The sequence below is a fragment of the Setaria italica genome, chromosome III (genome assembly GCF_000263155.2).
Source record: "Setaria italica strain Yugu1 chromosome III, Setaria_italica_v2.0, whole genome shotgun sequence".
Lineage (NCBI taxonomy): Eukaryota > Viridiplantae > Streptophyta > Magnoliopsida > Poales > Poaceae > Setaria > Setaria italica.
In genome coordinates, this window is record NC_028452.1 from 3,825,207 (window position 1) to 3,892,315 (window position 67,109).

Genomic DNA, 67,109 nt, shown 5'->3' on the forward strand with positions numbered 1-67,109 from the left:
AATCGGAAGGAGGATAAACTTTAATAAAAAAAACTCTTAATAATCGCAATGTAATCTCTTAAGCAAAACTGTCACATGCTTTCTATTTTTCACTGGTGTGTATGTACATCTAAGAAGCACGTGTGTGTGTGGGGTGGGGGTGGGGGGGGGGGGGTTGTATTCTAAAATCTTCTTCTCATTAATGCAAAATGATACGCATCCCTCCTGCGTCTCTGGGAAAAAAAAACTGCTACATGCTAAAGAGATAACCTAGGCACTGATGGAATAAGTGTCTTCTGCAAACATCTTCAGAATAATACAATTGTCAATCCTACCCGGCAACCATGCATCCTAGAGTCTAAAGACTCCAACTTGGATGTATCAACATGAGACTACCAGCAAGTTGCATTACTGTAAGCCTTCAAATTTGTGAGGCCAATACTCACATATCTTTCACAACTTATAGCTAACTGTTTGATGCTTTAATCTTTTTTTTCCTCAAAGAAATCATGCATCTCCATGTATATTCATCCTATAGCAGTTAGCAAATTGGATGAAACTTTACAAAACAAAGCACAAAGAACAAGCATAACTCATGGAATGTCTGTTACGCCTTGGTTAATATGTTTAACTACTTTGTATCTGATTTGGTAAAATACTTCGAATCATTATGCTAAGTGCGGTCAAAGGCCATAAATGGCATGGAACAAGTGATACCATGGTTCAATGTCAACTGTTGCAGCATTCAAACTGTTTGAGCAAATAAATACTGCAAAGCAGAGTGCCTTACACTTGATCAGTTCGCCCTGTTGCTGCAAGTGCATTCAACAGACAAATGTAGGTTTCTCCTTTCAACTTAACGCCATGCGCCTTCATTTCTTCTAAAAGCTTTGTTACATGTAGAAAAACGAGAGCATCCATGAGCATAAAGAACAAAAGAAAAGCAGTTCAAGTAAGGTAATGAAAGAAACTCAGTTAGCATTCAGGTACACGAAAATAACTAACCATGATTGCTGCATCTGAGTTCTTGCATTTTCCGCAAGTGGAGATCAGGAAGTTATAAATGTTAACCTGGAAAACTTAAGAACATCAGACTAATGATCTCCAAAAAGGCAAAAAGGAACCGCAGAGAGAGAGAGAGAGAGAGAGAGAGAGAGAGAGAGAGAGAATGAATTCAAAGAAATCAGTGGTCTAACATCAGGCTGCAAGCCCATTTCTTTCATCTGATCACGGAAGTAGAGTGCATCTTGTAGTCGGCTGCCTTTCATAGTACCGACTATGAGTGTGTGGAATGTGTCCCGCACAGGCTGCACGCCGTCAAGCATCATGTCATCATAAGCATCACGCAGAAGGTAGGGCCTAAAACAATGAGTGCAATTATTAAACTTCAAAAGTATACATGCTTAGTAAACATTGGTTTCTGACAAGCTGTCATCCTACTGAAACAGAAATTCAAGATAGGCATAGGCACAGAAAAATGACAAAACCATAGTACATAAAGTAGTTTTCTTAAAGCTATATGAAAAAAAATATAAGAAAATGGCAGACATGCAAATTAATATCTTACATAAAGTAGTTTGCTTAAAGCTATATGAAAACAACTATAAGAAAATGGCAGACATGCAAATTAATATCTTAGAAGCTACGGATACCCTTAAGGGCTAAGAACTGAATAGGCTTACATACAGGAGGCCGTCCAAAAAGGCATGGAGACCTATGATACCTAAATAGTGCAGCTGCACAACTAAATTAAGAAAAATCAGGCATGGAGCTCGCTGACATCGTGCAAGGATGGCTATGCCACCAAACAAGAAGGCTTCCTGAGCTAGTATTGAGAATCCTCATGCATAAAGTGATACACTGGCGTACAGCTGCAGAACACCGCGCATAGTTTTCACATGCCCATGAAGCCAACAACACAAAAATGTAAGCAAAAGCATGCTCGCCCTCCACGGTACATCGTCAACGCAACAACAGAAACTAAACTAGATCATCTCAAGAAAAATGCCCCAGCTCGGCAATGCGTCGAACAGATGGCGCGCAACTGGAATACCAAGAACCGAAAACCAACATTTCCTTGCCTGCGCTGGGCGACGAGGGACCCCATGACCGTGTTGTACTCGGAGGCGTTCTCGGCGTAGTTCCGGCGCTGGTACTCCTCCGTCGAAGTCGCCGCTCCGCGCCGCGCCGTGAACGCCGCCGCCGCCGCATGGCGCAACCTTCCTGCGCAGCCAATACCCAGAGGTGAGTCTAGAGATCATGGGACACTGGGTACAACGAGATCACCAGACGAAAATGGGAGGGGGAGGAGAGAGAGACCCTGGAGCAGGACGGAGTTCTTGAGGAGAGCCATGCGGAGGCCGGAGGGGGTGGTGGCCTGGTGGGCGCTGCGGGGAGGACCAAGACGAAAGGAAGAAGAAGGGTTTTAGGCTGCGGTTCACTTCGAGCTTCCGCCGTCGGATCGTGGCTTGGACGGTTGAGATTAATATGGGCCGAAGCTTGTGGAGATTAGCCCCCGTAGCGAGTTCCATTTGTGGCCCAAAATAAGGCCTACACGGCGCTAGACAACCCGACCGACCCCGGCCCACCACCGCGTCGGCTGTGTACGCGCAGGAGCCCCGACTTTTTTTATTTTAACCCTTTTCGCGAAATATTTTCACAAAATAAGGCCTACACGGCGCTAGACAACCGGACCGACCCCGGCCCACCACCGCGTCGGCTGTGTACGCGCAGGAGCCCCGACTTTTTTTATTTTAACCCTTTTCGCGAAATATTTTCACAAATAGAGCCTGGCGGAACCAATTCCAAAAATGGACCCTTAGCTTGGCGCCAACCACTGGCGCCAAGCTACAACGTCTTGGCGCCAGCCTCCATGGCGCCAAGGTCCCCACCGTCACCGCTGACCGGGCAACTGACATGGCGCCAAGCTAGTGCCAAGCCTCCTACATAAGGCACCGCCCCTTCTTCCTACCCGAAACTTCCTCCTCATCCTTCTTCACTCTCTCGAGTTTTTACTCTCCCTACTTCGCCCTATACTACGAATCGACATTTTAGCTTAGAAAACTTTCATTTGATCCATGGATCTTGAAGAGCAAGGTATCCTCTTTCCCTCGTAATTTTTTTTCACATCGATTCGCTATATATTAGTTGCATTTTTTAACTTAGTGTTTCATGCAAACGTAGGATGCCGAGACGTGGAAAAGCTAGGAAACTAAGGTAACCCCAGCGCATGTAGTTATGTTATGTGTTCATTGTTGTGGATCAAATGAAAAACCTTAATTGTAGGTTTATTGTTAGGTGCATTTGGTTCTTACAACGAAATAAACTAAATTGTAGTTATGGCGCCAAGCTGATCGGAAATGCCTTCGATCCATTGCCTCTGCCTAGTGGTGTTCCAGTGCCTATGTGCTTTTGCGGTGATCCTTGCAAGGTAGCCAAGTCCGATGAACATGGCACGTATAGGCAAAGGTATTGGATGTGTTCCAACTTTGCGTTTGAACCTACACTTCGTCGGCGCCGCATTAACAAGTTGGTAAGGAATTGTTGTTGTCTTATAATTATTGTCCATATTTTTTTTGTTTTATAACAATTGCATTTGTTGTAGAACCCTTCACCGCTATGTGATTTTGAGCAGTGGATCGACACTGAGATCAATCCTAAAGACAAGGAGTTTTTGGAGTATATGTTGCGCTAGGATGCAGAGAGGAAGGAGATGATGAAGAACAGGCTTAGAGAGGAGGCTGCAGAAAAGGAGCACAAGGAAGAGGAGTAAAGGAGGCGTGTTGCTGCGAACAGGAAGGAGAGGGAGAAGAAGCTTGAGCGTGCACACCGAGTGAAAGCAGCGATTAAGGAGGATCCCGATGCCTTGAGGAAGGGAAAGTGGCCTCGTTGCACTCAGTAGTCATAATTAGTTTCTAGTTCTATGGTTTATTTATGAACAATATTTTCTACTGTGAGACTTTTATTATGTTGTCATGTAATGATGCACTTTAAGTATGGACATGCAAGTGGTAGACGACCTATGTTTATTTTGCGATGTAATGCACTTCGAAGTTGTACTCTAGTGAAATTTCCGCAGAAAATAAAAAGGGTACTTGTTAGTGAAATTTCGGTACAATTTTTCCTACTTTTTGATGCAATCCATACAAAATTACGAGATAAATAGTGAACATAAATACAAACATACAAGCATATGACACATTCTCGATCGATCACTCTCAATGTTTCGAACCCCAGATCCCATGGAAACTTCTCACCAACTTGCCGCAGCTCGGCAAAAAATCTGTTATGTGCTATCTCTTTTGTGTTGTTGGTTTAGATTTTGAAAAAAAATCAGAGGCTTCTCGGAGAGGAAGAAGTGAAGAACGAGAGACGTCTGGCGTTGGATCTGGTAAGTAGGCTTAATAAATTTCAGAGTAGATGACACAAAAAGAAACTAAAATTGGGCACTTATTATTCATGATCCTTCTTGAAAGTTACATGGCATTCAGCGGCGGCGGTAAGTCGTCAGATCTACCATTGCTAGGTCCGGATGGTGGTATGATCTTCGATTGAAAGGTCTTCGCCCCAATCAGGTCTTGCTCCGTTGACATAGGCGGTGAGTCATTGGAACTGTCGCCGCTGGGTATGGAGGGTGGTATGATCTTCAGTGGCAAGGTCTTCCCAACAGCCCCATGTGCCGTCAACATAGGAGGCGAGTCATCAAAATAGTTGTTGCTAGGCCCGGAGAGCGGTATGATCTTTCCTAGCAAAGTTTTCCCAATCATGCCCTGCGCCGTCGACATAGGCAGCGAGTCGTCGAAGTAGCCGTTGCTAGGGCTGGAGGGTGGTATCATTTTTCGTGGCAAGGCTTTCACAAACACTTCTTGCGCCATCAACAGAGGCGATAGGTCATTGGACGTTCCGGAGCTCAGCAGTGGTGGAGAGGTAAGTTCCTACATCACTCGTGAGTTGATGTGGGTGCGAGATTGCGGCGGTAGGGAATGCTGGTCTAAGCAAGGCCGAGCATCCACCCCCGTCGTCGTTAGGAGTGTGCCAGTGTGGTCACTAGCAGTACCAACACCGCCGCCGCTACCACAACTGGTGGTACGGTGGCTCCGGCAATGGTCTTCTTACCGCTAGCCATGGTGTTGTGTGATCTTTGTGTAGGAGTACTGTGGTGGATGGAAGTTTGGACCCACATGTATATGCCCAAGCTATGAATGTTTTGGCACTCATTTATGAGTTGCTTCATTTTACAAGTGCATGTTGAGCAATGTCAACACGACCTGATGTATGCACACTGTAATTTACTAAGGTGGATATGGATGGTAAGTGAGTTCACTCCAGCGCGACATTATTAGTGACAGATGAGATCACTAGAACACATTTGCATGGAGTGAAAATTTCTCTAGTATACTAGAATCGGCACTGTCGCGCTACCTTTAATATTAGAAAAAAAAGTCTATTTTGACCATCCAACTATTGCCTCCGTTTGAATTTAGCCATCCAATTCCAAAACCATGCACAATTGACCATTTAGCTGTTTTGAAAGATAATTTTGCTGATGTGAATGACACATGGCAATAGGGCCACACGTCAAATCCTCTTTCTTTCTTCTCTCCTCTTCTCAAGATCTACAGCTCCGCTGGCCGCTTGCCCTTCTCACCCGTAGGACCGACGCCACCGTCCGCCGTGCTGAGCCGCCACCGCCACCGCCACCGTCCACCCCTCGTGGGGCCGCCGTTGTCTACCTCCACGATAAGCAGGATTGGGAGAGCAGCACGAAGAAGTGGTCAGCTGGGTCATCCAGCAGGCGGTGGTGAGTTGGCAGTGCGCGGAGGAGATGAGCGTGGCGGAGGCGTGCTGGTGACTGGCGAACAACTTCTCTAGAGCGGGGCGAAGACAATGTTGGAGTTGGTAGGGAAGAGGAACGCCATTTTGGGCTGTTGCCTCTTCTTCCTCCCGTAGCAGCCAAAGAAGGAGGTGGTTGTCTGGGATAGATCCCCGGTACCCGTAAGGAAGGAAGAAGACGAACTCCTACTAGGATTCCTCTGTAATCCTATTAGACTCATACCTTGTAATCCTACTAGGACTCCTCCTTGTAACCGACTAGTAATCCCGCCTTCTGAAGTATATAAAGGAGGGCAGTGGTATCTAGATCGGCAGCTCAGACCAATAGAGGCGAAAACCTCATAGAACTACAACAGAGGAACAAATCCTCAACACAAAACAACATCCAAGCGCAGAGCGCAATATACAACACCCCAAATAGGACGTAGGGTATCACACTACTCTGGCGGCCTGAACTTGTATAAATCTGTATCTTGTGTCCTGACTTTTACCTCCGAGTTCTAGGTCCGGCGATCCCCCACCAACCAATCTACTACCTCGGGATACCCCTCGGTAGGTTGCCGGGTCTAAAACACCGACAGGGGTGGCAGCGCTGACGGGGTCGGTGGCAAGCGCGGCGACCTTGGAGGCGGGCGCGGAGGAGAGGAGGACGACGCAGTGGAAGAGCGCGAGGTCCTCTATCTCGTCAGCATCCGGGATGGCCGGGAGCATTTGTAGTGGGATGAGGCGCAGTGCGAGGAGGAAGACCTCCAGGATGGAGAGCACCAGCAACAACAACGACAACACGTACGGCGAGGCGGCGCCATCTCCTTCCCTCTCTATCCCTCGACCGCCTGGAGAACAGAAACACTGCTATAATCCCTAGGCTCCGATCAACCTACAAAAAATGATGGGAGTGGAAACACCAAAAGTAATCAAAACTCTGCGATTCAGGAAGGGTTTCTTTCCTTGTAGGGATCGGATCTCGCGAGCATTAATCGGAGGATGGTGGGAGGGGGTAAATCAGGGAACTCCGCGGGTTGGGCTCGACGTGGGTTAGGACGGTGGTAGCGGTGTACGGCAACAGCTCGGCATGATGTACGGCGGCGGTGGCCCTACTGGTGAGGAGGGCAGGGGGCCGATGGGACTGTGGAGCTTGAGAAGAGGATAGGAGAAAAGAAGAGTGCCTGACACGTAGGCCTAGTGCCTCGTGTCATCCACATCAGCAAAACCACCTTTTAAAATAGCTAGATGGTCAATTGTGAATGGTTTTTGCAGTTGGGTGGTCGAAAATTCCTAGTTTTGGAATTGGATGGCTAAACTCAAATGGAGGCAATAGTTGAATGGTCAAAAATAGACTTTTTCCTTAATTATAAAAAATGCGAGAGGCTCTCTTCAAGCACACACTTACTACTTTGTTTTGTTTTAAAAAAAACTTTATTTGAGCATTGTGGCTAGATCCGTCGATCTACTTCCTCTATTCTCAAACAATATCGATATAGAACACGTGCAGTCACTAACTTTGACAAGTATTCCCTCCGTTCTAAATTGTAGATCGTTTTGATTTTTCTAGGTGTATAGATGTTTATATGTACCTAAATATAGTGTAGGTCTAGGTGCATACAAACATGTATGCACCTAAAAAAGTTAAAACGACCTACAATTTGGAATGGAGGGAGTGACCAATACCCCTAAATAAAAATAAACTATTACTCCCTCCGTTTATTTTTATAAGATGTGATATGACATGGTACGGTCTTCCAAATTACACTTTGACCATTAATTTTTTTATATTATATTTTTTAGTTTATAAACTTATAATCTTTAGAGAGTACATTTGATTAGAAATCCAACCATTTCAAGTTTACATCATAAAAATAAAAAATTATTAGTTAAATTGTTTGTCAAAAATAGCAAAGTTTGAATCTTGATATGCATGTGCGCCTTATAAAGATAAACGGAGGGTGTATATTTAGCATGCGGAACAATTTAAAATAATATTAATGGTTTTGTCATGAAAACATTCCCCATCATCATCATCATCATCATCATTATTATTATACTCCTGCGTAGTACAAGATTTGAATTTTGATACTCATTTCACCTCTTTCTCTCAACCTCAAACTCAAAAGACAAGGACACAACAATTAATTTGCCTGCGACAAACTGACGTTATGAATGAGAACTCGCCGACTTCCGATCGAGAGGAAAACGTCACAGAAATTTTGGAACTTTTATTCGAGTAATTACCAATTGCCATGACCAAGAAATGACAAGAATCTTACAAGCTCAACAAATAACAAGCCTAGGATGCATAAATGCACGCTGCCAGAAACACGCCTCTTGGCTCACGCGCGCATGCCAGCAAGCATCATGTAGGCGGCGGTTGGAAGCTGTAGCTGTTGCCCCCCTCGCTAGGCCCGGAGGGAGGGATGACCTTTCTCGCCGCCAAGCCGCGCCGGCTCACCAAACTTCCCGGCAACGGCCGGGAGCCGTCGCCAGACGTCGCGGCGCCTGGCGCTTTGGAAGAAGAAGCAACAACCTTCTTCACCAGCACACCGGCAATGACGAAAACCTCGAGCAGCTCGACACCAGTCGCCGGCGCTGGCGGGGCAGACGGCGGCGGGGTGGGGGTATTGGAACGTGCCGCCGATGCCAGCGAGACGGGCATCGCCGCTGCCGGTAGTAGAAGCAGAAGCAGCAGCGCCGCCAGCACTCTGGTGATGGTTGTCGTGTTGTGCATGTTGCCCATCCCTTTTTCTCACTCTCTAAATAATCTCCAAATTGTAGGGTTGAGTGAGACAGTGAGATTCTTATAATCTTGTAGATGGATTATTTTTTATAATCGATGCAAGATTTTAGGATATATATAGATCCCATCAAGATTGTTTTAATTGATTTCTATAATCTTCATGTTCTTAGATGCAGAATGAACATATTGCAGCTTTTTGGGCCTAAGATCTTGCGGCTCTAGATCGTTATGGCTCGGCCCACTAGCACGAGATTGATATTTTCCTGCACATACACTACAGATGAATAGTTTTCAATTTCGTTCAATCAATGATATCATGAGCATATATAAGCTCACAAATTTGTTGCTCATAGTACAGAAAAAATAAATCCTATGCTGGCCTCTTTAAAAAAATTGCACTCAACCAATTTTAATTAAAAGTCACACCTCTAGCATTTTAAAAGAAAAACTCTCAAAAAACAAGACCGAGCCAAAATGTAGTTAAGCACTAAGCCTCTTTAAGGACAACCACCATGCTTGGGCAAGATATCCGTAGCCCTGATCTTGAGCGACTCGGCAAGCTCACTTTAGATATGATCTCTTGCTCTCCTTCCATAGAATGCTCTAACACCGGCGACCTCTGCGTTGTTTTGCTTGTTTGGTAGTTTCTGTAGGCAGTCTTCTTTTCGATGTTTTTTTTAATCTTGCATGTTGTCAGTTGTATGGGTCGTAGTTTTCAGTTGTATCGGTTGTTCCTTTAGTTACGTGTTTAGGTGTGGGGTGAGTGGGGTTTTCTGTTTTTATGCTAGAGATCGTCTGTTACTGCATGCGTGACATCTTGTAATTGTGTTATAAGATTTTATTTTAGTATGCGTCATTATAATTCTGCTCTTCTTCTTAATGAAACACGTGCTCAGGAACGTTCACAGAAAAGATGTTGGATATATTTCTTATTATCACAGTCTCACAGAAACATCAGTCATCACCCTTCCGATATCATTTTGACAAATATTATTGCTCATAAACCATGTACTCGATCGTCATCCTACGGCTTCCTCAGCGCCGACGACAAGTCGGCAGGGTCCTCCGGCAACGCTGCCGGTGCCCGCTCATCTACGGATCGGCGGGCAAGTCCATGTCCAGGCGCCCACCGGAGTGTGGAGGAGGTTTGATCGGCGACGGGTAGACGATCGGCGGGTTCCACGGGGTTTGCGGCGTCGGGTAGATTATCGGGGCTTCCCATTTGCCATGACCAGGATGCTTGCGCACCGCCTCCGACACCGTGGAGGAGAGCATCAGCGGCAGCAGCATGAGGAGGAGCGCCGCCGTGGCGGCCGGCGTCGTCGTCGTCGCGTTGCTCTTGTGCCCGGCCGCCGCCATTGTCGGTAGCAGCTGGCTTAGCCTGAGCTTCTTTCGATCGATCGATGCTTCTTGGATGAGTTGTGCAAACTCTGCTCAAGGGGGGCGGTTATATATAGTGTCCAGTCGCTGTCTCGATTTGATTACTGCTTGAAATTGAGTGGGTTAGTTTGGCAAGCGCGATGCTTAACTTTAGCATGGATCGATTATTGCGTCGGCTAAACTAGGAGGTGATTTAATGTTTGGTTTGAGCGAGAGATGCTAAAACTAGCAGTGTCTAGCAGGACGATCGATTATTTTGGAATGAATTTTAGTGCTCGTTATTTATAGTTTCCCTTTGTTTCTCCTTTGTTTAGTTTTTTCTAATATTCGAAACATAACTTCAGGTCTTCAGCTAGTACTGTTTACTACATCTTATAACTTGATATCAATATGTGTTATTCTCCCTTGCTGCAAATATATAAGTTGTTTCATATTTCCATCAGCCAAATCCTTTTGCCTTTGACCACCGATATATATAAAAGTGTTACATAGATTGACAGTGCAAGGCTAATGTTGGTAATAGGTTGACCGTGAAAAAGGTTTTTAATAAGAAATCCCACATACTTTTTTCAAGAATTGCATGTCCAAGTTGTACCCTGTAAACAATTGCGTGTCATTGTTGAACATACTTGTGATATCACAACCATTCACATCCAAAATTTATACAGACCAATATATATAGGTATGATTTGAGATCTGACTTTCCGACCAATATGTTCGAAATTGTACCACTAACATTTTACAAAGGTCTGCAACAAGTACGTTCAAAATTACAAAGATTGGCTATACGAAACTTACATTACCAATGCCTTTAAAAATGAGTTATGATTTTGCAACTCTCGCTAATCACAAATTGGTCTCAAACATTTATCAAAGAATAAATAAAAAAGAATAGGTATGATATCACTAAGAAACAATCATCCAGCTTAGTTTAATTTACAAGATCAAATGGATGCAATTAGCTTAATTTTTATAGCTCGTTCAAGGATATAATTTATTTAGTAAAATACGTCAGGGTCCTTGAATTTTTTTTCCTGAATTCTCACATAAAGGAAACTAAGTGGTTCACTCTAAAGACAATGGTCAGATGCACGTTCTTCTAATTTGTTTCCCGCGAACGTATTCGGAAGCACTCCATGTTTTCAGCTCCACTCCAAAACCTTAAGCAAAACTCCCTGGTTCCACCAACTCCAATTCCAGAAACAACAACATAGACCAGGCTTGATCCGAATTCTGAGCATTGCTGGGCCGGTCGTGAAAATGTTTACGGCCGGCCCTTCCTGGCTTGTGATCTGTGGCCCAAAAAGGAAATGGAAGCAAGACGGGCCCACATACATGGCAGCTAATCTGGTCCGAGGACGTCATATGTTGGGCCATTCCCACGTTAAAGGTCCAACAATGAAAATCAATCACACGCTGGCATCAACTTTCAGACTTGAAGAGCAACTGATGGACAAAACAGCAATCACAATTCTTTTGCGCGCTTGAATGCATGCTTACAACATACCGCTATGCCAAGGACAGTTTTCACACAGTGATAACCACAAGGATAAACCTTAAGAAACTCTTATTATTCCTCAAAACATTCAGTCACCCTACGGCTTAATTGCCCGGCGCCGACGGCCAGTAGGTCTGCGGTGGCGGCGTATCCGGGTAGCGCCCGCCAGGGCGCCCGGAGGGCACTTGGATAATGTACGGCGACGGAGCCGCCGGCGTCGTCACTCGCAGAGGCGGCGGCGATGTGTCTCCTTTCTTCTGCGGCGGGGGAGAGTCAGGGAAGGGATAGATGACGGCGCTTCTTCCACCTAACTGGCGCGCCACCGACGCCGCCGTCGAGGACAGCATCAGGAGGAGGAGGAGTGCCGCGGCGGCGTGTGTTGCGGAGCTCTTGTGCGTAGCCATTGTTGGAGCTCGCTGCCCGTGGCTGAGCTTCTATGGATCTGATCGGTGCGGTGCTCGGTTGTGTAACAACTTGTGTTGCATGGAGCTGCGGCTATATATAGCATAGTGGTCGCTTGTCAGATGGCTCGAAGTGGAGTGCGGCGGTTGCTGCGGTCTAAAAATAAACCGCGCCACCTTACAAAAGCAAAGGCTTGATCGCTCAGCTTACTAATAGGCATGCAAAAAAAAAAGTTTGTCCTGATCATTTTGGATAGACCTAAAATCTTGAAAAATAAACTAGAATAAAATTTTATATAATTAATCAGCCGAATTAGAAAAATACTATCTGGGATCCACTCGCACCACTAGCTAGCTGCCGATCAAAATTAAGTTTTGCCACGGGACAAAGGATAAATCTGTACGAAACAAAGATCTTGCTATATGTTCCAAGATGAAAACATGAACGATTTTGCTACATATGTATATACTTATTCGTCAGATAAAAACGTTTTCTCTCAGCACTGATGGCTAGTAGACATGCGGGGGCGACACGCCCACGCCGGGCTGCCCGGAGGGCACGTGAATAATATTGGGCGCCTCGGCCACCGGGGTCGGGGTCGGAGGATGGTTTGGCGGCGGCAGGTAGACGATTATGGGATCGTGGGGGAAGGGAGGGGTCCTTCCGACCGGCCGGCGTGCCGTCATCGCCGGGGTCGGGGCCGGAGGCTGGGTCGGTGGCATGGGGTAGACGATTATGGGATCGTGGGGGAAGGGAGGGGTCCTTCCAGCCGGAACGCGCGCCGCCGCCGCCGTGGTGGAGGAGGAGAGCATCAGCAGCAGCGGGAGCAGCAGGAGGAGCGCTGCCGCGCCGGCGGAAGTTGTGGCGGCGTTCTTCTTGTGCGCTGCCATTGCCTGAGCTGCCTCTGGGTGCTTCTTGGACGTGTTGTTTGCGAGCTAGCTGCGTGCATGGGGTGTTTTATAGTGCGGACACTGAGATCCAAACGTGCCTGAAGGATTTCCACCATTTACTGCTATGCGATAATGCCATGATGACTGTATTGCAGTGCATAATTGAGCAAGGATTTGTGTCGGCTAAATACATAGGGGAATCATCTTCGTGCCTGCATTAAGAGGGCGGGCCGGAAATGATGAATTATGAGCGCTTCCACTCCCGGCCCGGCCCGCTCCGACATGTTTATGGCCTTTCTGGGCTTGAGGCATGAGGCCCGACAGCAAATGGAGGGAGAAAGGCTGGCGAAGAAGAGATTAGCAAAAACAACGCATAGGCCGATACCCTTCCACCTCTTTCTGGATCCCTCAGCTACAGTTGAGAGAGGGCAATAAGGCGGCGCAGATTCGGTGCCGATCTCCTTCGTCCCCCCTCCACTCCGGCGGCCGGATCGGCTCCGAAGAGGATGGGGAACGGGGATTGAGGTGGCCGTCATGCCTAGTATAGGTAGTTTAGGTCCAGGCGGTGTTCGTAGGGTGGAGGCAGCACTGCGATCATGGAATAAGCGTCTCCCGCTCCTTCTCCACCTCGTTGGTGCGTGTTCCGGTGCCAGCGAAGAGCTGTTGAGGTGTGAGGTGTGAGCTCATCAGATCTGGAGACCTAGTGGCTGCTCCAGATCTCGTTGGGTTCTCTTCTTGTCCCTCCCTTGTCTCCGTCGACATTGGCGATGTAGGTCTTTCTGGTGGGAGTCTTGGGAACTATGTCTACCAATGCGACGTCGGGTTGGCTTTTGGTTCCCACCTATTCAGGTGGTTTAGTTCCCCTTCAGGTTGTGTTGTCATCTGGTGAGCCGGGGTTGCTGGTGGTTCTTGAGGCGCCAGATCCCTTGTCTCTCGGCGATGTGATGGCTGGTGGCCATCTTGTTCGGCTAGAACGTTCAGCGGTTATAGAGCATGTCGGTGTGTTTGATGTGTTGTTCTTAGTGGCAATGAAAAATTGTGATGTTACTTCGTCGGGAAGGAGGTCGGCTTCAAGTTCCAAACTCGGTGTGTCTCCTCTCCAACCTTTAGTGTGACGGGAGCGCGTCGTGTGCCTACTCCGACTGCCGGCGGCAAGGACAACCGGAGGATCTTGCAAGGACTTAGCTGTATTTTTTCTTTTCTTCAAGGGTGTCTTTGTAAGAACTGTAATGTAAGCATTAAGAAATATACGTGAAATATAAATCCGGTTTCAAAAAAACAACGCATTGACGTCTAAACAATGAGATATAACACTGATGGCTGATGCATAATTCTCCTGTTCAAATGAAATCCAAGTGCTGTGAAAGTTCAAAACATAACAACGTGAGTACCTGATAATTCACATCATGAACTCATGAATTCCATCAGGAACAATTGTTTATTGCCAAGTTCGATCCAGTTATCCAAAAGATCAAAACAAAACCCAAACAAAACAAAAGGATCATGCTATTACAAAGTACGATTAGCACGATGAAGGCTCAACGCATGACAATGGCGGCACACACATCAAAATCGCCACACACGCAAGCTCATCAGATTTATGTCGATCAAGTACGTGTCACCTAGGAGCTACCAGTCCGCGCGCTGTCAGCAGCGCTGGGACTCAAGCGCTCGCTGTCACTGGCGGAGCGGCGGCGGCGGCGGGGGGTCGCTGGTCATGGAGTTTGGTCCATTAGGAACCTTCCTCAGAACCGAGAAGTCGTCGGTGCTTGTGGCTGCCGCCGGCGTAGGCGGCGGATTGCTGGTCATGGGGTTAGGTCCAGTGGGTACCTTCCTCAGCACCGGGAAGTCGACGATGGAGCTCGTGGCCAGTGCCGGCGGTGGCGGGGGATCACTGGTCTCGCGGTTCGGTCCAGTGGGAACCTTCCGCAGCACCGGGAAGTCGACGTCGGAGCTCGTGGCCACCACTGGCGGCGGCGGCGGGTCGCTGGTCTCATTGTTGGGTCCAGTGGGAACCTTCCGCAGCACCGGGAAGTCAACGTCGGAGCTCGTGGCCACCGCTGGCGGCGGCGGCGGGTCGCTGGTCTCATTGTTCGGTCCAGTGGGAACCTTCCGCAGCACCGGGAACTCCTCCGTGCTCGGCGGCGGCGGCGGCGAGCGGCGCGCGGCTGAAGCGGTGGAAGTGAGCATCAACATCACCAGCGGCAGGAGGAGCAGGGGCAGCAACGCCACGGCGGCGTTCTTTTGCCCGGCCATGGCTTGCTACTGGAAGTTCTTTCTTTTTTTTTTGAAACGTACTACTGGAAGCTCTTGTGCTTGTGGGTGTCGTAGCAACGCTCCACGGTGCACGTATTTATAGGGGTCTCTGGCACTGCGAAGCTTGTAAAAATGGCAGGTTGATAATTTGTTCAACGCTGAAACGATTACCTGGCAGTAAATTCAGTATACCGGTGCGAGAAATTTGGCACGGTTACCTAATTTAATTACCACCAATTAATCCTCTCAATCGGTCTCGCTGAATTTTCTCCTCTGGGCCCGGTTTTGCTTTCCATTCTCCTGGCCGTGCTGCATGCGCCAAATCAATTCAAACCAAACCAGAATTAGGAATGATTTCGTTTCTACTCTCAGCCTGGTGGCATTTGGGACATCGTGGATCTACTACACCTTCGTTGGGCCTTCACCGGAATGAGGAATGCAGGCCCAATATAAATGAGACAGGGAAGGGGGAAAACATTTGACTGTATATATCAAAATGATCATAGTGTCCAAAATGAACAGGACACTGGAAATATTCGATTATCATAAAAATTGAGACGTTGAAGCTCACTCATGCTGGTATTGATCGGGAATCTAAAAGTCATGTGTCATGAAAATCTCCGAACCATAGCGCCATGACAGAGTGTGATGTACTGGGCTTGGGACAATTACTTGGACTATGAGGGCGCATCTTGTGGGTGAAGACTTCTGCAACTGTTCTTCGGTTCCCTTGTGCGATCTACCGATTTTATCTGCAGAATGAGACCCGACCCAGCAATACTGGCAAAACAAAGGTCAGATTCCCGTGGTCAAGCTAAATTTCAGTGCAAATTGAACATGGATTATGCTATCGAGGATAAGTAAAGATTTTAGTTTAGGTTTATAATAGCATGACTGTGTCTGTGTGTATAGGGGAGACGACGTGAGCGGGGCGAGCAGCTTGTGCGTGGAAGGGTCGAAAATAATCCGAACGATATAAAACTGAAAATATGTTAGGAAAAGTCCCCAAAACCTTCATCCAAAGAACAGAACTTGGAGTCACTTTGACATCTATATTTTTTTTTATAAAAAAACAGCTCCCAGAAGCTCTGCCCTAGATATCAGAGCAGAAAAACTCAGCCAGCACACATACCCTGTGAAGAAGTGGATCTCTAAGGCAAGCAGTCAGTGATGGCGTACATACAATTTTCCTTCAATTTAGGATATATGTCGACTCTCCCATCAATAATGTTTCTAGCTTTGCCGTATTTTGCTACAGCCAGTCATTAACAAAGTAAATAGGCAAATGGGAGACCACATGCACCAAAAAAATTAATTAGAAACTGCAAGCTTGCCCTTTTATTCCTTCAGCTCCACAATACAGCTTTCAAATTTGCTGAAACCACTTTCCGGGAAAAAAAAACATTGCTGAAACGAAAAAGAAAACACCAAACACAAAGTATTGACGGATTATTACACTGAATCAGAGCATTCCGTTATAGCTGCAAGTAGTCTTGGCATCGGGGGCATATTGAGCTCCTGAAGGCCCTCAAGAGCACGGACTACTTCACCCATTGTCGGCCGATCACATTCATTGTCTTGGATGCACCAAAATGCAACTTTGCAAACCCTTTCAGCCTCTTCCAAGTCGAAGTCACCATGTAACTGTGGATCCACCAAACTCTGCAGGTCTCCCTCATGAAGCTTGCTGATGGCTTGCACGGGAAAATAAGCAGCATCATAACTGCTCTTACTATTTACTTCCAGTGCGTTCCTCTTTTCAGATATGATTTCCAATAGTACCATACCAAAGCTATAAACATCAACTTTCGGTGTTATAGCAACTCCGCTAAGCCACTCTGGGGCAAGATACCCTACAGTTCCTCTGAATGTAGTTAGAACTCGGCTAAATTCCCTTCCTACAAATGCTGCCATCCCAAAGTCTGCAATTTTAGGAGCAAATGACGCATCGAGAAGTATGTTTTCTGGCTTAATATCACAATGTATGATGCATTCACGGCAACTCTGATGCAAATAGCATAATCCTCTAGCAACTCCTATGGCTATTTGATACCTTGTGCTCCAATTTAGGATGATAGCATCGCTCTTAAATAAATGGGCATCAAGAGACCCATTTGGCATGTGCTCATAAACAAGTAGCCTCTTATCACCTTCGCAGCAGAAACCAATCAATTTCACTAGGTTTATATGTTGAATCAACCCGATTGAGCTCACCTCGGCTCTGAATTGCTTCTCTCCCTGACGGGCACCATCAAGCCTTTTCACTGCAATAGTAGTTGACTCACTTAACACTCCCTTGAACACAGAACCAAAACCACCACCTCCTAGCCTTTCTGAGAAATTTTTAGTAGCATGGACTAAATCAGTATATCTAAAGGCTATAATTCCACCGCTACCTGGAATGTCGTGTAACGATGCATTGAACCTCTTGAATCTGTTCCTCCAAACCAACAATAACAGCATAAGCATTAGTAACCCAAAACTAACAATGCTTGCAGCAATAATAACTCTTGGTTTTCTTTTGTTGTTCTTGCTCAAACTTTGAAAATCGGTTGCGGCCAGGCGAAGGTAAAGAACATCTTGAGAAAAAATACCAATCCCATCGTCCATATTTACATTGAGCAATTCCCCGTGCCAGACAGAGCATTTACTATTGTCATATGAATAAGCGGTGCAGGAGCAGTCATTGAGACAAGCTTCTTCACAATTGCTTTGCGTGGTAGCGTCTTCTATACTCCGAGGATTACCAGGCAATGTAACTTTAGGTATAGGATGGAACACATCTGATGAACTTGTCTGGCTTTTGTTGCTAGTTATGCAATGTAAGGGAGTATTTCTAGAACACCCTCCTCTTCGATCACCAAGCTCCCAATCCAGTGGCGATTTCTGAGAGAAGGTCTCCATACAGTCACAGAATAATGGGCGTGAATTGCCGTTGCAGACCGTGAAAGGTCCGCAGACAGCCGGTGCTATGCAGAAATCAGAAGGCTGGGCGTATACAGTTTCCCAAGTTTCTTTGGCTTGCGACCAAACATTTAACTTAAGCTGACCGGAGATGTCTATTGGGACGAATACGGAAGCTGATTCATTCGTTATGGTGTATGAGAAGTACACCTCTTCATCGTTATCTTGATATGTGGGTTTAAGACCCTTGGTCCGTGGATCCGAGTCCATCAACCCATCGAGTGCTAGTCCTCCAGATGTCCAAGACCAGTACACTACAGAGGGGGAGCTGCGACTTGCAAGGCGCTGCGCCCCATCAATGCTTAGTTCAATGGAGTATGAGCCAAAACCTGGATCAATTAGGCTCTTCTTTGAGACGAACGACCAGTTGAAACCGGTGACCTTGTTACGGCCAATCTTTGCGGTAGGAAGCCCGACATCCGTTGGGTAGTCAAAGCTCTGCCACAACGGTTCTCCACTAGATGGGGTTTTTTGCACGAGGGCAAAGTTCCCGGTGTTGTTGAGAACAGCACTGATACTAGTATCTGTGCTATTGGCAACTTCAGTGAACCATAGTCTGGATTCAGTGCTGGTGTTTTTGTTTAAGGCAAAGATGATGAGGTTGCCATCTCCTGAGATCCTGAGCTGCGTTGTGTTGAGGTCGGACTCAGCGATTGGCTTGTCCCGGTTAGCGACCCAGACGGTGGTGCAAACCGGGATCTTGTTGAACCATATGCCAAGGTACCAACCGGGGGAGGAGACGGCATTACCGGCTACGCTGTGACGGAGCTGGAAGAAGCCGAGCGCGAACTTGCCGTTCCTTGAGACGAGCTTGTCGCCGATGGCGAGCGCCTTGCCTGCCGCGAGCGTGTCGCCAATTGCAGTTGCGTTGGAGCATGGAGCAGCGGTGTGCAGCGAAGAGAAGAGGATGAGCCCGGCCAGTGCTACCACGTAGAGGGGAGGCATGGTGTTTGGGAACCGCCCCACAACGCACCCAGAACGAAGCTGGCAGAAACCTCTTCTCTGGACCGACACTAACCTCTTCACTTTACCCTTTTACGAAGCTAACAGTTAACCGAAGCTAACTAGTACGAAGATGCCCATTCTGTGATTTTGCAGACGAAGGTTCCCGAAGTCGAAGCCCTCAGAGTTCCATAAACGAAACCCGAGGTTAGCTGACTTCGACCGAAGAAGGCGGAAAGCATACGGAGCTTACGATTGGGGAAGGAAGTAACCAAGGCAGCCCTGGGACCACATTACTGTGGAACAATTTTGTAATAAGAGTCTTCAGGAGGGTTAGAAATGTAATCCCATTATGAAAGCGATATTTTAAGTAGGGGTCAAATTACTGTCTAGTACGGAATATACTCGGGATGTAGTTGTTAAGTGTGGGTATAACGGGAATGCGGAAATGTAACTTTATAGTCCTATAAAGGGAGGTGAACCGTCCCCCTTGAAACGGTCACTATTCATTAATAGGATAGCTACTGTTACACTTGCTTAAGCTGTAATTGCCTTCGTATATATACTGTTACACCTAACTGTCATTTGGTCGAGCCCCAACACATGGCCGGAGAGAGAGAGAGTGAGGGAGCGAGAGTTTGGGCTAACTGTTGATGGCAAAGAGCTAGGAGTATATTTGCATAGCCGTGCGTGCTGATGCTGTGCTGTTGGGAGGAGGAAGAGGGGGCTATGTGGCTTTGTGTTTACTGTTTAGAGAAAAAAGTCTCAGCTGAACAGTACGCTTGACAGTTTGACACGGCAAGGAAGGATGTGACTGAAAGCTCCATGGACGCAACGCAACGAATAGCGCGTGCATGAACGTCCAGCTGATCATCAACCTGTCAAATTAACCATGACCGTTGATCACGGCAGCGTCCGTCGCTTGCGGGTCAAATAGTTCATTAAGACCGTGTTGATGATGACAGCAACGGTGACTGGTGTGCCGTCGTAATCGACAGTGCTCGGTTTTGGCAGCTCGTTGCTTCGGGTCCAGGGAGTCGCGCATGGCGTGAAGAACCCGGTGACCGGGTCGTCGATCAAGTAGGATGGTGATGTCGCGTCGGGGCGTAGGCCGGAAAGGACGACAGAGGCCGCCCGTCGGCACTCGGCAGCAGCATCTCCGAAGGCTACAAAGTTTCCCACACTGCTGATCGATGCAGACACGCACGCACACTCGCTCTGTTTTCGGGATAGCTGCTCCTTTGCGCAGTGCGATCGGCACTACAGAGACAGACTTCTCAACGCGGCCACTCCCGTCACATCTCTGTAAAACTCTCTATGGTCGGATACAATACTAGAGCTTCCTTTATCAGACAAAAAATATATGGTCGGATACAATTCAATACAAATACAATCCGATGGTCTGAAATTTTCTGGGCAAGCGGCGGTCGCTGTGCCGTTCTTTTTCAGCGGCTGGCGCACACCGGCCGGCGAGAGGTCTCGGCGGATATGTGCGGCGGCGAGGTGACTCGCCAAGAACATGTGCCGGGCAATTCTAGTCTCCGTCGAGTCAGCTTTGAGCAAGCTGGATGACCTCGACTACTCAGGCAGCGCCTGCACCAGTTTTTCCAATGAAGATTCCAACTGCCTTCATAGCTCGGTCCATCCACGCACGGAAGTCAAGCACGGGGCGAGGCCTCCATCCCAATCCCAAGCAATGAAATACGCTGCTGATGTGCAGCCTCCCTCAATATAACCATCGCATTAATTTGGTCCAGCCACTGCCAAACAAAGGTGGGCATGGAAGTTTGGAACACAGTTGTAAAGTACAGTAATAATCAGTTCACCACGCCTACGTACGAGTGTAGTTCAGAGTTTACCATGCTCACCTTTAGATGAATGGCGACCATCACCTCACGCCTGAATCCTCGTCTCCAGCAATCAACTCACAACTGGTCCTTGTCATCGTACTTGAGCCGCTGAAAGATCATTCCATCATGCATGGTCGTCCGGAAGAGTGGTGAGAATGAAGATCGTTAGTCAAAGCTCAGAACTGACCATAGGAAATCACAGTAAAAATAATAATGTCCTCCTGAGGCGACCGAGAACGTAAAAGGACAATGGCAATGCAGCAAAAAGCCACAAAAATTGCTCAACAACTCCCGTAGAACAAAAAAGCTGAGGCATGTCATCTGGACAAAGGAAGATAGGGCGTGATTGGCTGCTCCGGGCATGGGGAGCCGGGATGGAGGACCGGCCCAGGCTCACGGGAGGTAGGCTGAAACCGTGCACCCAGCTGTGTTCGGTTGTCTTTGTTGTTGGTCCACTATGAGATGGGATCGTGTTTGGTTACATATATGGATGAGAGTTTTGGGTGTATGTCACATGAGCCCTGCACGCTCACCTGCACCGTGCCATCCTGGCTCGTGAAGGAAGGTCTTTTTTGGGCGGATAGAGGGATGCGGGATGGAAGGGGTGGAGTGAACGAGGGGGTGCGGGCATATGGTGCGGGGAGGGGAACCAATCACGTTCAAGTGTACGAAATGGTGCCGGATGGTCCTCCGGACGCTCCTGTCCCACCTACCAATCACGCCCATAGCAAATGGCACCAGCATATTTCTAGTTGAGAGTACTTTCATAATTCCTGATGCACGGCAAACCAACATACTTGAAAAAATATAAAGCATTAGTGATGTGTCCGTGCGAATGTGGTGGGAGAGCTCCACCGTACCGCCTCCAGAGCAGTTTAACTTCTGAACAAGTATGCTTTAGGATCACACACATATTTCTAGTCCTGACATAATTGAGACCATTCAAAAAGAGAGAGACCCATCATATATATAATTTAACAATTGAAAGCCTGCCTTGCTTTATTCCTTCCGATCCACATTAGAAATTTGAACATTGCTGAAAACTATGAAGCATATGTGACAGTTCCTGTACCCTCAGGAAATGGGCTTAAGGCGATCAGGCACCAAAAGGCATGGCTTAAGGTGATCAGGCACCAAAAGATCAAATGCTCAACAGTTGGAAGCATCCTGGAAACGACCCACACGACGTTGCGGCCCACCACCCAACCTCCCTTGGTTGACAGTCAAGAGTCATGACTCGCCGGCTCAGCCAGCTCGAGGGCAGGGTCCGCAAGGGGCCCACAGCGCCTCACCCACTCCTTGACTCAGCAAGGCCTGCACTGTACGAGAGGCATTAAATGCGGGGCGTGCCCCTCACAACCCCCCCCCCCCCCCCCGACCACCCCCACGCCAGAGACATGACCAGGCGAGGGGAGCTGACCTTTAACCAGGAGGTCCGAGGGTAAGGCTACACCCTTCGAACCGCCTAGGACGGCCTGCAAGACGAGGCCACGCGCGGTCGTACGTGCCCATGCATCCCGGTATCATCATCACCTTCGCCGGCAAGAAGACCCGTTAAGATCAAGGCCATGCCACCGCGCCAGACCCAGTACGGTCCCGTGGGCGAGATGGGACCTAGCGACAGACATCATGGTGAGGAGCGCCGTAAGCGCATTAAAGACACTAAAGAGGTCGGGGAAAGTCGGGACGAGTGGCACGCCCCGTCCAGGCCACTAATCTAAGGGACATGTATGTTGAACTTGTTCTGTTTTCCTTAATATTGCAATCTAAGGGAGTATTTCTGACACACCCTCCTGTGTGGTCATCAAGCTCCCAATCCTGAGGTGATTTCAGAGAGAAGCTCTTCATACAGTCACAGAATGGGTTTGAATTGCTGTTGCAGACTGTGAAAGGTCCACAGGTAGCATACGCAGTGCAGGGAACAACAGGTTAGGCATATAATGTTTGCCAAGACTGTCTGGCTTGTGACCAAACATTCATCTTGATCTGACCAGAGATGTCTAGTAAGGCGAATATCAAAGATGGTTCATCCAATAAGGTGTATGTGTAGTACTCCTCTTCATTGTTATCAATATATGCGGGGCTAATCAACCCTTTGGTCTGTGGATTCATGTCTAGTATCGCCTTGAATAGTGGTACAAGTTTAGAGGATAATGAACTTCGTGATGACCAAGACCAATACACTATAGAGGGGTTACGGCTCCTTAGGATCATTGCCCCATTGGTGTCAAGTTCAATACAGTATGAGCCAAGACCCGGATCAATCAGGTTCTTCTTTGAGATGTACTGACGATTCAAACCGGTGACCTTATTCCGGCCAAACTTGGCGCCAGGAAGAAAAACATGTGTTGGGTAGTCAAAGCTCTGCCACAACGGTTTGTGTCTTATTGATAATGTGAGTGGACCAGATTATGGATCCAGTGGCATGGTTTAAGATGACAAGATTGCCTGGGATTGCTGATTGGCTTGTTCCTATTAGCAACCCATACAACGGTAAAAATACTGATGATGCCTTTTTTTTTAACTTTCAGTGGCAGGAGCGCTGACTTTTCATTTAAGAAGAAGAGAGTTCAAGTTACATCTAGTTTGCGATTACATAAACTGATGATGCCTGAGCTTGGCTGGAAGAAGCCGAGCGCAAACTTCGTTTCTCGAGACAAGCTTGTCACCGACAGGCCTACCATGAGAGTATCATCCTTCCCACTTGCAGCGGAGCATGGAGCAGGAGTGTGCAAGGAAGAGAAGATTACAATAAGCCAATATAGTAATATGTTCAGGGTAGGTATGGCCGCATGGTGAAGAGAATTGGAAAAGAGAGGTACTATGACTGACTGACAATGGATGGATGACTGCACGATTATGCGTGGCGTGGTGCCCTGCTCCGATTTTTTGACTTCGGGGAAGAACGAGGAGGAGACATATATTTATATATTTATGGGGGTGTTTAAAATTCTAGTCATATCGAATATTTAGATACTTAGGAGTATTAAACATAGACTAATTACAAAATCAATTGTACAGGTGGAGATTAATTTGCGAGACGAATCTATTAAGCCTAATTAGTTCATGATTTGACAATGTGATGCTACAGTAAACATATGCTAATGATGGATTAACTAAGCTTAATAGATTCGTCTCGTGAATTAGCCTCCATCTGTGTAATTAGTTTTATAATTAGCTCATATTTAATCCTCCTAACACTAGTAGAAAATTGGCTTTCGATGCGCCCCCTTTTGTCCCGGTTTAAAGTTGGCCCGGGACAAAAGGTTCACCAACCGGAACTAAAGCTCGGTCACTGGTGGGGGGCTCACCAAACGGGACCTTTTATCCCGGTTGCAAAGACTAGTGGGAAAAAAAGATCCTGAGAGGTCTTTTATCCCGGTTTGAAACACCAACCGGGATAAAAGACCCTCCCTTTTATCCCAGTTTGTAAAGGGGGTCATTTATAGGAGATGTTATCCTTTTGTATTAACTCGTGGGAACCCTTTTATCCCGATTGGAAACACTAACCGGGATAAAAGGCCCCCAACGAGGTGACTGAAAGAGGACTAAATCCCTCGAACCCTTTTATCCCGGTTAGTGTTTCCAATCGGGATAAAAGGGTTCCCACGAGTTAATACAAAAGGATAACATCTCCTATATAGTTAGATGTGGTGTGTAGGTGGGATGGCAAGGAAGCAAAGGTTGTGGGTTCAAATCCCACGCAGCACGCAAGCGCATATCTTCCGAGATTTCTTTTTTTTTTTTGTAGCGCCTGGGATGGTGACCTATTTTATCCCGGTTGGTGTTACCAACCGGGACAAAAGAGGATCTTTTCACCCTACCAACCGGAACTACAGGCCAATTCTCTACTAGTGTAATTAGCCTCCGAACATTCGATCTAAACAACACCCCGTAGAAAGAACGTGGTTGATTCAGCTTGCTGATCAGGACAGCACTACCGAAAACCACGTGTTCTACTCGGTAGTGGAAGTGCAACCATGGGCACCCACGCGCTCTCTTTATTCTATACAATGGCTATATTTTCCGGAGAAACCACGGGCTAGTCTCCGGGTTGCAGCCTCTGGTCAGCTTTGGTCGTAGTAGTATTCTAGTGCAGGATACGATCGAGAGAAGAGCATCAATGCATCATAACCAAGACTTCCAATAACGAGCTAGCGGTTGCTGCCGTCCGGATCGCTCGATGCACGGTGCACAGTAGCGGGGGCAGGAATGCAGGATTCGACTGAGCCCGGGGTCCACGGCTCAAACCACACATGACACACCAGGAGCACAATGAGCACAAACACACAATTCATCGAGAAATTCTACAGGATGCAGTTCAGATGGTTTCAGATTGCAGTCAATGCAAATGATTCATGATCCGCTAATTCCAGCGATTTCATCTTTGGATCGGCCTACTTAATTCTCAAGTTAAACAGTGGATGGTTACCTGAGTCTTTGGCCAAAGAACCCTGCATGGCTGCAATGCCATGGGAGTGGCCGCAGGCCCGCTGTCTGAACGCTAGCCCCGATGCTCCCTTCTCACTGCACACCGGACCGGACCGCGGGCAACGGAGAGCGCGGAGTGCTCGGCGGACGGCGGCGCGGCCGCACGGGCACTGGTCCTCCGCGCGCGGAGTCAGGAAGGGCAGCACCTAGCGGAGGCAGGAGGGCTAATGCAGAACGCCGGCAGCAGGCAGGAACTGTCGAGCTGAGCGGCGGAGCCGAGGTCCGACTGTCCGAGCAGAGCAGGCCGGACCGCCGGAGAGCGGCGCACTGAGCAGCGCGGCGGCGCCTTTGTGGAAAGGGTTCGCGTGGTGTCGTGGCCCGTGGACCTGAAGTGGTCACATGGTAGGCTACTGGGCTTGGGCCGAAAAATGGGGAGGTGCGTGGGTAGTTTGAGCCAGAAGAGCCGGGGCTATGGCCCATTTTTCCTAGGCCCATCTCTGCTCTGCCTCTGTGTGTACTCCGGGGATGGGTGTCCTTTGTTTTAACCCTAATAAAAAAACATTTCCCAAAAAAATACAGGGGTCAATTGACCTTTTTTATTTTGGAAAGATCAGAATGCCTGAAAATGAACTGCAGGTGGGAGAGAGGAGTGTCTATGAGTAGTTGTTGATGGATCTGCAGGTGTGTAGTGTTGTGTGCTTCTCTGCTGTTGGGGGAAGGAATAAGGGATTAAGGGGATTGCAAGTTTATAGAAAAAGGTTGAGCAGAGTTCGCACAAACTGGTTCTTGTCGTCTAACTCGAGCTGCTGATTTTTTTCAAGCAGAAGTCGCCATTGGCTACAGTGTAGCCGAGCCCTGGTAATCAAAGGATCGTCAATAAGAACAGACCAAATAAACAATAGTCCGCTGAGGCGCTGTACAAAGTGCAAACAATAATGCAGAGACAAACAAAGCCACGAAATTTGCTTGGAGGTCTCCAACTCCCATCCCAGACCCATGACTGACAGCTGAAGGAAGGCTGAACGAACTGAACATCTGAAAATAAAGAATGATGTTGTCTACTTTGACATCTGAAAATAAAAATCAACTAGAAAGAATTTATGAACTATTACATTGAAGTCACATCAGAGCGTTCTGTAATAGCTGCAAGTAGTCTTGGCATTGGGGGCATATCAACCTCCTGGAGACCCTCAAGAACCCGGACAACTTCAACCATTGTCGGACGATGAACCTCGTTATCTTGAATGCACCAACATGCAACCTTGCATACCCTTTCAGCCTCTGCTAAATCAAAGTCACCTCGTAACTGTGGGTCCACCAAACTCTGCACATCTCCCTCATGGAGCTTGCTGCTGGCTTGCACTGGGAAATAAACAGCCTGATAACTGTTGCTGGTGTATGCTTCGGATGAGTTCCTTCTTCCTGATATGATTTCCAACAGTACCATACCAAAGCTGTAGACATCAACTTTTGGTGTAATAGCAACTCCGCTGAGCCACTCTGGGGCAAGATACCCTGCGGTGCCTCTAAATGTAGTCAGAACTCGGCTAAAATCCCTTCCTACAATTGCTGCCATCCCAAAGTCTGTAATCTTAGGAAGAAATGATGCATCTAAAAGTATATTTTCTGGCTTAATATCACAATGTATGATGCATTCTCGGCAACTATGATGCAAGTAGGACAGTCCCCTAGCAACTCCTATGGCTATTTGATACCTGGTGCTCCAGCTAAGGATAGTAGAAGCATTGCTCTGAAATAGATGGGCATTAAGAGAACCATTTGACATGTGCTCATACACGAGTAGCCTCTTATCACCTTCACAGCAGAATCCAATAAGTTTGACTAGGTTGATGTGTTGGATCAATCCAATTGAGCTTACCTCGGCCCTGAATTGCTTTTCTCCTTGACGGGCACCATCAAGCCTTTTCACAGCTATAGAAGTCCGGTCACTTAACACTCCCTTAAATACAGAACCAAAACCACCTCCTCCCAGCCTTTGTGAGAAGTGTTTAGTAGCATGGCCTAAATCAGTATATCTGAAGGCTGTAATTCCACCACCACTACCTTGACTTCCAAGTAATGGCACACCACACCACTTGATTTTTTTGCTCCAAAACATTAGCATGAAAATTAGTAATCCGCAACTAGCAATGCCTGCAGCAATAACAATTCTTGATCTTACTTTGTTGTTTTCCCCCAAACTTTGCATACCTCTGGTAGCAAGGCGAAGGTAAAGATCATTATCAGAAAAATTTTCAATGCCATCAGTTTGACTTAGACTGAACAATTCATCATACCAGATAGAGCATCTGCCACTGCTATAGGAATAAGCAGTGCAAGAGCAATTATTAAGACAAGCTTCTTCACATTCACTCTGAGTTGTAACATCTTCTATGTTATGGGGGTAAGAGGGTAATGTAACATGAGCTATGTAGTGGAACATGTCTGTTGAACTTGTCGTGTTTTTGTAACCTGTTGTGCAGTCTAAGTGAGTATTTCTGACGCATCCTGCAGTTGGATCATCGACTTCCCAATCCTGAGGTGACTTTGGAGAGAAGCCCTCCATACAGCCACAAAATGGATGCGAATTGGCGTTGCAGACTGTGAAAGGTCCACAAGCAGCCAATAGATTGCACTGATCAGCAGGTTGGGCATATATGGTTTGCCAAGATTGTTCGGCTTGCGACCAAATATTCAGTTTAATCTGACCAAAGATGTCTATTGAGACGAATGTGGAAGATGATTCATCTGATGAGGTGTACGTGAAGCACTCCTCTTCATTGTTGTTGACATATGCGGGTTTAAGCGAACCTTTATTGGTACGTGGATCTGAGCCTAGCAGCCCGTTGAGTACTAATAAAAGTGTGTATGCAAATTTGCTGGATGACCAAGACCAATACACTACAAAAGGGGGCTTACGACGCTTATGGGACAACATCCCATTGGAGTCTAGTTCAAGGATGTAAGAGCCAAGACCTGGATCAATGAGACTCTTCTTTGATATGAAACGCCGGTTCAAACCGGTGACCTTGTTCCGGCCTAACTTGGCACCAGGAAGCGCGACATCTGTTGGGTAGTCAAAGCTCTGCCACAATGAGGTTCCATTCGATGAGCTTTCTGCTATGAGGACAAGGTTTCCATTGTTCATGAGAACAGCGGCAGTAGTAGTGTTTATGCTAGTTCTTGTTGGCTTATTGACGAAGTGAGTTGTGGACCAAATTATGGACTCTGTGCTGGCATTCTGTAAGGTGGCAATGATAAGATTGCCATCTCTTGAGATTTTGAGCTTTGTTAACTTGATGTCAGGGTCATTGATGGGCTTCTCCCTATTAGCAACCCACACGGTGGTGAAAACTGGGATCTCATTGAACCATATGCCAAGGTACCAGCCAAGGGAGGGCAAGGTGGTGGTGTTGCTGTTGGTGGACTTACTGATGACGGCTGTTGGTGGTGGCTGGAACTGAAAGAAGCCGAGCGCGAACTTGCCATTTCTTGAGATGAGCTTGTCGCCGGAGGCAAGCACCTGGCCTGCCATGAGAGTGTCATCATTTGCCGGTGCGGCAGAACACGGAGGAGTGTGCATGGAAGACAAGAGGAAGCCAAAGAGTAGTATGTAGAGGAGAGCCATCAGGCATGGAGACGGGAATCAACTGGAGATGGAGCAGAGGAGTATCTATGATTGGCTGATGGTGCACATATGTGTGCTGCTGGGAGAAGGAAGAGGAGGCTCTCGTCTATATATAATACGGAGTATATAGGAAAAGGTCGCAGAACACCCATGGTATGAACTCCATCGACGCAACCAGGATTGCATGCATGTCCAGCAGACGGACGGGGAAGACTTCAGAACTTGCCATGCCATTACCACCCCAGCTAACTGTCCTTGCAGGGCCCAAGCAATGCCTGGCACCAGCTGGCACCAGGACTTGCGACGAAGACAAAGACTAACGACGTTTACCTTGCTCCAGTCATGGTCAAGTCAACCACAAGGCGAGGCTGAACGATTGCCCTCATCATCATCTATCAGAGCAATGACAAGTTGTATACGGCCCGGTTTGGAAGACTGGACTAAAGTTTGGTCCATATCGCATCAAATATTTAGATACTAATTATGCGTATTAAATATAGGTTACTTGCAAAACCAATTGTATAAATGAAAGCTAATTCGCGAGACGAATCTATTAAGCCTAAGCCTAATTAGTTCATGATTTGACCATGTGATGCTACAGTAAATATGTGCTAATCATGGATTAATTAGGTTTAATAGATTCGTCTCGCGAATTAGCCACGGTTTATGCAATTAGTTTTATAATTAGTTTGCATTTAGTCCTACTACTTGGTATCCAAACATTTGATGTGACCCGTACAAAAAATTACTCCATAGATCTAAATACCCTAGGACAGAATTGGCCAAAGGAACAATTGAAACAACATCCTCCTAAAGTGACGAAGAACGCACAAAGGGAACGACAATGCAGCAACAAGCAAATCTGCAAAGATTGATGAAAGGATCCTCCTCGCAGAGAACAAAATCCTGAAGCCACCTGACATCTGCACAAGAGAAGGAAAGTGGGAATCAGATGCTCCCTGAAGCTCTCAGAGTCTCAGCTGGATAGTAAAACTGAAAACCTGGAACCACACACAACCTGTACAGATATCCAGCAAGCAATTGGATATTACAGTAGTCCAGCCAGGTCTCCTGAACCTGGCTTAAAAACCATGGTTTATTCACAAAACTGGCATAAGCTGCACCAGATGCAAAGGAAACAATGCAACTACATGAGATACATTTTAGCCCAGCCCAGAGATGCATTGCTCCCACAGTTCGAAATATTTTTACAAGGCTCCATATTCAAGGCAATCAAATGGTGCCCCCCCCCCCCCCCCCCCCTACATAGTAAACCATCTCGCAAACTAGTGGTTTGCAGCAGGTTACGCTATTCATTAGGTCAGCAACTCTAACCACTACTACCCTAAACTTCAGTTGCTAACAAGGTAGTTCTCCTGTGACAAGAATTCGATGATAGAACCTTTTATAAGATCATCATGGATCATCCTGGCAATCTTCATTCCAATCACTTCTAGCTCAGAACGATGGTCCAGTGGCAAAGGCTGAACATCCTCCAGTGCAAACTGCTCATAGTTACTTTGCTTCTGCACCAATTGCCAGACACTTTCAGCTAACTGTTCGCGATTAATTTCAGGCCAGCATTTCATCATAATCTTTGAATGCAAACTGTTGTCAGGAGTAGTCATGTCAGCCAAGATAGAGTTCACAAGATCAAACAGAAGTTTCCTGTCTGATTGTGACCACAGGAGCAGCTTGCAATACTTGTTTTCAAGCAATAGAAACACATCTGAGTCCACCTGCCAACCTTCCAGGTAATCTGGTAAGTCACACACACTTGCAAGCATGTCCTGGACATAACATAAATCCCTGTCCTCCTCATTCTTGAATATAGGTAGCTCTTCAGTTGCTTGGTACGTTGCGATGTTTATATTGTTGCACTCACCAGTTGACAGCGTATCAGAATAGTCTCCACAGATGTCATCTTGGCCTTCCATCTTCAGCATCTTCAGTTGTGCTCTGAGTTCTGCATTTTTCAGAAGAGGCAGGGATAATATTCAGTATATTAAACCATATGAAGTGAAGAAAAATTGAATTGGTTTTGATGTACTAACCTTGAATACCAAGGTTGATGCTTTTAAATATTCCAGAATAAGAAGTCTCTTCACCAGAACTACGTGGCGATGAAGCACTTGGACTTGAGCATTCACAACTCCCTCCACTTGCAATACTCGCTGATGATTGTGTTGCTCGAGTGTCAACTTGAGCAATGTCAATCTCCACTGATGGGCTTCTTCCCTCCTAGAACCAGATGTTAAATCAGAATGCAATTATTCAGTTTGGAGCTAAATTTTCATATCAGGACAAAAATTACTTGAGATGGTTGCGGAATCATAAATTGTGCAGACAAAATAAATAACCAGTAGAATTTTATCTGGACCAGAAAGTTAAGTTGACTGTCCACCCCTTAACCCACCCAACTCAAGTCTTGCACATTTCTTCCTCCAGAAATGAGGCAATGACTCTTAATGTCAACACCAAAAGGCAACTCTAGTTCCTTAAAATATTTTTTGTGTTGTTGATAGGATTACAGTCTACCACATAGCCAACCAATTGTTTATGCATATTGACTAACTAACATTGACAAGTGAAAATGTTAAACTGCTTAACAATAATAATACTGTTGCAACATACCTCCAATGCTATGATATCCTGATTCTGAATCGATAGAACTTCTTTTGTCTCTGAAAACGATGTTGCTAGTGTCTGATATGCCCACCCCATATGACCTTCCAAATTTTTCTTATCATGTTGAACAACAGAATCAGATTTTTGCTGATCCTCAGTTCTGATATCATCATCAGGGTATTTTTCAGTATATATATTGCTTGCCTGAGACAGATCAGAAATGCAGATGCTATGCCTTGCTTTTTCTAAAGTTACATGAATCTCTTTCTCAGGTAGCATATTTTCCTTCCCTTGATGAACAATTGCCCTTCCATTTCTCTGTTTTGCATTTCTGATTGGTGATCTCTTCCTGACAGGTGCATTTTCAGATTCATCAGTGGGTGTATTCAATATATCTTTCAGAATAGGCAACCTACAGGTTGGTGCGGACTGCCTCCTGCTTGATAATTTTGTAGAGGTGGTCAATGAGGCTGGAAGAGACTTGGACCTGGGAAAATTCCTTGACATACCACCCCTTGAATCATCTTCACAGTAAATCCATGTCTTCCATCCATCTTTACTGCTAATACCAAGAGGGCTGGCTGGTACCTCTCTCAAATTAGAGCGACTAAAGTTTGGATCTGATGATCCTTTGTGGGAGGTTTCTTTTGGTGCATCTCCATCAGATAGTCCGAGCATTTCACCTAGTGTTGTTATTCCTTTAGGAATTGAATTTTCTGAACCAGATTGGCAGGCCATTTGCCATCGTTCAGAGAGGTGCTTTCTGGCCTTCCTACTCACTGATGGTCCAGCAGAATGCAGACTTGAATAAATGGGCATGACCTCATCATGAGAGGTAGAAGCAACTTTTGTCTTCTCAGTGTACGCAGCAAGGCTATATTCCTCCTTGGACTGTCTCCTCATGCTGCCACTTTTAGTTGTTTGTTTCCTAACCTTCTGTGTTGCTATACCCTCTTCTTCCAGAACTTCATTCTTTTGTGGGACAGAATATTGTTTACTATGGCGCGGGGGATTTGAATGCTGTCTACCCCTCCTCTGCTTATAGTTTGATGTTTCTTGGCTTGACACAACAGGTGTGAAACTTTTCCTTTGAAGGTTTGGCTTCAGAACTACGATTTGAGAGCGATGGCTTGAACCTTTAATCTTGCCCCCATTTGGTGCCAACGACTCCACTGACGCAACTGAAGTTTCCACAGACAATTCTGTAGCAGCAGTATTACTTGTACTAGGAGAACACTGCAACCCACTGTGACTAAGGATATGTCCTGAGAATCCTGACACTGCAGTTCTATTCTCCTCAAGGATTTCAAGAAAGACATCCTTTTTTGAGTGGAGTATATCAAGTGCTTCACTGAACTCCTTAGAATTCCTATGCCCTTCATCAGTGGCAAGGCGCTTGGCATCCAAGAACTTTTGCCTCACAAATTCCAGATCAGCCTCCAAGTTTCTCAGATACTGCTCCTCATTTCGAGGCTCCAACACCTTATGCATCGCCATGTTCTCCATCTCTGTCACCTCAAAAACATCCTTCACTGCTGGCAGCTCATCAGAACTGACGTTGCATGGCTGATCTCCAGATGAAGCATGGGCCACTTCTTGAACAACTCCAAACAAGTGTCGTTGCAGATTAGCCTGGGTGTCACTCTGACACCGGTCAAGAACTTTTTTGGGGCGAGGCACGGTGTCGAGGCCCATCAGCCTAGCAACGATGCCAGGCGAGCAATGGGTGAACTCCACCTGCTTCGGTGCCTCTTTCTTCGCAGGAACAGTATTTGACTTGTTAGAGAAGCCCTGGAAAAAAAACAGAGAAGAGATCAGGTGGTAGTTCACTAAGCACTTAAGCAGACATCTTTTAATGTATGTAGAAATACATTTGTGGACAACAGTACTGCATTGTGTACCTCTCTTATGTTGTCTTCGTCTCTTGGCGCATCCATAGGCGGCAACATTGCCTTCTTTGCCCTTTTAAATCCTCGCTTGAATTCAAAAGTGAACTGGTGCAATCATGCAAAAGTTGAAATTACTAGGAATCAAGGTACACAATCGTGCCAAAATAATGACTGGCAAGAGAATTGAATCTTGGGTTAAAATATAAAAATCTAATCCAAGCATAATTAATTAATTAATTTTTTGAAACCACGAAGCATGATTAAATAGGTGCATGCGTTTGGAACTTGGAAGGGGCACAATTAAACGTGCAGTAGTACAACAAGAACAGTAGTACGACAAGAGCAGCAGCTGTAATAATCAAAAACCTTGGTGAAAAGTAAAAAAGAAGAGACGGGGAATGCTACTTACCGATGTTTCTTCCATGGAAGACACCACCGGAGCCTCCAACACCAACGGTTCCTTCGATTCGGGGGCGGCGGCGGCAGCAGCCCCGCTTGCTGCGCAACCACAGCGCGGGAAAAAAAAACAAAACCTTTGGTTAGAAATGGAAAATGCGGAAACGGAGGAAGCTCGCTCTGTGCTTGGAACGAAATCACTCACCTCGACGCGACGGGGCGGGCGGGGACGGCGGCCGCTGGCGGGAGTGGGGGCGTCGGGGCTTCGCCGAGGTTCGCGACCCGCCGCCGCGCAGCATCGCTTCCACCTCCGCCTCGGCCTCCGCTTCCACTCCTCTCTCCTCCTCCAGGCTTTGGAGACCTTTCCTCTCTCCTGACGAATTCAGATTTTGAACTGTGGGGCAACTGTGGGGCACTGGGCCCCACAGGGAAGTGCGGTGCCTGCAGGGGGCTATGGGCCTGCGAGGACCACGTCCACCTGCCTGCATCTGGGCCATAGCGTGATACGGGGCATGGTGTCAGTGACGGTGGGAGGGCGGCGAGCGCGCGTGAGGGTGCGTGGGGCACGGGCGCGTGGGTGCTCGAGTTCGAAAAGGTGTGGTGGGGCACGAGGCGCGAAAGCCCAGGAAGGAGAGGGCTCTCCCCTTCTCTCTCCCCCTCACGAACTCGCCGTGAGGAGAAGAGCATCCGAGGAAGGAGAAGGCCACCCCCACTCTGAGGCCACGGATTTTCTGCGGTGCTGTTCGTGGAAAGAGGTTGCCGTGTATCGGTGTATTTATAGGCGTATGGGAGGCACACTCGTGTACAAAATACAATGAGCGAATCTGATATGATCTTGTCATTGATTAGGGATATATATACATTTCACTCTTTCAACAACATCTTTTATCTCCCTATTTTAGAAATGCATCATTCTATCTCCTACAACTAATATTGTTTATCTACTAGCACACCATGGACTTACATGGGTTATGAATTGAAACTTGGATACTATTTTAGAATTCAAAATCAAAAACTCCAAGCCCCAACAAAAGATTTGCTAGATACAAATATTAGTAATGAAAGAGATAGAAAGTTAGATATAGAATACCATTAATTCAAAGAGATAGAAAGTTAGATATGCATGCAGTGCATTGATTGACGGAGGTATAGAAAGTTAGATATCCATACCGCACCATTGACTGAAAAGATATAAACTTAGATATGCATTGTGGTAGAAAGATATCTATCCTGTTGATTGAAAAGATATGCATGTCATTGAAAGAGATAGAATATGCAATTTTCCTAAAAGAAAATAATTGAAAGATATTGCAAATTAATGAAGTCAATTAATTGATAGGACCCAATTTGAATTTTCAAACCGGTAACACATCTCGGACTAACTAGCACTCACCAATGCATGAATCTTAAATGTAAACTCAAAATCAACAGTTTTAACGCACATGAATTTGATCTTGAATCATGAACTTTGAACTTGCAACTCCAAGCTTTAGATTTTTTTAACCATGAACTTAAAACCTCATCAACGCTGAATTTCAAGTGTTAAACCTTGGGATATAAAACTTTTTGAACTCGAATCAACTTCAGATCTAATTATTTACCAAAATAGGTGATAGCCCCAAGAAGCATCAACAGACCCTTCACCTCTTTTGCATCCTTGTATCCAGAATCCTGATACGAGACTTTAGACCACCGAAAAACTTTTGACTTAAGGGATACAAGAATTGAGATCTCAACTCAAAATAAAAAGATGTAAAAATATGATCGCAAACAAAAGATGATAGATGATCTAAGTATTCACGTGTTGCCTTGAGGTTTTGGGAGAAGGAACTAGCAGAAATTAAGTTGTAAAGCATAGCCTCAACAAATTAAAAGGCCCTCGCCGGAGGTAGACCAAAAAAAAGATATGGGTGGGAAGGCAACAGAGCGTACTTGGTTTGCCGAGGTGGGGAAAATGGACTGAAAGAATGTTGGAGAGGTAAGGGAAAAGAACGAGTGGTGCGCTTTAAAGGAAAAAGAACAAGTATTTTCCCACATACTTGTCACCAAGGCGAAAAAAATTCACTTTTGCAAAATTAGTCCCAGATCTACTCCAATTCTTTTGTTTGGCATTTAGGGAATTCTAAAAATAATATATATGAAATAATACTAAGATATAATCTACGGAAACAAGGTAAAAAGGATATTCTCATGTATTATCTAGCCAAAATCCATTAGGCCCCGTTTGGGTCCAAGGAATTGGAATCTATTTATGGAGTAGGCTAATTTATGTTGGAATGTGGCATTCCACAACTTTCCAAAGTTTAGATATAAGCCTATCTTAAATTCATGGGGTGGGAGATGGAAATTGATTCTATAGATTATGGTTATTAGATGGAATTCAATTCTTATAGCACGCTCTTAGACTCGCTTCTCTATAGTAGAAGTGCAGCATACAAGTATCTCTCCCATATCACCAACTATAATATACAACTATATTCCACATACAATTATATTAGCTTAATTAATTTGTGTCTAAATTATGATTATTAGGATGGAATTCAATTCCATCGAAACAAACGGGGCCTTAGCCTAATCTCCCATTCTCCTTTGGATGTCTCATATGCAACCTCGATTCCTTGGTAGCCTAAAGGCAATCTAAGACCGCCCGTTAACCTAAAATTATCCAATAAAAATATGGCAGTACCAGTGGCCTCCATGCCTAAATTCATATGTATCACTAATAATATGTTCTCTTGTCATCATCAACAGATATTTGGTAAAGAACAAATTATGCCGTTTGTCACTCCATAAAATGCATGACTGTTTTTTCATGCACGACTCCTACATATTTCACTAGATTATAAATTGTTGTGCGACTTCCGTATAGGCTCTATTAGTGCTAGACATATGTGTACTATTCTACTAGTTAGTTCTATAGCATGTTGTGTGTTGCCTAATCTGTCCAAATAGTAGAAAAAATAGGTTGCCCTTGGATAATAATTGAAGGGGTTCATCGTTGTAAGCATTGACCCAAAATAAGCATGAAACATTCGCTAGTTAAATTTAATAAATGGAAAATAGGAAAATTCTTCAATTTGACTTGAGAGATCGATATTTATAGGAATAGGTCAGATTTACCTCCAAATTAAAAACAATCAGGAACCTTATACCCCTCATCTAATGTCCAATTTACCTTCTTCACTCATTTATGGAAGCATCACATTTTACCTTCATTGCTCCATTCTTACAACCTTTTGTTTCAATGAGTCACTATACGGTAAATGGAGACGCAAACACCAGAGCCAAGGCCAAGGAAGGTACAGGCCTGTATTGCGGGAGCCAGGCGCGGACAGAACGGCCTGCTTAGCCAAGCCTGGCTCCGCTAGTACGCGGGCTTCGCTCATTTTCGTGGAGGCTAGGGGTGTTTACGAGCTACTAAACTTTACGAGGGTCACATCGGATGTTCGGATGCTAATTAGGAGGATTAAACATGAGCTAATTATAAAAATAACTGCAGAATCCCTATACTAATTCGCAAGACGAATCTATTAAGCCTAATTAATCCATCATTAGCAAATGGTTACTGTAGCACCACATTGTCAAATCATGGACTAATTAGGCTTAATAGATTCGTCTCGCGAATTAGACTCCATTTGTGCAATTAGTTTTGTAATTAGACTATATTTTATACTCCTAATTAGTACAAACATCCGATGTGACAGATACTAAAATTTAGAAGTGTGTTCCAAACACCCCTTACAAAGAAAGGGCCTATACTGGCAACCAAAAATATAGGATGGGTGGCTTCCAGAGATGCTATGTGGCTTCCAGAAGTCCATTTACTATGCGGCACCCGGTGTTGAAGATTTGTTCATAAACTCTTATTTGTTGGATGCAACTAATTTTCCTCCAACCCTAACTCACCCACCCACTTGAGTTCCGCCACCGTTTGCACGTCCCACACCCGCCGCCGCAGCCCTCACACGCCGTAGCTGCCGTTGCTGCTCACCCACGCTGCTCCCATCGCGCCCGTCATCGCTTCCCTTGCTCGCCGCAACCGCGGCGGCCACTGCCATCGTGTCTGCCGCTGCCACCATTGCTCTCCCCATTCGCCGCCCTTGCCGTGTCTGCCTCTACGGCCCATTGGTACAGCGTATGCCACCAACTTCAGAAAAGAAAGGGGAAAGTAATTTTAAAATGTTGTTCTTTGTGTTGCAAAATGTTAAACATGTTCTCTACATATGTTAAAATAAATTATGAAAAATATTGAAGGTAGTAATTTTGTACAAAATGTTGATGCCTGTTTAGAAATGTTGAACCTGTTATTTTTATATATTGATATAATTTTTATAAAATGTTGAATCTGTAATGTCGAAATATCGATTTAAAGTTTTAATTTAAATATAATAAATTTTAAAATCATAAACTTAACTAGCTTCCACAGCCGATGACACTGATTGATATTAGGACAAAAGCACCGACAGCACAACACTGAATCATTTGTCTCCTTCAGATCGGATACGACATGCTAAACTTTAACAGAGTCACATCGGATGTTTGGATGCTAATTAGGAGAACTAAACATGAGCTAATTACAAAACTAATTGCACAGATGGAGTCTAATTCGCGAGATAAATCTACTAAGACTAATTAACCCATCATTAGCAAATGATTACTATAGCACCAAATTGTCAAATCATGGACTAATTAGGCTTAATAGATTCGTTTTGCGAATTAGACTCCATATATGCAATTAGTTTTGTAATTAGACTATATTTAATACTCCTAATTAATATCTAAATATCTGATGTGACATGTACTCAAGTTTAGCGGGTAGAGAGACAAGAAGATCATGTCACAGTCTCACAGGGGATGTCACACGCGGCCGTAAGCACAACCACGGGCCTGTAACAGTTAACTTTTTCCCAACTTTAGCACTATGCAAAAAGAAGATTCCTCATCATATCAAACTTACGGTACATACATGGAGTACTAAATATAGATGAAATCAAAAACTAATTGCACACTTTTGTTGTACTTTGCGAGACGAATCTTTTGAGCCTAATTAGTCAATGTTTGAACAATAATTCACAAATACAAACGAAATAGTACAGTTACGCATTTATGGCAAAATGCTTCCAATTTGGATCCGCTCACGCCACCCTCGCCACCTACCTCACCGCACGGCCCGATTCCCGAAGGCTCCAGAACCGGGTCCACGGCGGGACTGCTGGTGGCCCCACAAGTCAGCGACCCGCTGTGCCCATCCCGTCCTTGTTTGTCCCGCGTGATCTCTGCCCTCCTATCCTATAACTGCGCACTGAAACCTCTGCCGGTCTCATCATCATCAGTCATCAGTAGCAAAATCCTCGCCTCGATTCGACTAGACAGAGAGAAATCCGAAGCCGCTCGCCGTCCCCAATCGCCATGGCCGTGGAGGTGTGCGTGAAGGCCGCCGTCGGGGCCCCCGACTCCCTCGGCGACTGTGAGTGCTCCTGCTGTTCTATGTTTCTCATCTGATTCGCACCCTTGCGCTCCCCATTTCCGCGCCCGATTCGACCCAAAACCCTAGCGGTTTCTCTGATCCGTGTTTCGTTTGGTTGAGACTTGCTGGCAGGCCCGTTCTCCCAGAGGGTGCTGCTCACGCTGGAGGAGAAGAAGGTCACCTACGAGATGAAGCTCATCGACCTCAGCAACAAGCCCGAATGGTCAGTCTCATTTCCCTTTCCCGTTTATTTCCAAAATAAATTGTCCTACAGTGTCTGACGATTGATGGATACAGTGCTATGGGACTCAGGCAGTGTCTTGTTTCCTGCTCCAGTTGTTTTGGAGCAGAAATTTCTCTAGTGTCTTGACTCTTGACTACGTTTTCAGAGGTTCAGTGGGTAGACTGGTACTGGATTAAGAACAGTGCGCGACAGGGACAGCCTGTTTGCTGTAGAAATGCTCTTTGATTTAGTGGATTGTTAGTTGGATATGTTAGATTCTTCTTGGCCTTACTGAACTGTTGCCTGGATTGGAAGTGAAATCCTCACTGCTTTGTCTTGGATCGATTTAATCAATTGGATTGGCCAAGGACACGAGGAATATTTTTCTCCTCCTATGTTGGGATTACTTGCGCTTCTTATCTGGGAAAGCTTCTCTAGCTTTCAGGAACTAACTGTAGCCTACTAGAGTTGTCTTGAAATACTTGTGCATATTTCTTTTGGAACTTAAAAGCTTTCAAAGACATAAACCTGATGCCTCTGTTTGACAGTGCACGTTCTTGTACTTTGTCTAGTTTTTTTTGGCATCCATGTACTTTGTCTAGTTGAGTAGCCTTTCCCAGTTAATTGAGTTCTACAATACTTGGATCACATGCAGTTTATGGGGCATTAGAGAAGGCATGAGATTTGGTTTTTCACTGTAAAGCCATCAATTATCAAAATATTGAAATTACCAAAACGAGCTTCTCAATTTGTGCCGACACTTTTGGAATTATCAACTTTTTCATGTGAATTTATAATGACTTTCTAAATTTGAAGATTGAAGAGGATTTAATATTTTGCAGCTTCTAAATTTTTCAGTGGCCCAAGGGTATAATTTAGCCCCTCGTACTCTGGGATCTTGTCTGTCTGTTGTCTTCATATCTAACCTACTGTAATGGCTCTTCCAGGTTTCTGAAGATCAGCCCAGAGGGTAAGGTGCCTGTGTTTAATGGTGGTGATGGCAAATGGATTGCTGACTCTGATGTGATCACTCAAGTCATCGAGGAGAAATTCCCAACTCCATCTCTGGTCACCCCTCCAGAATATGCATCAGTGTAAGTTGTCTTGCTAATATCCCGTCTTTAAGGCAAATTCTCCATTAAGCTTTTCACATCTCCATCTTCCTATGGAAGTATTTATGACATGTTTTAACATGGTAGATTTTAACTGTTGCTTATGACATTTTAATGTAAAATTCCCTTGTTCCAAATGGGCCCTAAGTTTTACTGTTGCTAAGCTCTGAAGACCCTTATTCTGTGTTTAGTCCTGTAAGGGGTTTTTATTAAAAGGTTGAGGATTTGATAAAATCTGCATTCATTTCAGAGGGGTCTTTTGTTTAAATAGTTGGCAGTTCACAATGCATGCGCCTGATCACAATTCTAGTAGCATGTTGATTTAGGAACTTCTTGTAATTTTCATGGTCATTGGAGCCTAACATCCTACTAAAGAAAAGAAAGTAATGTATTTGTCAAGGATATTGAGGCCCTGTTTGGATCCACCAGCTAAACTTTAGCTGGCTAAATTTAGCTGCTATGGATCCAAATAGGACCCGGCTAAATTTTAGCTGGCTAAAGATTCCCTTAGCTAGTTGAACCCAGCTAAAGTGATAAAAGACCAAACTGCCCCTCCACCTTCCTCGGGAAAAGTATTTAAAGTGGGAGTGAGGGATAGGATAGACAAATACCTTTTCTACTACCATTTAGCTAGAGGATCCAAACACCCCTAGCTAAAGTTTAGCTAGATAAACTTTAGCTAGCTAAAAGAAAGCTCCTAAACTTTAGCTAGCTAAACTTTAGTTGGGTGGATCCAAACAGGGCCTGAATACTGTCCTGAGCTTATGTGAGAGAACTGAGAAGTAGCTGTGGTAGGATCTATCATGCTCTGATTTGATAGCTTTTGAAATACTAACAACTTGCAAGGTTACTATCTCCTTATCCTAGTTTCTTCTGAAGCATTGTTTTGGGTTCTTGTGTTGCTATACATTTTCAGTTGAGCTTTGGCAATTGTCTTAATATTTTGTATTTATGGTTGTGGTGACAGAGGATCAAAGATTTTCCCATCCTTTGTCAAGTTCCTGAAGAGCAAGGATGCCAGTGATGGTTCAGAGAAGGCACTTCTTGATGAGCTACAGGCACTAGATGAGCATCTGAAAGCTCATGTAAGTTGCAGAGTTGAACTCTTTAAGTGATTGATATGGCTGTACATCAAGGGAGTAGACATAACACATGCCTTCCATGGTCATTTCAGTCGTACCCACATCCCACTTTTCTCCGCACTTAACCTGTTGGGATATGACACATTGCAATCATTTTGGTTTGATCAAATGCCTTGTTGTGTCGGCCTTGATTAGTCTGACCATCTAATTTGATTGAACCGTACCTTTCCTGACGCCACTATCAACATTCTGATGTTTTCAGGGTCCCTACATCAACGGGGAGAATGTATCAGCTGCTGATCTTAGTCTGGGGCCAAAGCTCTTCCACCTCCAGATCGCACTGGAGCATTTCAAGGGCTGGAAGATCCCAGAGAACCTGACCAGCGTTCATGCCTACACCCAGGTACGCAAGTGCTCAATTGATTGCACTTCACTATCAGTTCGATAAAACCTGTCCAGAATCCAATAATCGAGATCGCGTTTGTCTTTGTGCAGGCTCTTTTCAGCCGCGAATCTTTTGTGAAGACTAAGCCAACCAAGGAGCACCTGATTGCAGGATGGGCACCCAAGGTGAACGCGTAAGCGCCCATCCCCCCTTGTGCTTTGGTGCTACCTGCTGGACACCATCTGTTTATCTGATCAGTCTCTGTCAGTGGTGTGGCTGGGCGTCTGTAGCTTGAACGCATGATTGAGTTGGAATAATGCAGCACCATCCTTCCGGTACTCTGTCTTGGTCGTTACAGGTGTTTGCCTTTTATATGGACCATCCCTTGCTGGTTTCGTTTGAGACCATGGGCATCTCTTGGTCTTATGCTATGAAAGGGGTTGCATCTACTGTAATGTGAACCTTGTTATCAAATAATGGAGCTGCTTCTATGCTTGTCTGTGATCTGTTGTATAGCTTGCATTGACTCTTATATATTCGTATGCTCTGCTATGCTTAAAGCCTGGAAGCAGCAGGTTATGTTCTCCAATGGCTAAGGGGCATATTTCTAATCTGGAAGCTTTTCTTTTAAGCGCATGTGCTGTTTTCAAATTGGTTGGTGCAAAGTAAGCCGCAATAATGTTAGTCGTGCGCACGATGAGTTGCCTCGTGCATCTTGCGGTATTGTGATGCCGATGTTTACAGATATTCTTCCCCTTTTTTTGGAAATAAAAAAAAAGTTATCATGGAGCTTGAGAACATATTCCAAACTGTCTAGTCAGCCGGGTTCCTCTTCCTCCAAATCATTCCTCATCAGAAACTCAGAATGGAGGAAAGCTTCCGAAGTAAGAGGATTCAGCTCATCTCTACTTGTAATCGAGCATAATTTTGAGATTTTGGATGGAATGGCTGTCTTGTGACGCAAGGCAGATTGTCTCCGGCGCCAGGATTCGGCACGACACGGCACAAAGCACACCGAGTTCGTGTGACGCTGCCGTCCCTCGCACCTCAGGATTCTGCACGCACAAAACGCCTGATCCGCGGAGATACGTACGTGCGCGTCCGAATTCTAACCCTCAAATCTTATCTGAAAAAGTCTGATCCAAAATTTAAACACCCTAGTAGTATACCAATACTTATCCACCTACTTTCCAAAATCAAGCCCGTGGGTCTTATCCATCTTATCGGCGATATACGGCAGTTCATCATCTCCCGTCTCGCAAGAAAGAAAAGACTCGGGTCGCTTAAACACTTGCCTCGCCCTATGGCAGGTGGGCCCCGAGCCAGATCACCGCGAGAGGAGCCCAACAAACCCACGCACAGATACGGTGGGCCACCCGGGTCAGCGACCCACGGGACGCCTCGTCGCGTCGCGCCCTCTTCCATCGCCGTAGGGGAAGGGGAAACTAAGGGACGCTCCCGTCTGTTTACCCCCATCCTAATCCTGATCCACCCCGTTAACCTCGGATTAGCGACAGTTAATCGCCATTATCCCTTCCTGCCCCGTCTGGCCGCTATAAATAACCACCCCTCCCCGTCGCCCTCCTCACACCAAAACCCCGATCACAACCTCTTCCCCTCGATCGCCCTTTTTTCCCGAACCTTCTCGAAGCGAAGCTCGTCGGCGCGATGGCGGTGGATCTGACCCCGAGGCAGCCCAAGAAGGCGTACGGCGGCGAGGGCGGCGCCTACTACGAGTGGAGCCCCGCTGACCTGCCCATGCTCGGCGTCGCCTCCATCGGCGCGGCAAAGCTCTCGCTCGCCGCTGGCGGCCTCTCGCTCCCCAGCTACTCCGACTCCGCCAAGGTCGCCTACGTCCTCCAAGGTACGCGCACCACAAGCCCCTCCTCCGCTTTGATCGGTCGCTCGTACTAGAGCAGAGCAGAGCGAATATGGTGGTTGCTGACGTTCGTGGTTGACTTATTCGAATTGGAATTTCGGGTAATCGGGCGTGTTGGGTTAGTAGTCGGTGTTGCCAAAATTTCATTACCAGATCGGGAGTGTGTGATGGAAAAGCAATACTGTTGCATTACTGCAAGAAAGTTTGCAATTATACGATGCGATCCCTTCCTAGTTTTTTTTTTCAGTTCTATAATTTGTCAGTTAGATTCGTGCGTCAGATCTCGATCTCTCCTATAGATTTTTAAAAAAATTGTATGTCATCTCGTTTGTTACTTGTTAGCACGGGGTTGGAGGTTCTAATTTTATTGCATGGATGTGGGATCCAGAGTAGTAACGTACTACGTTAGAGCTGAACAGAACTGATGCGATCCTGTTTATAACTTCTATTTGATGCGATCAGTTTGTTGCTGTTTTTACTTATCTACCAGATTAGATTCTTGCATCAGATCTCTACTTTGTTTATCAAAATCAATTTGTTCTCTGCGCTCTTCTGGCTAGTGGTTACTGGTTTGATTGTGAAGTCTTAGTTTAAGGGGTCGTGATCACGATGTTGCCATCACGAATCTGAGAACTAAAACTTGCACTCATGTGGAATTTCCCAATGACATCACTGGTTCGTCATGGTAATTTGTTGGACACTCATGTGGTTAAATTTCCCAATGTGACATCAGTAGTTCGTTATGGTAATTTGTTGTCTGCTGTCTGCTAGTACAAGCAATTAATGTTCCCTAGCTGTTCTCTGCTTTGAAAATTCTTCGTTGCAGTGGATGAAGTACTTAGGTTGTTCGACGCTCAAGAATTCTTATTTAGGCAGTTCATATCATCCCATACATAGTGTTTTGATCAAGGACTTAAATACTCTTTAATAGACGAAAATAAAAGGATTACCGAGTTCTGCATCATTTCCTAAAATAATGATCTCATTATTAACGTTCATGCTGTGGTTTTTGATTGATACTTCGTGCAGGCAAGGGTACCTGCGGCATTGTGCTGCCTGAGGCGACCAAGGAGAAGATCGTCGGCGTGAAGGAGGGTGACGCCCTGGCGCTCCCCTTCGGCGTGGTCACCTGGTGGCACAACGCCCCCGACGCCACCACTGAGCTCATCGTCCTCTTCCTCGGTGACACCTCCAAGGGCCACAAGGCCGGGCAATTCACTAACTTCCAGCTGACTGGCGCCAACGGCATCTTCACCGGCTTCTCCACCGAGTTCGTGGGCCGCGCCTGGGACCTCGCCCAGGACGACGCCGCGAAGCTCGTCTCCAGCCAGCCCGCCTCGGGTATCGTCAAGCTCGGCGCCGGCCAGAAGCTCCCCGCCCCCTCGGCGCAGGACCGCGAGGGCATGGCCCTCAACTGCTTGGAGGCGCCGCTGGACGTGGACATCAAGAACGGCGGCCGCGTGGTGGTGCTCAACACGCAGAACCTGCCGCTTGTGAAGGAGGTCGGGCTAGGCGCCGACCTTGTCCGCATCGACGCCCACTCCATGTGCTCGCCGGGGTTCTCGTGCGACTCGGCGTACCAGGTGACGTACATCGTCCGCGGCAGCGGGCGCGTGCAGGTCGTTGGCACCGACGGCAAGCGCGTCCTGGAGACCCAAGTCGAGGGCGGCTACCTCTTCATCGTGCCCCGCTTCTTCGTCGTCTCCAAGATCGCTGACGCCTCTGGCTTGGAGTGGTTCTCCATCATCACCACCCCCAAGTAAATTCTCTGCACCTGCATTTCGGTTTTGTGTACCTTCCTCTGCTCTGCGCATCACATTGCTTTAATGTCGTGTGAACTCATCAGTCAGCTAATGCAAAGAATCTTTGTGAAACAGCCCGATCTTCAGCCACCTGGCGGGGAAGACATCGGTGTGGAAGGCGATCTCGCCAGAGGTGCTGGAGGCTTCGTTCAACACGACGCCGAAGATGGAGAAGCTGTTCCGGTCCAAGAGGCTGGACTCGGAGATCTTCTTCGCCCCCAACTGAGGAGGACGCCAGCAAGCAGTGCCGCCCCGATCCACCAGCGGTCTCGGTGTCATCTCGTCGACGGTCGTCGTTTAGCTTAGCTCGATTAATAATAAGAGATAGTAGTGGTGGCTAAACGAGAGTCTGTCGGTGGCGGCTTGCTTCGTCGGTCAGTGTCAGTCAGCAGTCTTTGGCGTCGTCAGGAGGAGAGAGCTTTGAGCGCTCTGCGTCCGGTTGGTGAAACTTGCGAGATGAATACAGTCTCAGGCTTATTTTCTTGAGATGATGGTCGCATTGTCGTTGCTCTCTGTTTTGTCTCTGCTTGAAGTAATCTCGTCACAGGATGTTGTTCGCTTGTTCAGGATGGAAGCATAAAGCTGTGGGCTTACTCTTCTGGCCTTTAGCTTGATGCTTTCTTAACGGCATGACCATTTTGGTGGCCCAACGCAGCAAAAATTGATGAAGCCTGTTTGCCTCATTGGCGATTGCTTGTTGGCGGAAGTTTTTGATGGGCCAGCTGCAGTTCCCCTGCCCTGAACCACCGGCAAATGATAAGCTCCTGTCCATATTGTTTTATTGCTTGACTCGGCAGCGGATGAGCTAAATAAAGATTCTCATGTTCCGCATGACGCCACCCTTCACTGTTTTTAAACGAGGAATAATGCCGCTTCATGACGTTGCATTGGAGTAACAAAATCATTAGAGTACCACTAGATAGGTGCAGGCCAACTAACGTGCTAGACTTCAGCCTTCACTCCAAAGTAGAATGCACGAACTCTTGGTTTGTACTGCACGGCCGCCCAGCCAAAATGTAGCTATCGCAGCAGGTTCGTCACGAACTTGCCATCTTTTCGGCACGCACACCGATCCGATCCCAGAAGAAGTGCAGGCAGCGAAGCGAACCTACGGGTGCAGGCCGGCGGTCACGGGCTCTGGGGCTCTCTCCATCGCTGTGCAGCGACCGCGCACACACACCAACCAGACGCCAAAAACAGCTTGGCCTGCCATCCAAGATCCGTCTCTGGCAGCCGGGCCCCGCCTGGGCTGCTCATCATTGCTGCCGCCACGTGCGAGCCACGCTGCTGTCTGGATGTCGCGAGTGAATTTTCAGTAAGACCCCCCTGCTGGCCCTGCACGATCTGTGCTCGCAAAATGTTCACGATCTGCACTTTTCCAGTTTTCCTTGAGACAGAACACAGAAGTGTATCGAACGGGACTTCAAAATAACAAACGGATCTTCAGGGGGTCTGTGCGATAAACGCGCAGCTTCTCCCGCCATGTATATCAAGCCCCGCAATTCTCTCGCCCCCCCCAAAAACCTTCCACCAAATCAGCGATTAAAATCCTAAACCCGCGGTTTCCCGAAATGCCCCCCAACCTCCCCGCTTATCTCCTCCTCGCCCTCCTCCTCGGCGGCACCGCCGCTGCGCGGCGCCACCCGCCGCCGTCGAACGCCACCTCGGCCGGCGAACCGGTCTACCTCTGGCCGCTGCCCAAGAGCGTTGCGTCCGGGTCCCGGACCCTGACGGTCGACCCGGACCTCGCGCTCGACCCGCAGGGCCCCGGCGGCGCCTCGCCCGCCGTGGCTGAGGCGTTCCAGCGGTACCGGGGCCTCGTCTTCGCGCCGTGGGCGCACGCGGCCCGCTCGGGCGACGGCGGGTACGACGTCGCCAAGCTCACCGTCGTCGTCGCCTCCGCCAACGAGACGGTACTTGGTGCTGCCTGCTGCTGAGTGTCACTGGTTTCGTCTGGATCGGTGCACGGGGTGTGAAAATTCTGCACGTTTTTGGTTCATGTAGTTGGCGCTGGGGGTGGACGAGAGCTACACGATCTACGTGGCGGCGGCGGGCAGCGTCAATTCCATCGTGGGAGGAGCAACCATAGAGGTCTGGGCTCTTCCCCCATGATTCTGATGCCTAGCTTCTGGTGAATTCAGTGCAAGTTGTGCTCCCTCGCTCCTTGATCGCCGGTGAATTGCGAAGCTTTTAGAGTGAGCTGTCGAGTAGTTATTAACAGGGAGTTGGAAATTTTTCTGCACACATTAGTGAAGATGTAGTTGTCTGCTACAGGCGTACAGCAAAGTTCTGCAATCTTTACTGGTTTCATACTGTGAAAGTGTGAATGTATAGTTAGTATTGCATCTAAAATATGTGAAACTAGTTCACTGTTGTTTGCTGCTGTTACTCCTTCCGGTAGCTGGCAATTTTCTCTGGAATTGTTCTAGCTGTTGAGCTTCTATCAGAATGAACTAAATAATGGTTATTGATTGAAGTTCATAAGCAGTTGAGATAAACACAAACTATTAAGCATCACTGGCTCACTGCTAAATATTTTTAGCAAGTAGTCTTGGATTGTAGTCAAAGCTGTCTTTCTTATCCATATGCACTAGGGCTATGATTAAGTGCACATATGCTGTCATGCTGACATACTTGCATTTGTATTGATCTTTTGTTTTCTTACCAAGCGTATGCTTGGTTTGCAAAGTTCATTGGATTTCACTTTTATGCGCTAGGATGTTGTAACTTGTAACTGAAGCAACAATTTATCTGTCCTTGTAGGCAAACACAATATATGGAGCTATCCGTGGACTGGAGGTATGAACTGAGTGTGCAAATAACACCTTTTTTGTATGATATTTGAAGAGCTAGTAAAATTTTGGTCTTTCAAGATTTTGGAGCATGTGCATTAACATTTCTTGTTTAATTGATTGGCAGACATTCAGTCAACTTTGTGTTTTCAACTATGATACAAAAAATGTTGAAGTGCGCCATGCCCCATGGCATATTCAGGATGAGCCCCGCTTTGCCTTCCGTGGGCTGCTCCTAGGTAAAATTGTAACTTAATGTTTATACTGAAACCAGAAATCACTATTAGTTATCACAAGAGACAAATCTTAAAATGTTCTATCGCATGTAGTGCAGACACCTCACGGCATTACCTTCCAGTTGATGTGATTAAGCAAGTGATCGACTCTATGTCATTTGCTAAGCTGGTAATACTTTTGTCTTTTGGATTGTGCTAGTTATCCTTCCAGAATTCTCCATTTACTAAAACCTGAGTTGTGTCCAGTAGAACGTTCTTCATTGGCATATCATCGATGAACAATCTTTTCCGTTGGAGGTGCCATCATATCCAAACCTTTGGAAAGGTTCATACACCAAATGGGAGCGCTACACCGTGGAAGATGCACATGATATTGTCAAGTATGTTATTTTATCATTTGGCTTTAGCATTTTCTTCACCCTATATCTTTAGTTGTATGTTTTTTCATCTTACTTCTTTTGCTGACTGATGTTAATTGCTTCTTCTGCAATATCTCGTCTCATACTTCACCACGGTAAAGTTATGCTAAGAAAAGAGGTACTTTCAGTCACTTGCCCCTTCAGATTGCACATATAGAACATTAGAATGCATGCATATGCATCTTTCATCCTATTGATTGTATGATCTAACCATTTTAGTTGGGAAACTACATCATAGATTGCTTACGTATATCATGGAGTGCTCTAAAAAGATTTGGCGTTTTTACTATTCTTTACTTTTCACAGGCATCAATGTAATGGCAGAAATTGACGTGCCTGGTCATGCAGAATCATGGTGAGTTTGCCTGTAGCATTTCTTATGGTGTTCGGAGAGACAGAGAACCTTCTCCCTCTGTTTCAGTGGAGCTTTTTGTCAGTTGCTTTGTTAAGTACAAGTGCAACCTAGTTACTCCTGTGCGAATGAACAAAATAGGTTTTTTAATTCCACTTGGTGTTACAAGTATTGATTGATCATTGAGTTGGTTGCTCTTGGCCTCTTGGGTGCAGCATATGTCCTATGACACTCTCAACAAGAAATCATCATTACTTTCCTTATTTGAACCTATTGATTTACATTTCAACTGAAAATAATGCATACCTGTCCACATAATTCTAACTATCTGATTAGGCATCCAGACGTTTCCATTGGTTATGATATATTGTCTGTTTTCTGCTCTTAAAAATTTGTATGCAAATTTTCATTTCTGCAGGGGAAATGGATACCCAAAGCTCTGGCCTTCTGCCAATTGTACAGAGCCATTAGATGTCTCTAGCAATTTCACATTTGAAGTAATTTCTGGAATTCTTTCTGGTTAGTTCCTTTCACACTTTTTTTTCAGTCTGGTTAACTCATATGAGGATGAGGACTTGAATAATAATCAGGAAACACTCATCCCTTTCATATTATTTTCACATCATATGTCGTTTTTCTAAGAAAGTGAAAAAGGAAGACATTGAAGTTTGCAATGTGGCATTTGGCTTGCACTTATGTCACCCGGCATATGAGTCTCTTTTCAAAGCTGTACTTCTTCTTTATCTAGAAGTAGTCTTCCACAAATCAAATAACCAATATGGACTGACCAACTCAATATTGGTTTTTGTTTTACTGCAATATCCTCTTCCACAACTCATCAAATGGACTTAAGTGATTAACCATTTACATCACATCAAAGAACTATTAATTCAGAAATTCATGGCCTGCCTTCCATACGACCTACTAAAAGACGATACAATGTTATTTCTTAGAATGGACTGAACTCTTGGATTGCTTTAGGAATTAGGAGAATGTGTGGGCAATCATAAGAGCAGATAAATGTGTACAAATATCATCCAGCAACAGTTGGACCATCCCCCTGTACAAAATTTATCCACCAAATATTGACAATGACCATTATAATTTTGCTGCAAACTTTTGTAGATATCTACTTGTTCATTACTGCATTATAACAAATAGTTGACATCATAATTTTGCTGCAAACTTTTGTAGATATCTACTTGTTCATTACTGCATTATAACAAATAGTTGACATCATTATGGACCCTTTTTATCTTCTCAGATATGAGGAAAATCTTTCCATTCGGGCTGTTTCACTTGGGTGGTGATGAAGTATATACAGGTTAGCTGATATTTGCATTTTAACTTCAAATTAAGAGTGTAAGACTCTGTTTTAAAGCAGGTAGTTTTATGTGGTTCTAGTAATGTTTTTTTTTTTGCCAAAGTAAGATGCCACACTGTCACTTCTATTTGCTCTGCTGTATCAATTTCAACTACAACTTTATTCTATATTCCAGAAACAACGTTGCACAACTGCTGAACAGATTGATTCATACCACTTTCATAGATTTCTTTTTTCTATTGATAGACAAAATGATGGTCAGTGTGTCCAGTGGCATATTACTTCTAATGTTCAAGTGGATCTTGTGTAATTTTTCTCCACGTGTTGTTGAGCAGAATGTTCACTGGTACAGTAACACTATCATGCCCAAATAGTGGTGATATATAAAATACTTTAGTGTTACTGGAGTGCTGTTTTGTTTCTCCTAAAATTTTTCCCGGACTCAATACTAGTATCCATGACAGGGTGCTGGAATGCAACACCTCATGTAAGGCAGTGGTATGGATTCTTAACCACAAATTAGATTTTTCATCTATGATTTATCAATCTCTGTTGCTGGTTTGTTCGAGGAAAAAAATCTGTTGCTAGATGCTCCTTTTATTTAATTGTTGAAAACCCCCCAATTCCAGGCTTAATGAGCGCAACATGACCACAAAGGATGCTTACAAATATTTTGTTCTGAAGGCCCAAGAGTTGGCAATTAAGCTAAACTGGATTCCTGTGAATTGGTCTGTTTCTTACATCCTTGCTTTTGGAGGGAGGAGAGAAATAGAGAGATAGAATAGATGAGCTTTGATTTTGACACGTGGCATACTTCCCCTGCAGGGAAGAAACCTTCAATTCATTCAAAGAAAACCTCAATCCTCTAACGGTGGTGCACAACTGGTAAACTAAAAATCAACTTTATGCTACTGAATCTGTTTCTTTCATTTCTTGACAATCATATCTTCCACATCTAAGCTAGTGATCAATGCACAGTGCATAAGTTTAACTATTGAAACACTGCAGGCTGGGTCCTGGAGTCTGCCCTAAGGTTGTCGCAAAGGGTTTCAGATGTATAATGAGTAATCAAGGTGTCTGGTACCTTGATCATCTTGATGTTCCCTGGGAAAATGTCTACAGTGGCGAGCCACTCGCAGGGATTAGTGATAAAGACCAGCAAAAGCTAGTACTTGGTGGGGAGGTTTGCATGTGGGGTGAGACAGCAGACACATCTGATGTTCTACAAACAATATGGCCCCGAGCAGCTGCTGCAGCAGGTAAGAAAGACACGAATCAGAATCATTCTTTCCACCTGTTATTTCCACAAGGACTCACTTGTGGGTATTGAACTACTGTAGAGCGCCTGTGGAGTCAATTAGAGGCCATATCCGCCCAAGACGTAGAAACAACCGTCTTGTCACGGCTGCACTATTTCAGATGCCTGCTGAATCACCGTGGAATTGCTGCGGCTCCAGTCACGAACTACTATGCCCGAAGGCCTCCAATCGGTCCAGGTTCATGCTTTGTTCAGTAAACAGGACCTTCAGAGGGAAGATGTCCACAAGGTGCTCTGCCTTCATACACCTGCCATACTTTAAACAGAGAACTATATTGTCACGTGCGCTGTATCACATCTGTTCATCATCCACGATAATAATCTAATAATCCACCTTTGTGTATTCCACTTCCAAACTCAAATAAAACTGCATCATTCAAATTTGACCAAGGAGAAGACGGTCATCAGTGTCACAGTAAAATTCAGCTGGCCTTTTAACAGCCTTGTCCCTGAATTCCTCCCACGTGTATGGGAACGGAGATCAGCAACAGGACAATTGGGCAACCTCCTTTGAACTGGTAAGAGAGTAGTGATCTCATTGTGGATATTTCAACTCCTGCCTTGCTTACCCGACTGCATTTGGATTTTTGGGAAGCCATCGCTGTCAGACGCCTTCCTTTCCTGAGTTTGGCCTTGACCTGAAACTTGATGGTCCAAGAGCGCATTGATGGCGCGTGTAATTTACGACCACCTGTTGTGCTTGGTGATCTAGACTGATGAGAATGGCGTTTGGCCCGTTGTTATAGGTCACTTTCCCTCCCATGTCACCTTCGTTGGCCACATATATCAGTTGGCCTTTTGCTCTATCCATTGCCCTGTTTTTCCTGTGGTGAGCAGCTGTGCAGTGCAGGTGAAGGATGGAATACCATACAGCGCTATGCCCTATCCCAAATTCTGCTGAATTCATTAAAAAGATGTGTGAAACTTTGTATCGGAAAGATCGATTGGAACTGAAGACTTGTGGCTGGACAGTGACCGTGAGGCAGACTGGAGAGTGGCCCTTCCAAGTTGCATGTTTACCTGTCTGAATGTGATGTAACGTGTCAGTGAGGTATTTGATACGTATAAATCCGTACATGTTTTTCACTTTTGCCTATGTGAATGCGATGTTGCTCCTCTGGTTTTACGTGCCGACGTGCCGCTGCAGAATTTACCGGTCAATGAAGTAACTTGGGCCAGCGGTTTCTTGGACCCGATGCCACTGTTTTGACGCTGACGCGTACCTGCTATCTACTAAGCTCGTGTTTACTTCCCTCCAAAATCCCAACTTTGACACTATGTAAAAAGAAGATTTCCCATCACATCAAACTTGCGGTACATGCAGGAGTACTAAATGTAAATAAAATCAAAAACTAATTGCACAGTTTTGTTGTACTTTGCGAGACGAATCTTTTGAGCCTAATTAGTCAATGTTTGGACAATAATTCACAAATACAAACGAAATGCTACAGTTGCGCATTTATGGCAAAATGCTAATTTTGCCACTCCCAAATTGGGAACTAAACAAAGTCTAAGATGTGAGCCAACGAAAGAGTATCAATTCTTCGAGTATCTGATTCGTTGCTAAAATTACACGATTGAAGAGAGTTTTTAAGAACTTGAATCCTACTCTTCCCGTTTTAAATTGTAGATCATTTTAGTTTTTTAAATTCATATATATTATTATGTAACTAGATATATATTTTATATCTAATTGTATAGTGAAAATTATACATATAGAAAAGTCAAAACAGTCTACAATTTGAAATAGAATGTAGAGAGCAGTACTTAAATGGAACGGTTTGATCTTAAATTACTGTACTTTGAGTAGGGCGGTCTGTGTTAGCGTTTCTACAAAATTCCTGAGACTGCGGCGATAGTAGTAAGACCGGACCCTTATAACCTCTTAGGCAAGGCGACAAGAACATCGATGTGAAGTTTAGACCTTGATCGCAAGTATTATAGATAATTAGGCAAGGAGTACCCAACAGCATAACCACATCAACAAAAAATTGCTTCGCACCTAATATTCCCTTGGAATTTTGTAGCAAATGGAATCCCTTTTTAGCAGCAGTAACTTGCGTTACATAGTATCACTATCTTCTTTTTGTTAAACTTTGTCTTCACTTTATTTAAACCTCCATCATTTTATGGTGTCGCGAAACCTACCAACCAAGTGAATGACCAATGCCATTCTTTCTCCACCAACACAAGCTGACATCACAACACACCAATCAATCACAACAAACCAATCAGTTCTCAATGTGTGACCGAGTTTTGTCGTCTTTCTAGTTTATTTTTGGAACACATAATTTTATGAATCCTTAATGGAATTGAACATTTTCACGTGAGAACTCTAGTGGATACATGCAAGCTCATAATTCTGCAACCGAATGTGTTTATACCGTAGACAATAACATAGAGCAATCAAATTGCTGCAAATAACCATTACCGGCCGAATAATCCAACAAAAAACCTACAATTTTCTTGCAATGTGTCCGAAGAGCAGGTGCACCTAACATTTTGGGGCGACATGCAGTTTTCCTTCCTGCCTTCCCTCCCTGTGCGCCCCTCCGCCGCTGCTGCGCCTGCCTTCCATGTAAGACCAGTCAACACCACCCCCGTCAAACCCGGGCCCCATCGCGCAGCCACCCGTCCGATCCCTCCCGCACGCATCACGGCGCGCATCCGACGGCCCGGATCGCGCCGGCGCCTCCTGAAAACCCTCACCCACTTGTTGTGCCACTTCCTCCCCTTCCGTTCCCCTTCGCTTCGCTTCCCCTTTCTCTCGAGAGGACGACGGGCCTGGTGGTGCTCCCCGCCTCGCCGCGCCCTCGATCTCCCGATCTGGTCGCCCGCGAGCGCCCCGATTCGCCGCGGACGGCTGCGCCCGACCTAGATTTGAGCACGGGGCTCGTCTTGGACAGATCAGGTTCGAATTCCCCCCATTTTTTTCGGATTTTTCGGAGCCCGGAGTGGCTTAACCGTCCCGCCCTTTTGGTGCGTTTCCGCGCAGCGTCGCCGGCTGGGGCCTCCGATTCGTGGCCATGGCCACCCCCGACGACGGCCCGGCGGCGGCCGGGGGAGGCCGCAAGTTCTGGCGCTCCGCGTCGTGGTCCGCATCGAGGGCGGCCGCCGAGCCGCCGCAGGATGGGGCTGCGCCGGGGGCCGGCGGACAGGCCCGCCGCGTCCCGCCGCCGCCGCCGCTGACCCCGCGGTCGATGAGCGCCAAGGCCCGGTCCTGCCTCCCGCCGCTGCAGCCGCTCGCCATCACCCGCCGCAGCCTGGACGAGTGGCCCAAGGCTGGCTCCGACGACGTCGGGGAGTGGCCCAACCCCACCACGCCCGGTGCCTCCAAGGTGGACGGGGGCCCGTCCTCCGCCAAGCCCGGGGAGGGCCTCCGGCTGGACCTTTCCTCGCTCCGGATGCAGGGCCGCAAGGACCAGATCGCTTTCTTCGACAAGGAGTGCTCCAAGGTCGCCGAGCATGTCTACCTTGGAGGGGATGCCGTCGCCAAGAATCGTGACATCCTTCGGAAGAACGGGATCACCCACGTACTCAACTGCGTGGGATTCGTCTGCCCGGAGTACTTCAAGTCGGACCTCGTCTACCGCACGCTTTGGCTGCAGGACAGCCCCACGGAGGACATCACCAGCATCTTGTATGACGTGTTTGATTACTTTGAGGATGTGAGGGAGCAGGGCGGGCGCGTGTTCGTGCATTGCTGCCAGGGGGTGTCACGGTCAACATCGCTGGTCATCGCCTACTTGATGTGGAGGGAAGGGCAGAGCTTCGATGATGCCTTCCAGTTTGTGAAGGCTGCTCGTGGGATTGCAAATCCAAATATGGGGTTCGCCTGCCAGCTGCTCCAGTGCCAGAAGCGGGTGCACGCGATTCCGTTGTCCCCAAATTCAGTCCTCAGGATGTACCGTATGGCACCTCACTCGCAGTATGCCCCTCTGCACCTAGTGCCCAAAATGCTTAATGAACCATCCCCTGCCGCCCTGGACTCTAGAGGTGCATTCATTGTACATGTTCTGTCTTCGATCTATGTCTGGGTTGGAATGAAGTGTGATCCGGTAATGGAGAAAGATGCAAGAGCTGCAGCCTTTCAGGTTGTGAGGTATGAGAAGGTGCAGGGGCACATCAAGGTTGTGAGAGAAGGTCTGGAGCAGCAGGAATTTTGGGATGCCTTTTCAAGTACGCCGCTTAATTCAGATAGTAACTCAAAGGTTAGCAAGGACCAGATTGATTCAGCATCCAAGAGTAACCCAGGAAGCCGGAAGGTGGAGTCTTATGATGCTGATTTTGAGCTCGTTTACAAAGCAATCACTGGGGGTGTAGTTCCAGCATTCTCAACTTCTGGGGCTGGGGATGAGACGCATCTTCCAGCTAGAGAAAGTAGCTGGAGTTTACTGAGGCACAAGTTTATCTCCAGGTCGCTGGCTCGTGTTTATTCAGATTCTGCTCTAATCAGGGATTTTGATCCACGGGTGGACCGTGTACAGCACTTGGCTGCTGAAGCTTCAACCTCACCTCCTTTCCTTTCTCCAAGTTCTTTATCATCGGATTCAAGCGTCAGCTCGAAGTATAGTTCAGACTCACCCTCCCTGTCACCTTCAACTAGCTCACCGCCATCATTTGGTCTCTCGCCTGCTTCGTCTAATCTGCCTCATACTTTGGTGCCATCATCCAGGTCCCCCCTTTCTCAATCATCTAATCAGGAAGCTTCAAAGCCTGGCCTGGAATCAAAACGCTCTCCTTCCAAGACCTCTTCTATAGCAGAAAGAAGAGGAGGCTTCACACTTCTAAAGCTACCATCTTTCCAAAAGGATCTAGTACTGCCACCAAGGGTACCGTCTAGTATTCGCAGGACTGAGGAAGTCTCAGATAAGAGTAGTACAAATGGTGTTAAACAGCTGACTGGCGAGTGTTGCTCAGAAAATTGCACTGGTAATAGTTCGATCTCACATCCGGAGACTAGATTAACTGAGCGTACTGACTGTAACTCAGAAGATTGCAGTAATGCACAACTAGTAGTCTACCAGTGGCCCAGCATGGAAAAGCTAACTACATTTGCGCGCAAGGATCTTGACCCAAAGTCAGTTTTGTTTTTTGTTGCTTCAAATGCCAGCAGAAGAGAAGCAGTTAAGATGGTTTATGTATGGGTAGGAGATGAAAATGAGAGCAGTAAGAGTGATGATACTGTTGATTGGCAAAAGGTTACTGGTGATTTTCTTCATCTAAAAGGCCTCAGCGATGCTCTTCCTGTCAAGGTATTTGCATGCCACAGACCTCTTTTATTTTACACTTTGTTTTGAGCCTTAGTTTAGCTGCCATTTAAGCTGTATAAACATCTTGGAACTCAAAATTTGGAAGATTGCTAATTTCTAGCATAGGGTAATGATTTCTTTTGGTGCTAACAGCACCTAAATAGTTTTAACATTACAATAGAAACTGTAATAGCGAAGTTCAGTGAACTGCAGTGTTATTTGAGGCCCACATGTTATCACTCACCTATCTTGCAATCTTCTCTTAGTTGCCCTTTGCAATTATTGATATTAGTCAACAGCTCAAGGCAGATTGTTAGTTTGTAACATCAATATTCTGTCACCAAGAAAAAAAAGGATTATATATTGTGCTAGGACTGCTAGTGAAGTGTCAAAAGACTGCACATAGGTGTTCATGGCTTGCAGATATATGTTTCTAGGGTGGCTTCAGATTTTCTGAACTTACATATGAAAATCGATACTTGGTTGAATTTCTATGACTGAAGGATGATGATCTAATATCACCTGGATTTTTACCGATGCTGGGAAGCCAAACAGTCTGTATTTTATTTTTCATTTGCTTTCGCACCATGGTAATGGTTTCTCTGTAGGTATCATTTTGATACTATCTAAACACCTTCCAGCAGTTCTTAATGTTCGAATGTAGAATTGTGCGGTTCAATCAGTGAGATTGATAAAAGGTCAAAATCAATTTTGAGACAAAAACATAGTTTATTTTCATGTATGGGTGACAAGATGGGATAGGATGCTAGCCATCTTAGGTAGGAAAACCCATGACATTGACTTCTGTTCCTGATATGTGTAATTTATTGTGCAGACAAGTTTGACCAGATAGGATATATTGTTGAGTATATTGTTATCTTAGATTACTTATCTTTGTTTTTGTAATGTGGCATGCCTATATAGTCAAGGACCAATGACATGTGATGATGATTGATAGACTAGTAAACAGGAATAATTTAGCATCAGGTTGACTTGGTCATAGTTGAGATTACTGGAGTATTAATTAGGCTAGAAAAGTTATGTATCTAGAAAATCCAAAACAAATAGTAATTTGGGACGGAGGGAGTACTAGTTAAGTGAAAAGTAAAGGACCAGAATGAGTTTGGGCCAACCTATTGTGCGTTCCTAGTTGAGATTTATGGTGCTGTAAGAAAAAAAAAATCTTTTGTGACATAAAAAAAATACTAGTTTCTATTTGCTTAAGATTCTCCATGAGGAAACATTTCTTTTCTTTACTTTAAATTCTATCTTCCTAATGGAAGTAAATGTTTCCCATGTAATTAATGCCAGTTCAGCAGTTTTGTTTTTGCAACAAGAGGAATTGGCGTGATACCATAAAACAAGGATAATGGACTAGAACAAATACTGCTATTACTTGTTTCTCATTCACGTTCGTCCTGTTTCTAGTGTAGACTGAATGTAAGGTTAGTGTTTGTCTGTTTGCTCACATCAGCGGAATTTCTTCAACTTAATGCTACTCGTGGACCTGTGTAGTGTGTCTGAATTTTCCCATTGGATTTATTATTACTTAGTGCCTTTTAACTTTATTCTGCTTGACAATTTAACCGACTCTTATTGGATTTTTGACAATACAGGTTTTCAAGGAGCATGAAACTGAGAATCTATTGGAAGTACTGAATGTTAGTTAACATTAGGCTGTAGCTATCAGGATATTCTAGTTCCTTAACAAACTCAGCCGCAAATTACAATTGAAAGAAGGCATGCCCTCCAGCATCAGTAGGTACCGATGATTGTCAGCGAGGTATAAGCCACAACCGTTCCCCTGAATGTAATAGGCCACAAACAGATTCCATTTTAGAACTGATGGATCGGCACCTGTGCCTGATGATCTATCCTTTTTCCAAATGGCAGGAGGCTGCCAAGAATGTTGTATCTGTTGTGAATTAACACTCATCGATCGGGTGTTGGCGCAATCTGCCAATTGGATGTATATTATCCGCTCCCCTGTAATGTAAGATCAGATACCGGGAGATGTTATGTCAACAGTTACTTTCACCCCAAACATTCTTGTACATCTTTGAAAGGAACAGATTTGTAATCCTCTTGGCTTATAAGTGGCTCCATTGGTCATAACTTTTGAATTAGGACAAGGTTGTTAGCTGGTAGTCTCGTGTTTCTTGCAAATTACAATGTATTTCTGGCTACTATTGGTAATTTTGCACATTAATCTGCTGTCAGCTAAACCTCATATAACCATTACTGTAAATGATACGCATTGGTGTCTTTGGGAGTCTATTCAAAGCTCTTGTATTTATTTAGCTGTGCTGTTCATGTGAGCAGCACCTGGAGCTGGATCACTAGACATACGTGTACTTACTAATTTTCTTGGATGAGAAGCAGATGTTTTCTTGCAATTTGTTAGCCGGTAATAACATTTGCGAAGTAATTGCAATGCATTGGATTCCAAAGGGTTGAAAAATCAAGATTTTGCCACTGCACGGTGATCATCAAAATAAGTCTCCGAAAAAAGGCTAAATTCTTGAACTCTGCTTTGTTGCGTAGGTGGTGATCTTTAGGAGTGGCTTCTGAGAATTCGCTGGAGAACAAACTAGAAACGAGAAATCAGTTTCGCATCATCTACGAATTTTCTTAGGGTTACAGGGATGTTTGGTAGCACTCCACTAAAAAAATCCACTCCGCTCCACTAACTCCACCATGGAGCAGCTCCACCTTGTGCTTCAGAAACAATATGGAGCAGCTCTACATGTTTGGGAGGTATAAGAGTAGCAAAGTCTAGTCAGAAGTAGCGGTAGTCAACAGTACTGTCCATAACCAGTGGACACGGACTATAGCTATAGATTTATACACTTTGCAGAGATTGTACAATTGTACCTACACGGATGGAGCCTGAACGGTAGCAATCCGTCCAAGCCCCACCTAATGGCCGGAATCCTAGTAAGTGGATAGTACTCTCCTGTTTCCTCGAGTCTGGAACCGTCCTCAACTGCAGGGCACGCCATGATCTCAAAGCTGTGAAACCTACTCACGTCGGGGTGCAGTCTGATCAAAGTAGGTCAATGTCTCGAACTCCTTACACTGGTCTACAGGATAAGCACTATCCACCACTAGTCTCGAACCGAACCCCGCCCATAATAAGGCGAACGATATGTATGTAAATAGATACTATGACTGGTGGTAAATTGACTCGGTCCTTAGGGGCCGAGAGCGAGCACTCAACTCCACAGGTATGTGATGAAGCACCAGCAATGTACAAGTACGCCACCTGCTCCTCAGTATAAAACAAGATACCCGCCATAGGCACAGGGGGTGGAAGGAGTCCAGAATGCTCTCCCATGGCAAGGCACTCCTCAGTACCAATTGCGACTCGCTCCCGCTAAACATGTCAAGGAATAACACCCACCCAAAACACACGTGAGAGTGTACAAGAAATCCCATCACCAAAACTATGGCATATGCCCATCCATAACTCAAAAGCATGTATATGGATATAAATAAGGTGGACTAACTAGGGGTCTGTAGCTAACCCACAAGTAGGTAACAAGGAGAACATGATAAACAATAATCAAGGCATGACTAGAAACATAGGCTATGCAATCAATCATCATCCAAGCATCATAAATAAAGCGCTAGCAACTAAGCATTCATCGGATTTATATGATGGGGAGTGACATGACACCGTGTCCGTTGTCATTGAGGTCCTCTTCGGTGTAGTCGGGGTCTTGAGAGTCTTCCGGGTCGTAGCTCGCGTCTGAATAGAATGAGATACGCCGCAATATAAATTTATCAGCAATACATCTAAGCAAAAACTCCAAGAAAGCTAAATAAAAGATCCAAATAACACCAAACTAGCTACAAACTGCATGGGCTCGATTTTACGAATTTAATGCAATTGGTTTCGTATTAATCTGAGTTCAAGAGAATTAGTTATGAATTTTTAAAGGTTAAAGGATTTATTAAATTATTTAATTTATTTCAGAAATTCATTAATTAGGGTGATACGTGTCAGCTTCTAGTTGCGTCACGTGGCAGCACGGGAGGGTGCCACGTGTCGGCTGACATCAGCGTTGACCCGATCAATGGTCAACGTTGTCCCGGTCAATGGTCAATTGGGCCCCACTGGTCAGTGGACCCCATTAGTCAATTAGTGGGCCCCCACAAGTGGGCCCGAACCTTTGACACGTCAGCGCCACGTGGCAGCCACATGGTCATCCTAGTCTACGTGGCGCACACATGGCTGCACAGGGTTAGTCCGGCATCCGTTGCGCCGGCCAAGCGTGCGGCACGCGCTGGTTGGCTGCGGGCAAAGCGGTGGCACGCGCGATGTCACGGTGGGAGGCACGGTCACCGCGCCCATGACGTCGTGGCACGGCGCGACGTCACGACATGGCGAGAGCGGTGACGCAGCGAGCAAGGTTGCGGTGCGGGCTGGCGCGCGGCGTGGAGATGCTACAGCGGGGATAGCCTGGGCAAAGGCCGGGCCTTGGCTTGGCACTAGAGGGCGCGCGCAGCTCGGTGTGGCGCGGCTGCGCGTGCGTGGTTACGGGGAAGTCCCTGGCTGTGACACGACCGGTGCAGCGCGCGGGCACCAGCGTCTCGGTCCATGGCGATAGGCGGCTGTGGCTAGCGGCAGCGGTGGCTCCTGCAAAAGAGGTGCGGCTCGAAGGCCAGTCACACAACGGCAACGACAAGCGTTGGAGGCTTCACGCGACGTTGGCTCGACGGCCGAGCAACGTCTAACGGCGGCAGCACGACTGCCAGATCAGGTGCCAAAAGAGGGAGAGGGTAAACAGCGGTGCTTAGGGCGGGTTGACGGTGAAGGCGTGGCCGGCTCGACGAAGATGGTGGCACTCGCGGTTCTCCTTGGCATGGACGGCGGCGGCTGCAGCTACGACTCCTCCTCCGCGGTGCTCCAACTTTTGGCGGTTCCAGGCGACCTCCTCCTCCTCCCTTTCCCTTCTCCTTCTCTTCTCCTCCTCTTCTCTTCCTTTCTCCACTCCCCTTCTCCCCTCGAACTAGTGGTGGTGGCGGCCTAGGGTAACCACGGATGGATGGATGGATGGGGGGGTCAAGGGCTCAACCTCCTTTTATAGGCGCGGCGAGGCGGCTAGGGCTAGGGTTTCCAGGGGTGTGGTGCCGGCGAGCGGGCGGCCAGGATGCGGCGGCGGCTCGGCGGGGTGGCTATCCGCGGTCTCTAGCGCAGAAGCGAGAGGGGTGCAGGGGCTGGATCACGGGCGCGCGTGCCCACGGTAGTGCGCGCCAGCATGGATGAGGCCAGCGAGCCCGTCCTATCTGGCGTGCACACGCCGCGTGCGTGACGCGTACGGCCGAAGGAAGAAAATGGGGGCACAATGTGGCTGACACCCGGGTCCCGCCTGGTGGTGAGGGAAAGAGAGAGGAGAGGGCTGCGACGGTTTGGCATCCGATGGTTCAGCTAGGCCGGTCCGGTGGTTGGTGCGGGAAGGTTAGGCGGGTCAGGCTGGTTGGTTAGCAGGCCTGCGGTGGCTTGGTTATATTAGTAGTTAGGTTAGTTTTTGGTTTTTTTATTTATATATAGTTTAAATTTTGAATCGGATTCAAAATTCAAACACACTCAAATTTGAAAGCCAAATAAATCCAAAAAGAGCCAAAACAAACTAGCACACAAGTTTGAAATTGATTTGAGATTTAATTTATTAGGGAAATTTCTAGAGGAGAGTAGAATTTGTCTTCCATTTTCAAATGAGCACACAGTTCAAACAAAAAGTTTTGAATTTTTGCAAACTCACTCAATTTAATATTTCCATTTTTTAGAATACTAGCAAATATGCCCGTGCGTTGCAACGGGAGAAAGAAAATTATGGCACAGCGGTAACTCAATAAATATGTACAAAACTCAGATGATAAATTATATTTTATACTCCACATGAATTATTTATAATATATAATTTATGGTCCACATATACAATGTAGGTGTATGTCAGAGTCAACAATATGTAGAGGTATAAGTGGTGACACCAATAGTAGTACGTTAGCGATATTGGTTGGTTTACTTTTCTTGCGCTTGTTTTCTTTTGAAATCTGGATTTATATTAAATAAATAAAAGTTTTGAATGACTCATGGACTGCTGGGTATTCCGAGCATTAACGAGAATGAACTTTTTTTTAGACCAAACTTCGTACGCATGGGCCATAGGCCGTTCCAAGCAGAAGCGAGTCCCCTATGTCGCACAGCTCACATGCGCTCAGCTCAGCCTTGCTAGTTGCGACACGCACCAGCTCAGAGCTCATGCTGGAAGGCCATTCTACCGCGCAGAAGGAACGCGCGGGGCCATGTTGCCAGTCTCAGGGTCCAGAACCAGGCAACCATCTCTCGCATCGCTCAGCCTTATCCTCCCAGTCCCAGCGCTCATTCCCTCCGCTGCGTTCATCTCACCCGCCTGCATCTCTCTCAGTGTCCCCTCTGGCTTGTTGAGCTCGAGCGTGCCTCGTCCTTGCGAGGGAGGCCTCCGGCGAACGCACGAGCTTCTTGACCAAAAGCGTAGCAGCGCGCGAGCCTGCCCATGGCAGCGCACGATGGAGAGGATGCTGGCACCGGTTCCATGGACAGGCATGTTCGCCTTAGCTTCAGATCCGGGTCGGTGTTGTGGTCCTTTTTTCTCTTGATTCCGAAGATTTATGGATTGCTGCGTGGATTCATCTTGTAGATTTGTTCTCTGATTTTTCTTGATTTCCCTTTGAATTCCCATGATTTATGGTTTTTCCCATGACTTTCCGTTGCAGATTGTTGACGTGTGGGTCCAGCACGCTCCGAGCGGCGGCACCCGCGACAAAGGGACGAGGTGGGGGTGACGCGGTAGATTCAGCAGGCGGCATTAGAGCAACTCCGAGAGTACTCCAAAAAAATTCTTCCCTAAAATTATGTATTGAGCAACTCCGAGAGTACTTTAAAAAAATTTTCCCTAAAATTATGTAGTGGGAGTTCTTTCAAAAATTTTTTTCCCAAAAACATATCAATCCACAGCAGGTCGCTAATAGCCCTCAATATTTTAAAATAGGCCATGTTATCGTATTGGACCCATCGGAAGGGACGTGCGAGCGTGTGGGAATTAGGATTGGGGGAGGAATGCCAATGCTAAAATATACGTGGTGGTAGGCTGTTTTTTAGCGTTGCTAAAAAATTGGGAAGGTTTGGGTGGATTGTTGGAGTTCATTTTTTTTCTTTTTTCTCTTAAAAATGTATTGGGGTAAGATTAGCAGCCTCTTGGAGTTGCTCTTAGCTGAGTTCGAGCAGTGGGTTGGACGAGGCGGGAGCTGACAATGCGTGAGATGGCGAGCTGCACGATATATCTAGCAGTCGATTTTGCATCCACGGATATTCTTCACATTTAATCTGGATGTTCTCTCTTTTCTTCTTCACCTTTCACCTTTGATCTGGATATTTTTCTCTTTTCTTTTTCATCTTCCTTTCGAAGCAGTCTCCTTCTTCTGTTCTGATTGAGTTCCAATCATCAAGGGCACGGCAACTCTTTTTGCAAATCGTCAAGAGCTACAACAACTCTCAGGACTGCGTGTTGATTAAGAAAAATGTGAGGAGAACATTAGGTAGAGATTACCATCCTTTTTATTTTTTTAGTTCTTTTTATGAAAGGTTCTCCCAAATACGCCACTAATACGTCTCTGACGGAACCATTTCAAAGTCTGGACCCTTAGCTTGGCGTCATCCACGCTGGCGCTAAGCTTACACGTCTCGACGCTAGCCATTCTAGCACCAAGATCCCTGCACAGTTGGTGACGTGGATGCCGACATAGCGGGAGCTCGGCGCCATGATGCATGGCGCCAAGCCTTGGCGTCGTGGAGCAATTTACCTTACCTCTTCACTTTTTAAACGAAATAAGTATAATTATTTCGAGGAGTATGCAACAAACCCCGTTGCGGTTCCACTGGTTAAGACGTGGGCTTCTTATCCCAAAGACCTGAGTTCAAACATCTGTGAATAAATTTCACATACATCATGTCAAGGATTTGAACTCAGGTCTCTAGGATAAGAAACCCATCTCCTAACCAGTTGAACCGCAGCGTAGTTTGTTGCACACTCCTCGGAATAATTATACTTGTTTCGTTTAAAACGCGAGGAGGTATGGGGTAAATTGCTCGACGTCTATAGTGCCAAGTTTGGCGCCAAGATGCACGGCGCTAAGCCCCCACCACGTCAGCATCCACATCAACAGCTGCACATGGATCTTGGTACCAGAATGGCTGACGCCGAGACGTGTAAGCTTAGCACATGGGTCCAAATTTTGAAACGGTTCCGTCGGAGGCGTATTTGTGAGAATCTTTTTTTAAAAAAAAGGGCAAAAATAAAAAAGACGGTAGAGATTACAGCAGCCGCTCAAGCTCGCTTGCCCCCGCTCCCCGAGCTCCGCCGCCACCCCTCCAGCTCCGCCCGGACCTCGATTCGCCGGCCCTCGAGCTCCCCCCCGAAACTCCACCGCCCTCGAGCTCCACCTGGAGCTCTGCCACCACAGCCTGTCGTGCTCCCCCGCCGGTGCCGCGGCCGCCCAGAGCTCTGCCGCCACCGCCCGTCGGGTCCCCCGCCGGTGCTGCGGCCGCCCGGAACTCCAGCACCGGCAGATCCACGCCGCCGCTGCGAGCTGGGGGAGCTGCGCCCCTGCACTCCCTGCGCCATGCCGCCGCTCAAGCCCTGTCGCCCCACGCTCGGACCTTCCTCACCGGATCTTGCGCAGCCCCCATGCCCGGCCGAATCCAGCCAAGATGAGCTGCGCCACCCCTAAATCGGCGGCTCGAGAGCCTCGCTGCGGTCCAGCACACCGGCCACCGGCTCGATTTCGACCTCCGCCGGTCGAATCGTCACGGGAGAGGCCACTGGCCCCTGCGGGACTCCCATGTACAGATCCAGCTCAACCGTCGATGCTCCTCCGCACGAGTACTGCCGCTTCAAATCGACGGATCCCAAGCTCCGATTCGGTGTCTAGCGGGAGGAGGGGCGGTGGAGGAAGCGGCTCGCGCGTGGACGGAGGCGACGGGCGGAGAGACTTGAGGGAGCGTGCGTGCCGTTGGGCGGAGAGAGATAAAGTAATAAAATAAAGAAAAGGAAAAGAAAACAATGAGCCAATAACAAGTGGGCCCCATCTGTCATACTTTACAAAGTAGGGGCTGAGCAGTTGCTGGAGTTGAGAGCAAAACGAAGGGATCCTGAAAGTTTGAGCAGTACCTACTCAATAAAAATAAAGTAGGACCCGAAGTAGGGATTACTGCTGGACAGATAATAACAATAATAATAACAACAATAATAATGATTATATTCAAAAAAATAATGACTATCGATAAAATTTGTCTAAAAAAGATAAAACGAATTTGATCAAGTTATCTAAGTACAATCTGACAAAGTCATTACATGTACTTGGTAAAAAGATGCAATATAAACTTCAACTGGATATATTCTAAACTTCCCTACGTGCTAGAGAGCACCTGCGACATGCGAGAGGTGCCCGCCGCGCGGCCGCCCCATCGTCGACGCCTTCTTGGTCCTCCCCCTCCTGCCGCTGCTGCGCTTCACATGCCGTGATCTCCCACGGTCGGCGCGATCGTAGTGCGACATGTAGTCGTCCTCGTCCTCCTCGCCGTCGGTGACCTCGTCGTCCTAGTCCTCGTCCGCCCCGGCGTCTTCCCACCAACCGCGCACGCCTCCGTTGTTGCTTGGCGCTCCACGTGGAGGAGGAGGAGGAGCGGCGACCGCGGCGCGAACGTGCGCCGGCGCTGCGTCGAC

General features: G+C 46.4%; 8 protein-coding genes across 9 annotated transcripts in view; 4 read left to right on the forward strand and 4 right to left on the reverse strand.

Annotated features, from left to right (window-relative positions):
* The window catches only part of LOC101756721 (pentatricopeptide repeat-containing protein At4g35850, mitochondrial), a 5,376-nt gene extending 2,932 nt beyond the window's left edge, over window positions 1-2,444 (reverse strand). The window contains exons 1-5 of the mRNA XM_004960425.4: window positions 2,299-2,444; window positions 2,061-2,202; window positions 1,176-1,338; window positions 985-1,050; window positions 770-867 (exon numbers count right to left, since the gene is read on the reverse strand). Coding sequence (XP_004960482.1) covers window positions 770-867; window positions 985-1,050; window positions 1,176-1,338; window positions 2,061-2,202; window positions 2,299-2,332 — 503 coding nt within the window. The 5' untranslated portion in view covers window positions 2,333-2,444. The remainder of the gene's footprint in view (window positions 1-769; window positions 868-984; window positions 1,051-1,175; window positions 1,339-2,060; window positions 2,203-2,298) is intronic.
* Window positions 2,445-16,279: 13,835 nt separating this feature from the next.
* LOC101757139 (G-type lectin S-receptor-like serine/threonine-protein kinase At2g19130) lies at window positions 16,280-18,942 on the reverse strand. The gene has a single exon (XM_012844841.2). It carries the CDS (start codon window positions 18,875-18,877, stop codon window positions 16,421-16,423), a length of 2,457 nt encoding a protein of 818 aa, XP_012700295.1. The 5' UTR covers window positions 18,878-18,942; the 3' UTR covers window positions 16,280-16,420.
* A 6,848-nt stretch (window positions 18,943-25,790) lies between these two features.
* Window positions 25,791-28,956, reverse strand: LOC101757922 (G-type lectin S-receptor-like serine/threonine-protein kinase At2g19130). 2 transcript variants are annotated; one of them, XM_004960429.4, is made up of 3 exons: window positions 28,588-28,956; window positions 26,268-27,309; window positions 25,791-26,190 (listed from the first exon to the last, which is right to left on the reverse strand). In XM_004960429.4, the coding sequence occupies exons 1-3, from the start codon at window positions 28,781-28,783 to the stop codon at window positions 25,902-25,904; spliced, it is 1,527 nt and encodes a 508-aa protein (XP_004960486.2). In that variant the 5' UTR covers window positions 28,784-28,956; the 3' UTR covers window positions 25,791-25,901. The 2 variants fall into 2 exon arrangements, with proteins under 2 accessions (XP_004960486.2, XP_022681095.1); XM_022825360.1 differs by having other exon boundaries at window positions 25,794-26,190; window positions 26,268-28,955.
* A 1,075-nt stretch (window positions 28,957-30,031) lies between these two features.
* LOC101757525 lies at window positions 30,032-34,425 on the reverse strand. Its single transcript, XM_004960427.3, has 6 exons — window positions 33,902-34,425; window positions 33,710-33,798; window positions 33,313-33,405; window positions 31,418-33,202; window positions 30,838-31,024; window positions 30,032-30,749 (listed from the first exon to the last, which is right to left on the reverse strand). The coding sequence occupies exons 1-6, from the start codon at window positions 34,191-34,193 to the stop codon at window positions 30,136-30,138; spliced, it is 3,060 nt and encodes a 1,019-aa protein (XP_004960484.2). The 5' UTR covers window positions 34,194-34,425; the 3' UTR covers window positions 30,032-30,135.
* A 4,525-nt stretch (window positions 34,426-38,950) lies between these two features.
* On the forward strand, window positions 38,951-42,471 carry LOC101759688 (glutathione S-transferase DHAR2). Its single transcript, XM_004960432.2, has 6 exons — window positions 38,951-39,163; window positions 39,296-39,386; window positions 40,334-40,480; window positions 41,466-41,583; window positions 41,843-41,983; window positions 42,076-42,471. Exons 1-6 carry the CDS (start codon window positions 39,106-39,108, stop codon window positions 42,160-42,162), a joined length of 642 nt encoding a protein of 213 aa, XP_004960489.1. The 5' UTR covers window positions 38,951-39,105; the 3' UTR covers window positions 42,163-42,471.
* A 1,038-nt stretch (window positions 42,472-43,509) lies between these two features.
* LOC101759027 (glutelin type-D 1) lies at window positions 43,510-46,151 on the forward strand. Its single transcript, XM_004960431.3, has 3 exons — window positions 43,510-43,829; window positions 44,874-45,603; window positions 45,722-46,151. Exons 1-3 carry the CDS (start codon window positions 43,634-43,636, stop codon window positions 45,870-45,872), a joined length of 1,077 nt encoding a protein of 358 aa, XP_004960488.1. The 5' UTR covers window positions 43,510-43,633; the 3' UTR covers window positions 45,873-46,151.
* Window positions 46,152-47,154: 1,003 nt separating this feature from the next.
* On the forward strand, window positions 47,155-52,847 carry LOC101758619 (beta-hexosaminidase 1). The gene is made up of 15 exons (XM_004960430.2): window positions 47,155-47,559; window positions 47,651-47,737; window positions 48,410-48,445; window positions 48,566-48,677; window positions 48,773-48,843; window positions 48,924-49,054; window positions 49,195-49,211; window positions 49,400-49,448; window positions 49,864-49,964; window positions 50,710-50,769; window positions 51,234-51,267; window positions 51,399-51,497; window positions 51,595-51,654; window positions 51,778-52,028; window positions 52,110-52,847. Exons 1-15 carry the CDS (start codon window positions 47,218-47,220, stop codon window positions 52,283-52,285), a joined length of 1,626 nt encoding a protein of 541 aa, XP_004960487.1. The 5' UTR covers window positions 47,155-47,217; the 3' UTR covers window positions 52,286-52,847.
* Window positions 52,848-54,807: 1,960 nt separating this feature from the next.
* Window positions 54,808-59,548, forward strand: LOC101760093 (protein-tyrosine-phosphatase MKP1). Its single transcript, XM_004960433.2, has 3 exons — window positions 54,808-54,998; window positions 55,083-57,342; window positions 58,956-59,548. The coding sequence occupies exons 2-3, from the start codon at window positions 55,114-55,116 to the stop codon at window positions 59,007-59,009; spliced, it is 2,283 nt and encodes a 760-aa protein (XP_004960490.1). The 5' UTR covers window positions 54,808-54,998; window positions 55,083-55,113; the 3' UTR covers window positions 59,010-59,548.
* Window positions 59,549-67,109: the final 7,561 nt, after the last annotated feature.

Bases quoted from the DNA above. Each gene is read 5' to 3' on its own strand.
- LOC101757139 (XM_012844841.2), bottom strand. From the start codon at position 18,877: ATGCCTCCCCTCTACGTGGTAGCACTGGCCGGGCTCATCCTCTTCTCT.
- LOC101757525 (XM_004960427.3), bottom strand. From the start codon at position 34,193: ATGGCCCAGATGCAGGCAGGTGGACGTGGTCCTCGCAGGCCCATAGCC. The intron at 33,799-33,901 runs GTGAGTGATTTC...GTGGTTGCGCAG, and splicing joins GCCCGCCCCGTCGCGTCGAG to CAAGCGGGGCTGCTGCCGCC. The intron at 30,750-30,837 runs GTTAGTACATCA...TGAAAAATGCAG, and splicing joins CATCAACCTTGGTATTCAAG to AACTCAGAGCACAACTGAAG.
- LOC101757922 (XM_022825360.1), bottom strand. From the start codon at position 28,783: ATGGCTCTCCTCTACATACTACTCTTTGGCTTCCTCTTGTCTTCCATG. The intron at 26,191-26,267 runs GTAATAGTTCAT...CTTTATTTTCAG, and splicing joins CGCTCTGATGTGACTTCAAT to ATGTTCAGTTCGTTCAGCCT.
- LOC101760093 (XM_004960433.2), top strand. From the start codon at position 55,114: ATGGCCACCCCCGACGACGGCCCGGCGGCGGCCGGGGGAGGCCGCAAG. The intron at 57,343-58,955 runs GTATTTGCATGC...TTGACAATACAG, and splicing joins GCGATGCTCTTCCTGTCAAG to GTTTTCAAGGAGCATGAAAC.
- LOC101759688 (XM_004960432.2), top strand. From the start codon at position 39,106: ATGGCCGTGGAGGTGTGCGTGAAGGCCGCCGTCGGGGCCCCCGACTCC. The intron at 39,164-39,295 runs GTGAGTGCTCCT...ACTTGCTGGCAG, and splicing joins CCCCGACTCCCTCGGCGACT to GCCCGTTCTCCCAGAGGGTG. The intron at 41,584-41,842 runs GTAAGTTGCAGA...TGATGTTTTCAG, and splicing joins ATGAGCATCTGAAAGCTCAT to GGTCCCTACATCAACGGGGA.
- LOC101759027 (XM_004960431.3), top strand. From the start codon at position 43,634: ATGGCGGTGGATCTGACCCCGAGGCAGCCCAAGAAGGCGTACGGCGGC. The intron at 43,830-44,873 runs GTACGCGCACCA...TACTTCGTGCAG, and splicing joins GGTCGCCTACGTCCTCCAAG to GCAAGGGTACCTGCGGCATT. The intron at 45,604-45,721 runs GTAAATTCTCTG...TTTGTGAAACAG, and splicing joins TCCATCATCACCACCCCCAA to CCCGATCTTCAGCCACCTGG.
- LOC101758619 (XM_004960430.2), top strand. From the start codon at position 47,218: ATGCCCCCCAACCTCCCCGCTTATCTCCTCCTCGCCCTCCTCCTCGGC. The intron at 49,449-49,863 runs GTGAGTTTGCCT...TCATTTCTGCAG, and splicing joins CCTGGTCATGCAGAATCATG to GGGAAATGGATACCCAAAGC. The intron at 52,029-52,109 runs GTAAGAAAGACA...GAACTACTGTAG, and splicing joins CCGAGCAGCTGCTGCAGCAG to AGCGCCTGTGGAGTCAATTA.